At 35.6% G+C, this 72,089-nt stretch overlaps 4 protein-coding genes across 7 annotated transcripts; 2 read left to right on the plus strand and 2 right to left on the minus strand.

Moving 5' to 3' along the window:
* The first annotated feature begins 412 nt into the window (after positions 1-412).
* On the plus strand, positions 413-3,636 carry LOC100377386 (uncharacterized). Its single transcript, XM_002737966.4, has 3 exons — positions 413-504; positions 615-831; positions 1,835-3,636. The coding sequence occupies exons 2-3, from the start codon at positions 624-626 to the stop codon at positions 3,118-3,120; spliced, it is 1,494 nt and encodes a 497-aa protein (XP_002738012.1). The 5' UTR covers positions 413-504; positions 615-623; the 3' UTR covers positions 3,121-3,636.
* Positions 3,637-10,752: 7,116 nt separating this feature from the next.
* On the minus strand, positions 10,753-41,545 carry LOC100377239 (delta-1-pyrroline-5-carboxylate dehydrogenase, mitochondrial-like). Of its 2 annotated transcripts, none has more exons than XM_085490419.1 (14): positions 41,321-41,545; positions 33,419-33,518; positions 32,420-32,512; positions 31,377-31,424; positions 30,125-30,280; positions 29,303-29,527; positions 28,457-28,644; positions 21,054-21,127; positions 19,949-20,145; positions 19,153-19,197; positions 18,187-18,272; positions 12,365-12,550; positions 11,828-11,946; positions 10,753-11,487 (listed from the first exon to the last, which is right to left on the minus strand). In XM_085490419.1, exons 1-14 carry the CDS (start codon positions 41,359-41,361, stop codon positions 11,375-11,377), a joined length of 1,671 nt encoding a protein of 556 aa, XP_085346545.1. In that variant the 5' UTR covers positions 41,362-41,545; the 3' UTR covers positions 10,753-11,374. The 2 variants fall into 2 exon arrangements, with proteins under 2 accessions (XP_085346545.1, XP_085346546.1); XM_085490420.1 differs by lacking the exon at positions 41,321-41,545 and adding an exon at positions 34,812-34,903.
* A 453-nt stretch (positions 41,546-41,998) lies between these two features.
* On the plus strand, positions 41,999-57,895 carry LOC100376027 (uncharacterized). Its single transcript, XM_002737957.4, has 7 exons — positions 41,999-42,150; positions 44,498-44,654; positions 46,125-46,210; positions 52,692-52,792; positions 56,169-56,332; positions 56,927-57,001; positions 57,729-57,895. Exons 1-7 carry the CDS (start codon positions 42,098-42,100, stop codon positions 57,780-57,782), a joined length of 690 nt encoding a protein of 229 aa, XP_002738003.1. The 5' UTR covers positions 41,999-42,097; the 3' UTR covers positions 57,783-57,895.
* A 2,170-nt stretch (positions 57,896-60,065) lies between these two features.
* On the minus strand, positions 60,066-66,570 carry LOC100377087 (ciliogenesis and planar polarity effector 2-like). Of its 3 annotated transcripts, none has more exons than XM_085508281.1 (6): positions 66,309-66,570; positions 65,494-65,658; positions 63,988-64,140; positions 62,541-62,659; positions 61,378-61,518; positions 60,066-60,599 (listed from the first exon to the last, which is right to left on the minus strand). In XM_085508281.1, the coding sequence occupies exons 2-6, from the start codon at positions 65,648-65,650 to the stop codon at positions 60,378-60,380; spliced, it is 792 nt and encodes a 263-aa protein (XP_085364407.1). In that variant the 5' UTR covers positions 65,651-65,658; positions 66,309-66,570; the 3' UTR covers positions 60,066-60,377. The 3 variants fall into 3 exon arrangements, with proteins under 3 accessions (XP_085364407.1, XP_085364406.1, XP_085364409.1); XM_085508280.1 differs by having other exon boundaries at positions 66,433-66,563; XM_085508283.1 differs by lacking the exon at positions 66,309-66,570 and adding an exon at positions 66,102-66,273.
* Between the last annotated feature and the right edge of the window lie 5,519 nt (positions 66,571-72,089).

Below are 72,089 nucleotides of genomic sequence, written 5' to 3' on the forward strand. Positions count from 1 at the left end.
TTACTGACTCATGAGGACACTTAACAAATCAATGACTGCATTTGGCAACGAAGAACTCGCTGTATAACAAGAACTGACCAGTCACAGTCTTTAATTGACAAGCCATGAGAATCAAACGTGATTTGAGTAGGCATTTTGTCATTTTGTCGTGTCCCTGCCCCCACCGTTCGATCCCCAGAGAGAAACACTTAGTTCCATGCTATGTATCCGTCATTTTCAGAAGTTCTACAGTTACCACCTGTCAGTATTGTACGCTATACTGTTACGCCATACTGTTATTTCCTGGCCGCTATGCTTTTACAAGGTACCAAAAGGCGTTTGTAAACACCAAATGCTCGTCACAGTTCTCCGAACATGTGATTCAAGGAATTCTGACGAGTATTCCAAGTACATTTCCTGTTATTCAGGGGCGTATATATAAAGCCTTGATATAAACACAGCCACCCATAATGTGATATCAAGTATTGTAACAACATTGACTGGTTGCTGAAAACTTGTGTCCAGGTTAGTTCTCTTACTGTAACCGTGACAAACATCACAAATTACAGACACGTTCGCGAGGTTGTACAACAGATCAGATATATTTGTAACTGTTAAATGTGTTCTTTTCACAGGATCAGAATATGACTGGTATGGAAAGATTGATACTGTTGGTTCTATTTCCCCTGTTAGTGACTAGTTCTGAAAATGTTCTGCAGCAGATGACGACCACGGAAACATGTGATATGTCGAGACTGTACGTAATTGAGCGTAGACTAAGCGATTTGGTCACTGAAATGGAAGCCATGCAACAAGAAATAACTCGGGCTATTGACTGTTGCTCAGAATCAGGTAAATGACCAAACCGTGTCTGGCGTTTTATGTTCATATAAAATGCATTGGTCTGGGTATGTCTCGCCGTTCAGTTATTCATAACTACAAAAAAACGAAGATGTCACATGTCGCGTCAATGGACAATCCTGCAATATCACTATTAATATTTATTGAAAGAGTGTAGTAATTTTGCTCCAGCGTAAAACAAAAAACATTAGTTTAATTAATTTTAACTCTGCACACAAGAATGTTTGTCGGGGTCAGTAACATAAGATCAGGGTCATCGTAGGGTCATGAACTCGATATCCTGTTTATCGACTTGCTTAACGCAAATATAATTTTTGCTGCTTTTAAAGCGGGAGGGTCGTCACCTGCGCACGCGCTGGAATTGAGTCCCAAGCGACGATAACAACACACGCTAACTTGAAACACGCCAAGATCTCATGGGTAGACGCTTGTTTGTAAACAATGACACCCTATGGCCATCTGACGCATGCGCATGTGACGACTCCCCCGCTTTAAATGGCGCATGTGCGACATTTGTGTTGATGAACATTGATTTTCCCACAAACCAATGCGCTCTTCTAATGAAAATCACAAGTATGAGGTGTGACCGTGGCGCGACTTGCATAATTACCGCCAGTGATTCTTTTTATACATTCCAACTACCTAGGTGAATCTGCATAACAGTCATAGTCGCCATCTTTGTTAGTATGAAACATATATGTCTCGCGCATGCGTGGCGCGACGACTACCGCCCTTTAAACATAAACAACTAACACATGAATCGCAGAATTCACGATATAATTCACTTGAATAGATTCTATACTATAAACAACCGATTTGATTGCGTGATTCCCAGGAGAACATTTGAGTATGCTGCAACAACTACGTCATATTACTGATGACCAAGCTGTGGCATTGTATAAAGTCAGCCTGGTACTTTGTAAAAGTATATGATGAAACAATCTGTGGAATCGTTTTTGTTGTTATTGATGAATTTAACTTGTTTTTTTCTCAGGTGGTTTATCCGATCACGTGATTGCCCATTATACATTGGATGAGCACACTCAGGATGTATCAATCAACCGTCGTCATGGAAACGCCATAGGTGATGTCACTTTTGTACCTGGAGTTGAGGGAAAAGCCGCTAGTTTTCATGGCAACGGCAAAATTGAAGTCACATACTTTCGTAATTATGATTGGGGTTCTCAGTTTTCTGTTAGTGTCTGGTTTAAGAGAACAGGACAATGGGGAAACTACCAAGGAATCTTATCAAATGGTTATTATAATCACGGAAGTTTTGAAATTCGAATGGGAAGAGAATACTCTGGTCAAATGCTCGGTGGAGGTGTTAATACGGCAGACAGTAGAGAAACCTGGAACTACATAAATGTATTGGCTGAACAAAATGTATGGCATCACGTGGTCATGTCTTATGATGGGCAGAGTTTAAAGTATTACCTTGACAACAAGATACAAAATGGTAACGAGAACTGCTGCCATGGAAACATGATTGTAAAAGATACCCCTCTTACAATTGGACAAGCTGGCGTTGGAAAAACAAATGAGTTTTTCTATGGCCTTATTGACGAAGTTGTAATTTATGATAAACCTCTTTCGGCCGATGAGGTCGCTTCCATATATGACAAATATGCACCCAATGAATGCAATGACCCTTCGTTGATTGCTTATTTACCATTTGATAACAATTATAATGACGCAAGTTGTTATGGGAGACCAGGCGTGGCCACTGGTGGCGTCAGTTTGAGTAGTGCCGATAGCGTTTCTGGTAAATCGGCCTATTTCACTGGAAATGGCAAAATTGATATTGATCTGTTTCGTGGGTATCCATGGGGTTCTAAATTCACTGTCAGTGTATGGTTTAAACGTACCAGTCATGCAAACTACCAGGGCATTATATCAAACGGTTATTACACCTCGGGTAGTTGGGAAATTAGAATGGGTAGGGAGAATGGTGGTCAAATGCTGGGAGGAGGGGTGGTTACTAATAATAGTCCCAACACGTGGGATTACGTTAACTTGGTTGCCACGCTGTCCCAGTGGCATCACGTTGCCATGGTGTATGACGGATCTCATTTACACTATTATCTGGACAATGTGAAACAAACCGGTGGGCAATCTTGTTGCCAAGGTAATATTGTTACAAGAGATACACCCTTAACTATTGGCAAAGCAGGCGTTGGGAAGGCAGATGAGTATTTCTATGGTTACATAGATGAAGTCAAAATATTTCGTCGAGCTTTAAACGAGGATGAAATAGATGAACTCTTTAATGAAATGTGAATCATAGAATGTTCATATACCATTGCATCATTATATTATATCATCTGTAATTGTTTGAATCAGTATATCAGAGGTACATTACTTGGGGTTTGTAACTACGGTTACATGATACCAAGATCCCGTTTCAATCTCGCTCTCGCATAAGCGTTCCAACTCAGAAAAATGCGAATGCGCATGCCCGAGGTAACTCGGATACTGGGATGTCCAGGTGGATCAAAATAGCTGCCCACGATATGACGGATTACGAGAACTACATTTTATGTACATTTTCGATGTATTACATTTTTCACTATGATAGTGGCAAGAAAAGTTTTATTTTTTTCATTACAAACCTTGAACATTGATATATATCATGTCAGAAGGTCGTAGCCTCAGTCTCGCTATCTACGAGAAGAGACTTGAATGGGATCTTGACATGATGTCACCATACAGTACTATGCGAGTTGCAAACCCCAAGTAATGTACCTCTGGTATATGTAATGGTGAATTATCAATACAATTCTTTCTTTCATAGCATATTGTGTGGTGCGTTTATTTTGCTGTATTTATTTATGAATTTGTTTTGTCATTTTGGAAGACAACAGTTACTCGATCGTGCTTGGCGGAATACGATTTCGACGAATTTTCCACGAATTCTCGACAACCTCGAAAATCACGATGGTCCCTGTGAAACATTCCAAGTCGGGAATTCTAGCCAAAGTGACATGTTCACATAAATAATCCAAAATCTTTTTCTTCGACGTACATTGTTATTGCTTTATTGTTTATATTATTACTTTTATTATAACTCTGCTCTGCTCTTTTTATTCATTCATTTCATTAAATTCTGTTCTACATATGTTCGTGGTTTTTTTTAGTTTTCTAGTAAAGGTGGTTCAAATCTGTGCCTGTTTAGTGTTACTATTTACTCACTGATGTGGTTCATTCTGAGCTGGATAGCGCTTCATTTATGAGTATTCTTTTGCCTGATCAGTGTGCTCGGAATAGTTTCAGATCGACGAGAAACGAGAGAGATGCAAGCAGAAATTCTGTGTTTGGCTCGCCGACCAATTATAGAAATGGCGCCAGCAACGTCAGTCTTTCGTTGGAGTCATGGGAGGGCGCTTTTCACGAGCGTTATAGTAGTTGGCGGTATATCTGTAATATTGAACATACACTCTGCGTGTGTTCCAATGAGTAAATGATTCCTCATGTCCATAACCAATGAATACGGAATATATGTTAATGATAGACAATCTTTCAAATCCCCGGAAACCAATCAACATATCCACATATTTTCCTGAATAGTAAGTTGGTTGATGACTACGAACCTATGACAACAGTTTTTGTGAATGAACTATTATCTGACCGATATCTTACCCTTAATATACTGATGTACCTCGTGTCTTTAATATTATTACACATTACTGCCATCATAGAGTCTCATATCATTGTATTTTGGGTGAACTGTGCCACATGATTAATGGGAAGAGCAAAGTTAGAGGGGAGGTAAGGGGGTAGCTGGTACGGTTTTACGGTAAATAAAACGTTTTTTTTTTTACAATTTACAAGGGAAAAAAGGACGTTTTTACAGTTTACAGTGTTAAAAAATGGAACATTGAATGGTCCGAAGAGCTCTCCGACTCAAATTCTCCGCCATTACTGCGCCATTATTACCCTCGTAATGCTCTTCATTCGGTTAGAGGGCCTTTTACGTCTCGACATTCAATTTTGTAGTGAATTGTGCCATCTAATCGTTTTACAGTTTCTAAAATGTAATTTCCCTGCATTATTTTTTACGATTTTTTTATTTGGATGTAAAATCTTGTACGTACCGAGAAAATTTTTACAGTGTACGAAAAAAAATATTTGATTGATTACGTTGTACGTCTAGCCTGTGATTACAGAATTACGGAATTTATTTTTTCTATTTACGTTGTACGAACAAAAAAATATTGCAATTACGTTGAACGAAAATAACCCTTGCCCCCCTCAAGTTAGTTTACCCTGGGGTGAGTTTAAAACATAATTAATGAGGAGAACAAAGTCAGTGTACCCTGGGGTGAGTTTACGACATAATTAATGAGGAGAACAAAGTCATTGTACCCTGGGGTGAGTTTACAACATAATTAATGAGGAGAACAAAGTCAGTGTACCCTGGGGTGAGTTTACAACATAATTAATGAGGAGAACAAAGTCAGTGTACCCTGGGGTGAGTTTACAACATAATTAATGAGGAGAACAAAGTCAGTGTACCCTGCGGTGAGTTTACAACATAATTAATGAGGAGAACAAAGTCAGTGTACCCTGGGGTGAGTTTACAACATAATTAATGGGGAAAACAAAGTCAGTGTACCCTGGGGTGAGTGTGATATAACTATTGGAGGAGAGCAAAGTCAGTGTGCCCTGGGGTGAGTTTACAACATAATTAATGAGGAGAACAAAGTCAGTGTACCCCGGGGTGAGTGTGATATAACTATTGGAGGAGAGCAAAGTCAGTGTACCCTGGGGTGAGTGTACAACATAATTAATGAGGAGAACAAAGTCAGTGTACCCTGGGGTGAGTTTACAACATAATTAATGAGGAGAACACAGTCAGTGTACCCTGGGGTGAGTGTACAACATAATTAATGAGGAGAACAAAGTCATTGTACCCTGCGGTGAGTGTACAACATAATTAATGGGGAAAACAAAGTCAGTGTACCCTGTGGTGAGTGTACAACATAATTAATGGGGAGAACAAAGTCAGTGTACCCTGGGGTGAGTGTACAACATAATTAATGGGGAGAACAAAGTCAGTGTACCCTGGGGTGAGTTTACAACATAATTAATGAGGGAAATAAAGTCATTGTACCCTGCAGTGAGTTTACAACATAATTAATGAGGAGAACAAAGTCAGTGTACCCTGGGGTGAGTTTACAACATAATTAACAGGGAAACAAAGTCAGTGTACCCTGTGGTGAGTGTACAACATAATTAATGGGGAAAACAAAGTCAGTGTACCCTGGGGTGAGTGTACAACATAATTAATGGGGAGAACAAAGTCAGTGTACCCTGGGGTGAGTTTACAACATAATTAATGAGGGAAACAAAGTCAGTGTACCCTGCAGTGAGTTTACAACATAATTAATGAGGAGAACAAAGTCAGTGTACCCTGGGGTGAGTGCACCACCTAATTAATGAGGAGAACAAAGTCAGTGTACCCTGGGGTGAGGTTACAACATAATTAACGAGGAGAACAAAGTCAGTGTACCCTGGGGTGAGTGCACAACATAATTAATGAGGAGAACAAAGTCAGTGTACCCTGGGGTGAGTTTACAACATAATTAATGAGGAGAACAAAGTCAGTGTACCCTGGGGTGAGTGTGATATAACTATTGGAGGAGAGCAAAGTCAGTGTGCCCTGGGGTGAGTTTACAACATAATTAATGAGGAGAACAAAGTCAGTGTACCCTGCGGTGAGTGTACAACATAATTAATGAGGAGAACAAAGTCAGTGTACCCTGCGGTGAGTGTACAACATAATTAATGAGGAGAACAAAGTCAGTGTACCCTGCGGTGAGTGTACAACATAATTAATGAGGAGAACAAAGTCAGTGTACCCTGGGGTGAGTGCACAACATAATTAATGAGGAGAACAAAGTCATTGTACCCTGCGGTGAGTGTACAACATAATTAATGAGGGAAACAAAGTCAGTGTACCCCAGGGTGAGTTTACAACATAATTAATGAGGAGAACAAAGTCATCGTACCCTGCGGTGAGTGTACAACATAATTAATGAGGGAAACAAAGTCAGTGTACCCTGTGGTGAGTTTACAACATAATTAATGAGGAGAACAAAGTCAGTGTACCCTGGGGTGAGTGCACCACATAATTAATGAGGAGAACAAAGTCATTGTACCCTGCGGTGAGTGTACAACATAATTAATGAGGAGAACAAAGTCATTGTACCCTGCGGTGAGTGTACAACATAATTAATGAGGGAAACAAAGTCAGTGTACCCTGTGGTGAGTTTACAACATAATTAATGAGGAGAACAAAGTCAGTGTACCCTGGGGTGAGTGCACCACATAATTAATGAGGAGAACAAAGTCATTGTACCCTGCGGTGAGTGTACAACATAATTAATGAGGAGAACAAAGTCAGTGTACCCTGGGGTGAGTGTACAACATAATTAATGAGGAGAACAAAGTCAGTGTACCCCGGGGTGAGTGTGATATAACTATTGGAGGAGAACAAAGTCAGATAATGCTACTACAAAAATATGGAATCCCTAAACCCCCCAAAAAGGTTCAAAATGGCCACTTCTCGTTTAACTTTAAGGTAGCGAGACTATTATTTGTGTTGAAAATTACCATTTTCACATTTATTTATTAATTGATGAAATGCACTATAAACTTTCATGTGATAAAGTCAACATAATATAGAATGTCATGTAAGTTGGTTAAAATGTAGATTTTCTGAAGGGAAGCAAGGCAGCCTCAGTAGTGTTTTCCAAAATCAGCAACACAGGTTTAATCTGTGTGCCTGTAAGTTTCAAAGATATACTCAAGACAAAGCAATGTTAGGATGTGTTATCAGTAGCTATCTGACACACAATGAGTGTTTCCAAACATTTGAGTGGTTTGTCTCCGCCCCTGTTTGTTTCACAGATTAGTCATTTGCATATGAATGCGTTAGACACAAGGTCACACAGCCACTGAAAAAAAATCATTGATTTTGATGTTTTCATATGCCGAATTTATCCAATTATAGCTATCCCATTCCTTTATTTTTTTGGTTTCCAATAGCCTTACACATTTGGATGTCCCTACACATGTTAAAACAGACCTTGATGGGAAAACAAATTGATTGTGCCGATAAACAAGCTTGAAAATCTTTGCTGTTACTTCATGGACGTTTTCTAGGAGTTTATGTTTTTCAAAATACAAGGTCTTTAACAAAAAATAACGTATACTTATTGTCGTCGGATTAACACCAAATTTTCACAGCTTTAAGGTGACAGTGAGAGGAACTTGAATGTATCCAGACAAACTATTTCATCGATTATTTACCAACGAGTTGTGGTTTGAGTTGGGGGCAATGCGACTAAAACAGTAATTGAAATTCAGCACACTATTTTTTAAAACGCGTTGCTTGAATAAAACACATTCACATTACCTGACTATTGAACAACTAGGAAAAGTGAAAAAAATACTTCTCATCGCCAGCCAGAAAAAGTAATTTTTCACCTTTCATTGAGTAACGCGTCGTAGAATGCAGATACAGGCATGCAAAATACACTTGTGAAAAGCCTGGCAATTCTAAAAATATATACTTTCCTGGGTCTATTTGTAGTCATTTAGTCACAACTGGAAGATGAAAACAAGTATGCAAATAATAGTCCCGCTACCTTAATTCAGGATGGCTGCCAAACAATTGGTAAATTTGTAACAATTCTGAAATTTCGGTGCACCAGTTCTTATAGTGTGCTTCAGAAGTTTCAGATTTCAAAAGGTAAATGGTGTTCAAGTTCTAGGACAACAAAGGAATGGTGGAATAAAAAAATCAAACAAAAACAACGAACTTGGTCCCTAATTACATAGACTCAAAACTGTACTGGGTGTAACCACAGACACAATGGTGGGGCTTTTGGTGGGGGGTAAATACCACTGTACTTTCAGTTGGGATCAAGGCCAAACCACTGTACTTGGGGGTGTATGCAACATACTTAATGGGGAGATCAAAGCCACTGTACCATGGGTGAGCACACCACAGATTCAATAGGAGGCCAAAGCCACTGTACCCTGGGGAGTGGGTCACAGACTCTGGACAGGACAATGCCAACGTACTGGGAGAGTATGCCACAGTCTTTTTAAACATATTGAATTCTTTTATGCCTACCCAGGTACTTCATTTTATTTTCAACTTATAGGCCATTCAAACTCATAATAAAGTTACCATAGCATAGAATACTGGCAGACATTTTATATCCCTGGATGGTTTTTTTCACTCTCAAATTAAATGTATTGCTGATATTGCAAAAAACATTTTACACTCATCCTGATGTTAGCTAGCAAATCTAGTATTCAATTTTATTATACAGGTACGAGTTGGATTGTGTTTATCATTGTGTATGACATAATTTGGGTCAGCATTTTGTAAACACTGATATTTAAAGGACGACTACAAGGATACCTTGTTTACTTTTTCCTACTGTGGCCCATTTTTTTTTAATAGCAAAGGGAGTTTTTTCTCTTCACTTGAGACATGCAAGAACAACTTAGTTCTGAAAAAAGAGAAAATTGGTACTGGTTGGACGAAACAAACAGGTACTGTTTGGAACAAAGTACTTTCCTAGTAAATGAGCATTGTTGAGAACAAAGAAACCAGTAAACAGGTACTGTTTACAAAAACTGTTAACAAATTTGAAAAATATCAACTTAAAATATCGTGCAAGTGAAATCAAAGTTCTGTATCTGACCAAAGACTGGCATGAAATATACCAAGCTAATATTATGGAAAGATTAGATTGAAATGAACACAATGTGGTCATAAAATTTGACAAAATTTTCGAGGGAATAATCCTGACAGGGTTTGCCACCAAGATGAGATCCAGTCTAACAATGTAAATCTATGAATAATTGACAAGTGAATCTGTCTGGAGAGCTGTGGGTGAGCCTTACATCTGTCTGCACACAAGAGTTCCCACGATATTGTACTCAAGTCTCAGAGATGACCAATCAGTGATGACACAGAATTCTGTGCATGTTCATGTAGCAATTCACCACACCATTCTAGAGTACACTGGGAAGGGCATCTGAATGGCTTGTTTACAGGCTAAATCCTGGTTATGCATTGCAGAACTTTGTGAAATGTCCCATTTCAGAGTCTCGTACTCTCCAGTCTTGATTCTCATGATCTGACCTAGGATTTTTATAGATACATCGCCATCTGGCCTCCAATTTTTGAAGTAAGATAAATATCTTTATAAAGATCTGTATCAATCTACCTATTACCATTTTAGTATACAAATTCATGTACACTAAATCCGAGCAAAGTAAACAGTGTCAGGCTTTTAATAGCATAAATATTTTTGAAACAGAATTGTTAAACTTCTTCAAAAGAACGAAATTTTACCAAAACACATTTATAGATGGTTTGGAGCGGTAGGTTTTAAGTTGCATAAAGCCATGAGGCTTTTCTATATATGAAGTCTTGTTTCATCTTGGATCAGGTAACAACTACTGGTACATTGTATTTGTGGAGAGTCTATAGACAGAAAAGTACTATATTAACGTAAGGCAACAGTAAAACAGGACAAGATTGTAATATGCCTTGTATTTTATTCACTGGTTAACTTTCACTCATAAAAACTTGCACAAGTTGTATAAAATGACAATACAATGTAAAGATCACCAAACATTAATGTGACTTACTGAATTGATACATGCCGGTTTAGGATTGTTAAGCGTGTTGGCTACCATTAAACAATGATCAGATTTCCCCAACTTTGACAAAATGGTTTCATTTTATGATGTTTACAAAACCAAGATAAGAACATCTACATATATCGTCACTGAACCAATGTTTGCTAAAAAATAGTTTAAACTTCTAGGAAATGATGAGTTATGATATATCACTAGTTTTTTTTTTCAAGGATAGAAAAACCCTTTTTATATCACAAAATCTCATTTAATAAAAGTGTCACCATTTTTCCAACAATAATGTCTATTTATGCAGACACTTTTCCTTCCCCGAAAGTATTGCGCAATGGATGAAAAAATCAAAATATTGATTTGCATCTAAATCATGTAACATGTGATGATTTTTCCATCCCTATTTAGTAGGGGTTGAATGTCTGAGGTTTCCTAAAAGCTGGTTTAAATAGGTTAATCTAATAGAACATGCATTGTACAACCTTCTCTGGCGTTCCCGAATAAATCTGATTACAGCATTTTCAAAATTTCAGCAAGCAGCACAACACAAACACAAACACAGTTCTTAAAAGCAACCTGACAAAAATTAGCGATATTCTCAAATTGTCTAAGTTCGACAAAAAACAAAAGGTATTTCGTTTGGGGGAGGACTAACTTGTTTTGTAACTTGTTTAATTTTAGAAGTTGAAAAACATTAATAACATTTTTTACATTTTCTGTCTATCAAAAGTATTTTACTTTCGTGTACAGGGAGGGAGGGAGGGTTCAAGATTGTATAGGAAATACCTTTCATATTTTGTGAACTTTACCAATTTGAGAACTCCTTTTACTCAGGTACTGAGAGTATAATTTCACACTACAACATGTGAGGGTAGGTCCACTGTGTTAGAGGTGCATGTGTGGTCTTGATGGCAATAGGAGATGTGAATTTCAGTGGGTAATGAGGACCACCAGGTTTGTCATTGGTACCTGTAAAAAAAAAAAAAATGTGTAATGGATTAGTGTCATATAGCTAACAATAATATCACTATTAGCAAACAATGTCATTAATAACGGTATGTGTCATTATTTAAACGGTGATGAATCTGCCATATTAGACGAGTTGAAGGGAATATGGCAAAATGTGCGAGACAAAGCAGAACATATCATTGCATCTAAACACCCTCTTTGAATCCAATACGATGTTGTGTAGGATTCATTATTGTTATGTCATCAATAGTAGTGCAAAATGAGGTCATCAATAGTAGTGCAAAATGATGTAATCAATAGTAGTTCAAAATGATGTTATCAATAGTTGTGCAATACACACCTGAGAGTCTGGCACCACCAAATGGTTGCTGTCCAACCACAGATCCAGTACATTTGTCATTCACATAATAATTTCCAGCAGATTGCCTCAAAATCTTGGAAGCTTCACTGATTGCAGATCTAAAAGTAAACATAGTAAATATCGATTTAAAATGTACTTTGATAGATTAATGGTTCAATAAAGATTGTTTTACACTGATACTTAGGCCAAGGAAAGTACATGCACCACATATGGTAAAAGTACCAGTTGGACAACTGCATAGTAACACAGTGTTAATATACACAGACTACTGAAAAATCTGTATTAGAAGCCGCATCTCTAATAGAAGTCGCACCCATTTTTTTTTAACAATTGGGAACCAAAAATTCATCATTTCTCATATGTGTATATGCTCTAATAGAAGCCGCATCCCCTCTGTTGAATTGTACCATTTTAATAGAAGCCGCGGCTTCAAATACAGATTTTACAGTATTTAGTCTGAGTTAGCAAAATAACAATTATGGGTGATGATTGTCACATACTAAATAAAGAACTTACTGATCTGTTGCAAATATAGCTCCAGTCAATGCAAAGGATGATGAGCTAACGAGACGTAATGTCTGTATAAAGTCTTGATCTGGGTACACATACACTGTTACTATAGGTCCAAATATTTCCTCTTGCATGATCTTATCCAGCGGTTCCTTTGTCTCAATAATTGTAGGGTCAATAAAATAACCCTTACTGCAATGAAGATGATCAGAATATCAGGTTGTTATATACCTGGTGACATGCACCAGTTCAAGGGGTTTTAAGCTAGGCCTATGGAGTGTTAAAGCACCTAGTTACTGTCAACACCTGTCCTCAATGCAAAACAAACATACTACATTTCATGATTGCCGATTATTTTTAGAACGTATAAATCACCGTCTTTATACCAAACATTATTTAAAATATTGATTTCCATGAAAGCAAATTTTAATGTTTATTCGTTCATATTGTAGAAGATTATTCATAAACATGTTTCAATTAAATGAAAAAATAGAACAGTTAATAACCAAGTGTGTATATAGTTTGTGACATGAAACATTTTCGCAAATATAATTGTAGTCAAACAATACGCAAATTAATATGTAAATTTATACAACGTGCTATACCAAATGGGCGCATGCAACTAATTGCCTATCTTTGTGCCAAATGCACATACGATTGGATATAATCTTGACAGATCAGAGCAATTGCATGTGTGAAACAGGCCTTTGATGTACTGAGTAAACTTAATATTATACACTCTTTTAGTTTAAGTTACATTCTATCACTCTTGGGCCCAACTTTAGCCGTGGGAACTGTCAAGTACTAAGGTAACAACTGTGATTCTATATCACAAGATGATGACAAGTTTCAAGGGCGGTTCCCCTATAAAGTAATTAAAACTGCCCATCTTCTGTAAACCGATACACATGAGAAACTATGTGTTTATTGTTGGATTACCAATGACATTGACCAACAGCTGCTAAACTAACATTTAGTCAGTCCTCGGTGAAACTGTTAGCAGTCAACAGCTCAAGAATGAGGCTCCTGCAAGATGACACTGTACGTTGTACTGTTACATACAGTCAATGATAGCTGGAAAGACCACAGACTATAGGGGTTACAAATGACTCTGTATCCAATGATGGAACCTACTCTATGGAGGCTACCTATTCCTGATCTTTGCCAGTACCTTTGTGTCACTGCTTGACTACTTGCTGTCTGCTACCGCATTGAGCTCCAGATCTGAACTTGCTACAATAACTTTACTCAACTGCGCACAGCTACTCTCCTCATCTCCATTGTGTGGGAGAACTACAATGTATACACCGTGGGCTTGACTTTCATCACGTGATCATCACTGAAGTTGACACTGACTCTTTATTACCATTTTTCACTAAGCTGATCAGATAAGTCTTTCTTTATATGCTAGCATATATTAATTGTGATAGGGATATTTAGTATTAAATTTAGTTATTATTTTATTCGAATGTGTAGTGTGCTTTATTATGTCAGTCTGCCCCTATAAAAGTTCCATCATGCCTTCCCGACTCCTTCAGAGACCATTTTGAAATCGCCAAGACCGCCAAACCACGTCTACCACACATGCCTAAGTCTGTAAAATAATACCCCTAACTCGGCAAAATAATACCCCTAACTCGGCAAAATAGTATCCCTAACTGAGCGGGATAGTACCCCTAACTGAGCGGAATAGTACCCCTAACTGAGCGGAATAGTACCCCTAACTGAGTGGAATAGTATCCCTAACTGAGCGGAATAGTATCCCTAACTGAGCGGGATAGTATCCCTAACTGAGCGGAATAGTACCCCTAACTGAGTGGAATAGTATCTCTAACTGAGTGGAATAGTATCTCTAACTGAGCGGAATAGTATCCCTAACTGAGCGGGATAGTATCCCTAACTGAGCGGAATAGTACCCCTAACTGAGCGGAATAGTACCCCTAACTGAGCGGAATAGTACCCCTAACTGAGCGGAATAGTACCCCTAACTGAGTGGAATAGTATCTCTAACTGAGTGGAATAGTATCTCTAACTGAGCGGAATAGTATCCCTAACTGAGCGGGATAGTATCCCTAACTGAGCGGGATAGTATCCCTAACTGAGCGGAATAGTACCCCTAACTGAGCAGAATAGTACCCCTAACTGAGCAGAATAGTATCCCTAACTCAGCAAAATAGTATCCCTAACTCAGCAAAATAGTATCCCTAACTCAGCAAAATAGTATCCCTAACTCAGCAAAATAGTATCCCTAACTCAGCAAAATAGTATCCCTAACTCAGCAAAATAGCATGCCTAACTGAGCAGAATAGCATGCCTAACTGAGCAGAATAGCATGCCTAACTGAGCAGAATAGCATGCCTAACTGAGCAGAATAGCATGCCTAACTGAGCAGAATAGCATGCCTAACTGAGCAGAATAGTACCCCTAACTCAGCAAAATAGTACCCCTAACTCAGCAAAATAGTACCCCTAACTCAGCAAAATAGTACCCCTAACTGAGCGGAATAGTACCCCTAACTCAGCAAAATAGTATCCCTAACTCAGCAAAATAGTATCCCTAACTCAGCAAAATAGCATGCCTAACTGAGCAGAATAGCATGCCTAACTGAGCAGAATAGCATGCCTAACTGAGCAGAATAGCATGCCTAACTGAGCAGAATAGCATGCCTAACTGAGCAGAATAGCATGCCTAACTGAGCAGAATAGTACCCCTAACTCAGCAAAATAGTACCCCTAACTCAGCAAAATAGTACCCCTAACTCAGCAAAATAGTACCCCTAACTGAGCGGGATAGTACCCCTAACTGAGCGGGATAGTACCCCTAACTGAGCGGGATAGTATCTCTAACTGAGCGGGATAGTACCCCTAACTGAGCGGGATAGTACCCCTAACTGAGCGGGATAGTACCCCTAACTGAGCGGGATAGTATCTCTAACTGAGCGGGATAGTATCTCTAACTGAGCGGGATAGTATCTCTAACTGAGCGGGATAGTATCCCTAACTCAGCAAAATAGTACCCCTAACTCAGCAAAATAGTACCACTAACTCAGCAAAATAGTACCACTAACTCAGCAAAATAGTATCCCTAACTGAGCGGGATAGTATCTCTAACTGAGCGGGATAGTATCTCTAACTGAGCGGGATAGTATCTCTAACTGAGCGGGATAGTATCTCTAACTGAGCGGGATAGTATCTCTAACTGAGCGGGATAGTATCCCTAACTGAGCGGAATAGTACCCCTAACTGAGTGGGATAGTATCTCTAACTGAGCGGGATAGTATCCCTAACTGAGCGGGATAGTATCTCTAACTGAGTGGAATAGTATCTCTAACTGAGTGGAATAGTATCTCTAACTGAGCGGAATAGTATCTCTAACTGAGCGGAATAGTATCCCTAACTGAGCGGGATAGTATCCCTAACTGAGCGGAATAGTATCCCTAACTGAGCGGGATAGTATCCCTAACTGAGCGGAATAGTACCCCTAACTGAGCGGAATAGTACCCCTAACTGAGCGGAATAGTATCCCTAACTCAGCAAAATAGTATCCCTAACTGAGCGGGATAGTATCTCTAACTGAGCGGAATAGTATCCCTAACTGAGCAGAATAGTACCCCTAACTCAGCAAAATAGTATCCCTAACTGAGCGGAATAGTATCCCTAACTGAGCGGAATAGTATCCCTAACTGAGCGGGATAGTACCCCTAACTGAGCGGGATAGTACCCCTAACTGAGCGGGATAGTACCCCTAACTGAGCGGGATAGTACCCCTAACTGAGCGGGATAGTACCCCTAACTGAGCAGAATAGTACCCCTAACTCAGCAAAATAGTATCCCTAACTGAGCAGAATAGTACCCCTAACTCAGCAAAATAGTATCCCTAACTGAGCGGGATAGTATCCCTAACTGAGCGGGATAGTATCTCTAACTGAGCGGGATAGTATCTCTAACTGAGCGGAATAGTATCCCTAACTGAGCGGGATAGTACCCCTAACTGAGCGGGATAGTACCCCTAACTGAGCGGGATAGTATCCCTAACTGAGCGGGATAGTATCCCTAACTGAGCGGGATAGTATCCCTAACAAAGCGGGATAGTACCCCTAACTGAGCGGGATAGTACCCCTAACTGAGCGGGATAGTACCCCTAACTGAGCAGAATAGTACCCCTAACTCAGCAAAATAGTATCCCTAACTGAGCGGGATAGTATCTCTAACTGAGCGGAATAGTACCCCTAACTGAGCGGGATAGTACCCCTAACTGAGCGGGATAGTACCCCTAACTGAGCGGGATAGTACCCCTAACTGAGCGGGATAGTACCCCTAACTGAGCGGGATAATACCCCTAACTGAGCGGGATAGTACCCCTAACTGAGCGGGATAGTACCCCTAACTGAGCGGGATAGTATCTCTAACTGAGCGGAATAGTATCTCTAACTGAGCGGAATAGTATCTCTAACTGAGCGGAATAGTATCTCTAACTGAGCGGGATAGTATCTCTAACTGAGCGGGATAGTATCTCTAACTGAGCGGGATAGTATCTCTAACTGAGCGGAATAGTATCTCTAACTGAGCGGAATAGTATCCCTAACTGAGCGGGATAGTACCCCTAACTGAGCGGGATAGTACCCCTAACTGAGCGGGATAGTATCCCTAACTGAGCGGGATAGTATCCCTAACTGAGCGGGATAGTATCCCTAACAAAGCGGGATAGTACCCCTAACTGAGCGGGATAGTACCCCTAACTGAGCGGGATAGTACCCCTAACTGAGCAGAATAGTACCCCTAACTCAGCAAAATAGTATCCCTAACTGAGCGGGATAGTATCTCTAACTGAGCGGGATAGTACCCCTAACTGAGCGGGATAGTACCCCTAACTGAGCGGGATAGTACCCCTAACTGAGCGGGATAGTACCCCTAACTGAGCGGGATAGTACCCCTAACTGAGCGGGATAGTACCCCTAACTGAGCGGGATAATACCCCTAACTGAGCGGGATAGTACCCCTAACTGAGCGGGATAGTACCCCTAACTGAGCGGGATAGTATCTCTAACTGAGCGGAATAGTATCTCTAACTGAGCGGAATAGTATCTCTAACTGAGCGGGATAGTATCTCTAACTGAGCGGGATAGTATCTCTAACTGAGCGGGATAGTATCTCTAACTGAGCGGGATAGTATCTCTAACTGAGTGGAATAGTATCTCTAACTGAGTGGAATAGTATCTCTAACTGAGTGGAATAGTATCTCTAACTGAGTGGAATAGTATCTCTAACTGAGCGGAATAGTATCCCTAACTGAGCGGAATAGTATCTCTAACTGAGCGGGATAGTACCCCTAACTGAGTGGGATAGTACCCCTAACTGAGCGGAATAGTATCTCTAACTGAGCGGAATAGTATCCCTAACTGAGCGGAATAGTATCCCTAACTGAGCGGAATAGTATCCCTAACTGAGCGGAATAGTATCCCTAACTGAGCGGAATAGTACCCCTAACTGAGCGGAATAGTATCCCTAACTGAGCGGAATAGTATCCCTAACTGAGCGGAATAGTATCCCTAACTGAGCGGAATAGTATCCCTAACTGAGCGGAATAGTATCCCTAACTGAGCGGAATAGTATCCCTAACTGAGCGGAATAGTATCCCTAACTGAGCGGAATAGTATCCCTAACTGAGCGGAATAGTATCCCTAACTGAGCGGAATAGTATCCCTAACTGAGCGGAATAGTATCCCTAACTGAGCGGAATAGTATCCCTAACTGAGCGGAATAGTATCCCTAACTGAGCGGAATATCAATTCAGATTGGTATGCCTAATTTAGCGAGATATCAACTTACCTGTCATCGCAATTTCCTCCAGCAAGTATCGTCAAGTTAGGAGAACTTTTAGCATGATCTATGTAACCTTTTATTCTAGCAAATGACTGAAAAAGAAATACACATGTATGATCAAATTACGATTATGTAAATTACAAAATGTTTTTTTTGCCAATATTCACATAAAAAAACACAAGAATGTTCATACATGTACATTGAGTGTGAATGGCTCAACACAAAAATTAGAAAGCTGATAAAAGCCCAGTGAGTAAATAAAATAAAAACCATAGTATGGCTCCTCAATCATAATATGTGATGGTATCGTACATATTAGTTATGATCACAAGCTTACACCAATACTGTATTTGAATAAAATGTATAGGATGTACTGTAAAATATTTTTGCTTAAATTCTTGCTAAAAAGGCATTTTATTTGTTTTGTATGAAGTTTATTTATAATAAAAAACAGGCATTTTTCTGATTCACCCCTTCAGCTGAATTAAATTTCAAGTGAAAAATAAAGTACTTTACAGCAGACTCCAACCGACGAACAGCAGAATGCAATGCTCGCAGTTCTCACGAGTGTCTTTTTAAAACACATTCTACATTTTGAGAATCAACCACCTGAGTTAAGTAATGTGATATTTTAATTCCTAGTTTTGATTTTCATTTTGCTATACAATTATCATTGGAAAATCACTTTAACCTTTTCACCACCAGTTTTCGGTAAACCAGGAAACACTAGAGGGCCATTTTTGTGATCTTTTAAAATTATTGCTGTAAAAAACATACTTGGTTTGTCATGTGCGCAGAAGTTTTGTTTTTGTTGGCCACAATATTTGATATACAAAATAGGTTTTTTTTTACCGAGTGGAAAATTCGTGAAATTATCTGGTCGAAGACACAAATTCTGGGAGACAAAAGGAAGAATCAATAGGGAAATGGTGGTGAAAAAGTTAATAGTATTTCGCTAAAATAATTACTCACCTTATCATCAATCACAGCAGACATAAAGACACTAAAATCATCTCCCTGGAACCAAAACAAGAAAGCTTAATGACGTATATTTGTTATGGTAAATCACGAGTAATTGAAGCATTCCCACTTAGGAAATATTTGAAAAACTGCCACCAAAACAAGCTAAAAACATAACAAGCAGCCTGTCGGCTGAGATAGCTCCGCTGTTAGCAATGCACATGGCAATTAAAGAACAGAAGATATCATTAGAAAATGAACAAATCTGAGAGAGGTCCACATGTAGTACCTATATGTATAATATATCAAAGCAATTGGACTTGCGGTTTTCAACAAGAAGTCGAAAATATCACTTTTTACCAAAAATTACAAAAATATTCATCAAAATTAGAGAATTAAAGATATCATTACAAAATGAACAAATCTGAGAGAGGTCCACATGTAGTACCTATATATGTAATATCAAAGCAATTGCACTTGCGGTTTTCAACAAGAAGTCGAAAATATCACTTTTTACTAAAAATGACAAAAATATTCACCAAAATTAGAGAATTGAAGATATCATCATGAAATGAACAATCTGAGAGAGGTCTACCCAAGGTACATATACACCAAGTATCAAAGCATTCAGGCTTGTAGTTTTCAAGAAGAAGTCGAAAAAGTAAAACATTGACACGGACGACGACGACGACGACGGACAATCACTCATATGTCGACAGCGGAGCTAAAAACATATGGATGCAGTTTCCTCCTATTCCGTAAGTGATACTGCCTCCTATGTTCAAGAGAGACAGTTTATTTGACTTACTCGTCCCATTTTAATTTTCTTCTGCTCTTCCAGCAATCTTGTCTTCAATACAGGCCACACTGACTCAGGTACATACATTCTAGAACAAGCAGAACACTTCTGTCCACTGTACTCAAATGCCGATCGTATTGTGCCATTGACAACACTTTCTACGTCTGCGGATGGGTGAATCATGTGGTAGTTTTTGCCGCCACATTCTGTAAACACAACACAATTGATGGGATTCATACTAAATTCATCACATTTTTAACGATTTTGCTATCATTCCCTTTTATTTGTCACCTACTGTTTTTCGACAAAGGTTACCAAGATTTTTGAGCCATGAAGACAGAAATAAAATCTCCTTTTGATTGCCTTATCTAATAGGCCTCTTAAACGTATGCATTTGTTGTGATCTGTTGGGCATGGTATACTCTAAACTGACCCAGTATAATCAGTCTGCTGAGAAGATCCAACTTAATACGAGGAAAACATTTCATCTAAAACATTGTAGCACTTATTTCTAACTATTGAACAGGAATATCTTGAAGCTTTGTGGAAGTATTGATTGCAATTGTAGGTTTAAACTTTCAAAAAAAAAAAACGTAGGATGCTCGAACATGTTGAATTATGAAACTGCATTTTTTTTCAATCCCAAATGGCCACCAAAGTAGGATTTTTATAATGCTAAGGGAAAAATGATATTGTTTCCATGAAAAAAGTTCAGGGTACCCAAGATTTTTAACATCAAGAATTCAAAATACCTTAAACTTTCCACATTTTTCACTAGAATACTAAGACATGAAATGAAGATTTAAATTTAAAAGTTTCATGAATAAATCATTTTTCATTCACTATGCAATCTTGCGTTATGCAATAAACGTTTAAAGCAAGACAAAACATTGAAATTAAAACTCAAATCATTCTATTTTTACAGTAGACGTTTGATCATGGTCACATATTACACGAGATTGCATCTTGTAAATCCTTGTTACAGACAAATGCACTTTGGGATAATCTTAACACAATTCATTTTAACATAGTGAAACAATACTTACCTTGCACCAATTGACAAGGCTAGACCTATTGTATCCTTGTTACAAACAAAATAACACAAAAATCTTACCTCCCATCAACCTTGGGAATGACTTGTAGATATCTAAATTCTGACCAACTTGCTTCCAAAGATGACGAAAAGTTCTACAAAGAGAAAAGAAAGAAAATACATCAGAGATGGGTGCAGAACATCTACATGAATGTTAGACAAACTTGTATTGTTTGTTTGTTATTTCTTTTTCATAAAAATGTATCTGTACAAACTAATTTTTAAATTAATTGTAGAAATTGCATGAATATTCAACACTCAGCAGCAAAATGGAAATGAATTATTGTGACCACATTTTCATGGTATTTTAAACTTGGGCTAAAATCCGTGAAGATGAAATCTAAATACAAGCGTGATATATGAATCTGAAATTTGAATGCAAGGGTGAAATAAGAATATAAAATTTGAATGTACAATCTGAATCTACAATCTGTGGGTGTGCCAATCTGCCTCTGGAATCTGAAATTTGAATGTACAATCTGAATCTACAATCTGCCTCTGGAATCTGAATGAGAGGGTGAAATGTGAATCTGAAATTTGAATATACAATCTGAATCTACAATCTGTGGGTGTGCAATCTACCTCTAGAATGTAAATGCGAGGGTGAAATGTGAAATCTGAATGCGAGAGTCAAATGTGAATCTGAAATTTGAATGTACAATCTGAATCTACAATCTGTGTGTGTGCCAATCTGCCTCTAGAATCTGAATGCGAGGGTGAAATGTGAATCTGAAATTTGAATGTACAATCTGAATCTGCCATCTGTGTATGGGCAATCTGCCTCTGGAATCTGAATCAGTGAATGAGAGGGTGAAATGTGAAATCTGAATGTGAGAGTGAAATGTGAATCTGAAATTTGAATGTACCGTTAAAGTCCTAATATAAACCACATACGTAATAGTAACCGCACTCCCAATTCCGGCTTCGGGGTTAAAGAGTTCTTAACAAAAATTGAAAACTTGAAAAGTACCTATTACTAACCGCACCCCCAATTCAACAAGACCGCGACTGACTTCATTGTTTCAACCAGCTGTTCCAAAACGGCATTGTTCCTAATCCTATTCATTTGTTTTGACAACGTGCCTAAAAATATTCACACCTATTTATTGTTCAGCAGTGATAAGATGTCAGACCACAGGTGGTCAGACAGGCAATGAAACTGCTTTTGTTCTGACGGCGACCTCTGTCAATACTCTTTCTGAATACGTCTGTGTTTCGTAAGTTTTAGACAATGAGCTTTTATCACCGTAAAAGTGTTAAACTGAGCATTGAAGAATAATTTATCTTTCGAAAACAAATAATTTCTTGATTTAAAAAAAAAATCATGCCGTTTTCCCATGGAAATCAAAGGCAAAAGATCGCGCTACATTATCGGTAAATCTCTTCTGTGTTGCGTTCACCATGAGGTCGCTGAACTGTCATTAACATATTCAAATGAGCTATGTAATTTAGACACGTGGGCACCATCCAGCATTTTGATTGGTTAATTAGCGACTTGACCTATCCGGTCAATAATACGTCACGTGAGCATTCAAAAACATGCTGGATATCGTATCGGCTGTTTACATGTGACTGAAATCATTCGCTTACGGGGAAACTAAGTTGAATTTTACTTGCATTTTATAAAAATTCAACGAATTTATTTTTCGTGCGTTATTGTAATCACTACTAAATAATAATCACCAATATCAACACTTCGAAAACAAGTAAGTTATTCACTTGTGACCCGCAGCATGGCCGGATCGAGCTACCGTTATGTGATCATTTGCTACTAAACAGTGCATTTGTGTTTTTATTTGAAACTTCTGTTAGAATATACTTTTTGTTACCAAGAAAATTAAAACAAGCAGCCTGTCGGCTGAGATAGCTCCGCTGTTAGCAATGCACATGGCAATTAAAGAACAGAAGATATCATTAGAAAATGAACAAATCTGAGAGAGGTCCACATGTAGTACCTATATGTATAATATATCAAAGCAATTGGACTTGCGGTTTTCAACAAGAAGTCGAAAATATCACTTTTTACCAAAAATTACAAAAATATTCATCAAAATTAGAGAATTAAAGATATCATTATGAAATGAACAAATCTGTGAAAGGTCTACATGTAGTATCTATATATGTAATATCAAAGCAATTGATCTATTGGTTTTTAACAAGAAGTCGACAATATCACTTTTTACCAAAAATTACAAAAATATTCATCAAAATTAGAGAATTAAAGATATCATCACAAAATGAACAAATCTGAGAGAGGTCCACATGTAGTACCTATATGTATAATATATCAAAGCAATTGGACTTGCGGTTTTCAACAAGAAGTCGAAAATATCACTTTTTACCAAAAATTACAAAAATATTCATCAAAATTAGAGAATTAAAGATATCATCACAAAATGAACAAATCTGAGAGAGGTCCACATGCAGTACCTATATATGTAATATCAAAGCAATTGGACATGCGGTTTTTAACAAGAAGTCGAAAATATCACTTTTTACCAAAAATGACCAAAATATTCACCAAAATTTGAGAATTAAAGATATCATTACAAAATGAACAAATCTGAGAGAGGTCCACATGTAGTACCTATATATGTAATATCAAAGCATTTGCACTTGCGGTTTTTAACAAGAAGTCGAAAATATCACTTTTTACCAAAAATGACAAAAATATTCACCAACATTAGAGAATTGAAGATATCAACATGAAATGAACAAATCTGAGAGAGGTCTACCCAAGGTACATATACACCAAGTATCAAAGCATTCAGGCTTGTAGTTTTCAAGAAGAAGTCGAAAAAGTAAAACATTGACACGGACGACGGACAATCACTCATATGATAAGCTCCGCTCGACAAAGTCGACAGCGGAGCTAAAAATAAATGCATATTACATTAAAAATACTCAGTATTTTTTTGTATCATGTAGAATTTTTTTTTGATTGACTGTCATTTTTCAACATTTCGTAACGCTTATTTTAGAACCAAAATAAGGCCTTTCACTCTTCCCCGACGCCTATTCAAGAGATTGTACGGTGTGTTGTTTGTTTTGTGCATGTGTTGTGGACAAAAAATGACCACGACCATTTACTGATTGCAATATGTGCGTAATAGAAACCGCACCCCGAACTTGAGCTTTTGATCCCAATTTTTAAATTGATACATTGTAATATAAACCGCGGTTTATAATAGGACTTTAACGGTACAATCTGAATCTACAATCTGCCTCTGGAATCTGAATGAGAGGGTGAAATATGAAATGTGAATGCGAGAGTGAAATGTGAATCTGAAATTTGAATGTACAATCTGAATCCACAATCTGTGGGTGTGCCAGTCTGCCTCTAGAATCTAAATGCGAGGGTGAAATGTGAAATCTGAATGCGAGAGTGAAATGTGAATCTGAAATTTGAATGTACAATCTGAATCCACAATCTGTGGGTGTGCCAGTCTGCCTCTAGAATCTAAATGCGAGGGTGAAATGTGAAATCTGAATGCGAGAGTGAAATGTGAGTCTGAAATTTGAATGTACAATCTGAATCCACAATCTGTGGGTGTGCAATCTGCCTCTAGAATCTAAATGCGAGGGTGAAATGTAAATTAGAATGTACAATCTGAATCTACAATCTGTGGGTGTGCCAATCTGCCTCTAGAATCTGAATGCGAGGGTGAAATGTGAATCTGAAATTTGAATGTACAATCTGAATCTGCCATCTGTGTATGGGCAATCTGCCTCTGGAATCTGAATCAGTGAATGAGAGGGTGAAATGTGAATCTGAAATTTGAATGCAAGGGTGAAATGTAAATTTGAATGTACAATCTGAATCTGTCATCTGCGGATGTGCAATCTGCCACAATTCGAATCTACAATCTGTGGGTGTGCAATCTGCATCTGAATGCGAGGGCGAAATGAGAATCTGAAATTTGAATGTACAATCCGAATCTAGAATGTGTGGATGTGCAATCTGAATCTGAAATTTGAATGCAAGAATGAAATGTGAATCTGCAATTTGATTGTGGAATCTGAATCTAGAATCTGAGGCTGCCATATTAAACTGGAATGTACTTGGGTAATCTGAAGATGCAAATTGCAATCTGAACCTGAGACTGATGTCTGAATCTGGAATTTACTTGGCATAAAATCTGTATCCAAATAAAAGGACATAATCTGAATACAGCTCCACTGGATGACTGTTATTACAATCGCCAAAATGTCCATTGTTAATTCTTGACATGTACATAGCATTCATGGAAAACCTTTAAGTTCCTCAAAGTTCTGATCAATTCATACAAGCGTTTTTATTCTTTGTTTTTTCTGAATTTTAACAATCCTAATAAAATCCATCAAACGCAGCTGCAATTCGTACAATGCCAAAACAGTACCATGATTTCACAACTTTCGAAATACATTCGCTATTATCAATGTCAACAGTTTAATGTCTTTCCGTTCACAAGAACACAAAGCCTAAACTATCAGAAATTCGTAATACATAATTCGAGTGATGGTGTAACAAAATAACTCATCATTTGTAAATTCAATCCATCGAAAAAGTATAAAGAACATTTTCATAAACAATTTTTAATTATATAAATACACTTTGAAAAGAAACAAGATTTATAAACATAAATCTATTTAAATACATTCTCACTACAAATTACACAATACTTATTTTTTAATGGAGTTTCTTCACAGCACAAACTATTGGAATCATGCACATGTGTGAGTACTTCGGTGAGACATTTTATAGCTTAACAGATTTTCATTTTCCTTAATTATTTTTTTTCAGTTGCTTTTGGTTATGTATTACAGAATAATTGTTTCTAAATGCCAGCTAATCGAAATCCATCCCAGTTAAGTGTATTTTTTCTTGTTTTCGTACAAGAATGATTGGCTTAACAGTCCACACAGTATGGCTGTCTTTGTTCACATGATCAAATGTAGTTATTTAATAACAATTTAATACAAAATTGCACATGCTGGTTGTAATGTGATACAACCAAAGATTTTGACATTAAAACATTTTGTAAGACAATTCTAATTAAAGGGGAACTAAATAGAGCCTATTTTGGTGTTTGTATTTATCAAGTTATGTATATTGATTGTAAATTTGAAAAAAAAAAATAAAAAAAATGATTATCTTCAGAGTTATGATGATTTAAATATGAGAAACCATAAACCTGCGAAGGACTTCTGTTTGCGCCATCTTGCCATAAAAAAACGCCCTCATGAGGTATAAACAGGTAAGGTAACAAAGCATGATGATGAAATAGTATCTGATTAAATATAAGCAACTTAGGGAGCCATAGTTGGCTGGACTGGTGAATTGATTTCTAGTCTGTGTTGTTTCGACTTTTACGTTAATGTTATTTACAAGCATATCAACATACAAACATTATGGATGTCTCGATTGATCGAGACAGGCATTTAGTTTTGTTTTTTGTCTAACTGTCTAATAAATGCTGTTTCCAGTACTGCACTGTGCGGCATGCAAATTATTCAAAGTATGGATGCTGGAGTATGCAATCTTGAGTTCGTAGGGTGGTGGTAGAAACATTTTCATCCATGTATTCATGGGGCTGCACTGGCAAATCATGGGACAAGTGTCACAGGAACACCAAGCAGATTGTTCACAGACTTCCGTGTAATTTGAAATAAAACTTTCATCCGAACAAGGGACATCGTCGACGATATACTCTCATCACTCACACTGGACTGATCTGAATCGTCACAGTATACCGTACTTCCCTGATCATAAGCCCAGAGGCATGAACACATAAAGGAAAAGTAAGGGATGAGCTTGTACTCGAGGACCAACTCAGAAAAAATGATTTTGTTTTGGGGTTAAACACTGTAACCATCTTGCAAACAACGAAAAATTATCCCAAAAAAATATTCGTTAACCACGCCGGGCTCGGGAAAATAATACTTATTTTTTTAAAAAAATGCGTCATTGATTTGAACGATACTTACAATGAAGAAACAAACATGTTAATAAAAAACACACACATTTTATCACAATACACAATAATAATGGGTAGTGTCTGTGAGGAAACAGTGGACGAAGGCATTTATCATTATTTTCGTTTTGGTATGTTTTCGATCGTACGCAAACTCTCGATGCAAAACAATTTTCCACCATGAGGTTTTTCAGCACGATTTGACCTGGAACAACTTCCTTTGACATAACAGGTCATGTCTTCCATTAACCAATCAAAATGATGTGTCGTAATGATGAAATTTTCTGATTATTGATGATTTTTTAGCGCAATGCGGAAGTGAATTACCGCAATGTTAAAATGCGATCTGTAGCACTGATTGCAACGAAAAAACAATGATTTTTTCCCCTAAAAACTGGCGATTCGCAATTTCCGAAATATAAACGACGGTTAATAGTAACCGTGGATAAACTGAGTGTGGAGGAAGAATTTAAACACCTTTCTCGGTCGCCAACATGTCTCATCATTCAAACCCTAGGCCTTTCATGATAGTCTCAAAGTAAACCATGTCCAGGTACACGCCCCCTTGACGATCACATTTTTGGCTTTTCGAAGGCTACTTCTCAAAGACATATGGATTATTCCAGAATTGCAACATCGATGTTCATCCTGAGTAAATGACAGAATAGAAACGATGCGAATCACGTTGTGTACATTCGCCAAGCACTCTGAACTTGAAATTAATGCGAGTTTTCTCATAAAACTAAAAGCATGAACCAAACTAACATGCCAATCACGATTATTATGAAATGAAACACCTTTTACACGCATATTTTAAAGAATATCGTCTACGCCGAGTAAAAACACTCTGGGCTTATAATCGTGAATGCCCTCAACTCGATAAATACCAAGTAAAAACATAGGGATGGGTTTCATACTCAGGAGGGGCTTACGATCGGGGAAGTACGGTACTTTAACGCAATTGGGCTTCCACTTTCAGAATACTGTGGTTCAAACGCATAAGGCTCTAACTCAAGTTTTAAAAAGCACATTGTGCATATAAAAGTCGAGTTTATACTAGTAGTACACAATGCTTGGCAGCATGAACGGCTATGTACAATGGCGTATACGAATGCGATCAGATACTAAAACGTCATAGCTTTGAAAAGTACCCGGATGTTAAATATGTTCGTTCGTTAATTATTCCCCTCCATGAATGGCCTCCATGGCAAGCACTTCAAATGCCTATCCAAACTACAGTTATAATTAAAACAAAATTAAACCACTGCAATATTATTTCGAATACAGTTTAGAATATACACAACTATAAATTAAGGTTCGCTTTAAGCATTTCAACATTTGCCTGTCGTGTACTGAGCAACGTATGCTTCTTTGACTTCACATATTCAAAATAATGAATTTTAAATGTTGTGGTAGAGGGCAGTGATAACACTGTCATTAAAAAATAAGAGCAAATGACAGAATACTAACTTGACACTGCCGGTGAAGTTAATACCACTTAGTTCAGGAGAAGCTGTGATTGTATTTCCAAATGTCGGTCCATCAGCTGGTAAAAACTGTACAACACCATCAGGGAGTCCGGCCTCTCTCAGAATATTGTATATTGTCCAACCGGATAACATGGCTGTATCACTTGGTTTCCATAAAACTACATTACCCTGAAAACGACAAGTAGGAATTGAAGAGCCCTCTAGTGATGAAATTTAAATATTCTTTTGTTTTCACGACATCATAGTGTATGGCAATACATGACAACCCCAGCAATAGTAATTTATGACATGGCATCAACCTAGGGATTTTTTTGTGCCTAGCAACAGTACCTAACATTGAATTCTTTTTTTTTTATATAAATGTAAGTGCTCATGAAAGATAAAACCATATTCCATGTTTGGGATGAAGTAACAGTTAACATCGTCCTAAAGTATTATGACAATTTAATGGCATTATCCTGGGATACACCAAGCCCAGTCGAACACCTAGAAGATTTTTCATTAATAGAAATTTTTTGTTTAGTCTTTTGTCACTCAGGGTAGGGGTGTCAATTTTTCATGTACGGTACATGTATGAGGGCGTTTTATCGAGATAAAAATGTTAAGAGGGAGCACACCTTTTTTAATATTGGTAACACTATTTGTTAGAACTGATCATATTCTACTGACTGATCCAGGTTTGGTTAGAGGGTGCAAGCCCGGGGTATGAGGGCGCTGTGCCCCTGTTCCCTTGTCTCGATTAACCCTTGAATATGAATCCCACTATGACGTTCCAGTGCGACTATAGAGGGACTGTGCCCTGGTTAAGAATACCATTACTACATACCATCATAGCAGGTGTACCAGCTAAATTACCAGCAATAGCAGTAAAATTAAACGGTGATATAGCTGCAAAGAATCCTTCCAATCCCCTATATTCCATGGTATTCACACTTTCCTTGGTGTCGATTGGCTTATACTGTGCGATATCTAGAGCATTTTTGGCATTAAATCTATAAAAATCTACAAGTTCAGCTGCTGCATCAATCTCTGCTTGCCACACATTTTTTCCCTGTAAAATAAATTGAACAAGTCATGCCACAACACGACTTTGTTAAATACTAAACGAAACATAATTAGATTATGTATGATGTAGTTGTAAAATTTAAATATTTACTTGGTTTAAATTTAGCAAAATAAATAAATATAAAATCTAATAATCAGTCCCATACTATACACACATACATATATATATATAAACAAATTTCTCAAAAATAAGACTATTGTGTATTTGGCCCTCTATAGTTAGGATCGGTTTCTTTATTTCTGTTCTGGTTTTGACACAGGACGCTTTTCAAAAATCATGGTCACTGATTAGCCAAATGTAGTCTATTGACAGCTGTGAAGTTTTATTTTCAGTTTACAATGTTTTATTTTTAGTCTGGCTTTGCGTTATTTTAGTTATCTTTTCTTTCTTTTTTTTCGAGAAACTGTATGATTTGTTCAAACAGTTTATTTTTTGTTATTTTCATTCTGTATTATTAATTTTTCAGTTTCAATTATATTTTCATTTATCTTTCTATTTCTGTTTTATTTTTATTCTGGCATTGAGAAAGATTATTACAACAGATTCTACACAGCAGCTGGTAATACAATAAACTTCTCTTACCTGCCCAATCATTGTTGCTGCCAGTATCATCGGTCTATATTTCGTACTAATTAAGTCAGCGGCTTTCAGAAAGATGTTTGTTCTCTCGGTTAATGGCCTGGCTTCCCATTCTTCTCTCACAGACAAGGCGTTCTCTATGGCTTTATTAATAAGCTCCTGCACAGAAAAACATCAATACTGTATCAGTAGTTACTCTATTACAGTACATCTCAATGCAAAAAGCCTACAAGCTTGACCTTCAAAAGGTCACACATCCTGGAACTTCTCTGGGGTATAAATTTACCATCAATTGCATAGTCTCAATAATTTTCCATCTAAATGCTGCTTAAAGTGCATTTTTGCTCATTTGATATCTGAAAAATGTACCTATTTTGTAAGATATACAGTACTTCTTCTATTACAAGCATATCTCCAATACATGTAGAAGCGCACATGAACCAAACATTTGTTGTCCACTGAATCATCAAAATATAACTTAATTTGATCAATAGAAACACCTTCAATAGAAACGCCTCTTAAAATTCTAAAATTCTAGACCGAATTTGAAAAACAATGAATTCTCGGGGCGAACATCCAGGCATTTTCACCACATGGCAACCACCACTGTGAAAACAAAGGCCGAAAACTCTCAAAAAACTGTTCTTTGGGGTGATTGTTGAGACTCTTCTGAACAGTGTAACAAGATTAGCCTTACATGTGTAACATATATCAATTTGATTGTTCAGGATTACTTCAAAGTTGAGTTCCTGTTTTCTTGAATTTTCACCGGCTCTTCGCTAAGCGTTCCACAGAAGCGCGCGCAGAAATACATAGAAATACATGGTACAGTGGTGCGCGTCTTAGCAACGGTGAACGTTCTGTGACATGAGGTAGCTCAGCCCCGGAGGATAACCACATTTTCAAGGTTTGCTCGCTTTCAATAGAGTACCTGCATTTACAATTATATATATCATACTTCCTCGGTCATAAGCCACTACCTGGGTATAAGCCAACCCACCCCTCTATTTTTAGACATTTAACAAATTAAGGGTCTTGGCTTATGACCAAAGCAATACGATAAATGTCACTGTTGTGAGTAGAATATTATAAACCAGTTTACAAAACTATCCACCAGTGATGTTTAGAAATTGCAAATATTTTTAAACAATATTTGTTCAATGGTATGTTGGAAAAATGGGGCTAATATCTAACAATATAAACTAGTTTTGTCCGGTTGCCATTATTAGAAATTAAAAATGTGAGCATTCCTTACCTTATCTGCAAGATGATATTTTGCTATTTTCCTCTGGTGATCAAATGGCTAAAAAAAAAATTAATAGCGTGATTATAAATACATACGGCAAGATCTGTTCTTGAGCAGTGTTAGATTATAAGCATTTTAAAGTTGCATTTCTATTTGAAAATGTGTGAGGTACCACCCCAACCAATATATATATACCATAAAATATTAACATGTGGACAGGTAGTGAGAAGTTAACTGCATAGTATGAATTCAGGAGAGCCTCTTAAGTTATATGTAACAAGCCATGCATGGCACAGTCCCCGTTAGTTATCAAATTTAAGATATATAGTTTTGTTTATAGTAATATAGTTGGAACATAAACATGTCAGACGTATGGATCCAGAAGATGATACTTGACTATGATGAACATTAAAATGATTGACATATCTACTTTGGAAGAAAATGCATCATATTTACACATTTTATTATGTTGTTCTGGAATCACATATTCGCAAAGTTTGAATGCAACTTCAAGAAAAATCACACTGCAAGCGAAGGATACCAGCTCTCATCCACAGATCTGCACTAACAGCACCGGCAAAACATTATATTACTAGTAATTCATTTTTATGTCAGGTATTTTATATCATAATTTATCTACAAATGTTACCTGCCTTGAATGCAATACAAGTTTGAATTATTTGATTGCACAGTTTAGATAAACCTGCTAAATTATGACCAAACTACACGTGTACCTTCCACCTGTTAACCCTTTGAGCACTAAAATAAACTCTTGTAACCTTTCACAAAACCTGCCTGCACATTTTTTTTTTAATTTTCACACATTTTGACCTGTAAAATTGGAAATTAAGTCTATTTGGTTTAAAATTAATAAAGAAATTATAGAAAAATATACAACAATCTGGAAAACGTAGCGACATAATTTTGTTAATAAAAAACCTCATGTTTAAATAGTTGATAACTTATTCCAAAATCAATGAGCGCAATTCTTTTTTTTAATTTTAATTTTTTCTTCAAATGATTTACACATTTTTAACTTTTAAGTTACTTACACAGACTTGATACAAGCAGTTTCCAGTAAATATTTTTTCACCACCAATAACAACTGGTATTTCTTCACACTTGCCTTCTAAATTTTTAAGTGCCTACAGTATGTATAGAAATTCAAATAACAGAAAATATTTTATCAAATTATAAATGCATTATTTAATATTTCAAGCACACTTGCAGGTCGCCCACATGTACATAAGTGTTTGTTGTAATAAGTACATAACTATCGGAAATAAATTTGCACAAAGTCAGAGAACAACCACTCTTGACATATTTACAAATGTAGAGGATGAGAAAGAAATACACATTGGATTTAATTACATTCGCTGGGATACAAGATTTTAAATTCATTGGTTAGTGAAGAAAACAGTTGATTCTATTTCTACATTTGAATATTCACAGGGTTTTAATTTAGTGAATGTTAGTGAAATAAGTGATGAAAACCCAGGTAATTAATCTCAGTAAATTTTTAATTAATCTCAGTACATTTTTTGTGTAGTACTAGTATATGCATTTATCAATTGCATTTCAATTTTAGTAAGGTGGGAGGTAGCCAGGTTTGTTTCCAAACAAAAATCGTCTACTTGCCCCAAAATCAACTCGGGGGGCAGGGGGGGGGGGGCACACAAAATGCGATAAAAGGTGATGACAGATGGGTAAGAGGTCACAGATCAGAGGAGTGCGGGGTGAGTTTGGCTGAGGACAAAATATGCCAGAAGCAAATGATGTAATCAGCTGTTCTAATCTTACAACATCCAGAGCAATTTTAATGACAATATGTTGGTGGCTTTTACTTTAAAATATACTAAGGAGAACAAAACAATCAAGAAAAAAAATATTTGTGTGAACAAGTAGATATACAGACAGAAAGAAAAGATACAGTATCAGATTATTTTGAAACCAAAATCACAGTCAGTGATTCTACGTTCTTACACCCTTCCAAAATAAATTAAAACTAAAACTGGACGCTCAAAACTATCACATCAGTGTCTGTAACTGACCTCTTCAAGTTGTTGCCTCTCAGTACTGCCTTTAGTAAAATCATATAATGGTTCGTTTGCAACAGTCAGGGTGGCCATGGTTTGTATCCTAAGTGGTGACCTGTAACGATAAAACAGTTTAAACTACAGATAATTCTTTGCTTCTAAAAATACTGATATGCATGTAAATATATTTAATATATAATTTAATATATAATCACATATTTTCTTAGTTTGATGTCAGCACTCATAAGGGATTACATCACCAGACTTTTGTATCAATCTATGTCGTCTGGTCTGCCACGAACAAGGACAGCTTCAGCAACAGTATGGCCATATGGTTTTTTTATGATTATAGCAACTTTATTAGCAAAAATATTAAAAATAACATGGTAAAATGGTATTCATGCAAGTCCTACTAGTCTCAAAACTGTTCTATATCAATTCTAAAATTCAGTATTTGATAAAAATATATGGAAATAGTTCCTTCTGCGCCTTACACACTGACTCCTAATTGTCCCCTATAGATATGTGCTGGGGCACATACAATTAAATTGGGGAGTGCTGGAGGGGAGGCGTAGGATTAGAGTTCGGGATGCAAAAAGAACTCTTTCCAAATAAATATCTGAAGTAAATATTTGTTCAAACGGAATAACAATGACATGTTTCTCCATTTTTAATGTACCTCGAATTTTCGAAACTACAGGGTCATAGGAAATAAATGATCAAATGGATTTTTCGAAATCAGTTTGGATGATATTATTTATATTTATCCTTACATGTAGGTAAACGACAGGTGTTTCTATATGTAAACAAAAGGTGTATTTCAACCATCCATCACACACTAAAGGGCAATATTTTTGTTGTGCGTGTGCTTGTGTAGAGAGATGCACGTCTAATAGAATAAATAAGGTAAATAATTTCACACTCGTTGGCAAAAATTAGATTTCCCAAAAAATATGTAAAGGATTTATTATATTTGGCAAAAACGATTATAAATATAATCAGAATCAGTTGTAATTCTATCATACACTTTCAATAATAAAAAAAAAGTTGAGTTTTTAAAAAAAAAATCCAGAAGTCACTTTTGATGTTATTTATCTAATACACGAATGCAACTCGTGTACAGACACTACCTACCAGGAAAAAAAAGACCATGCCAGCGTAAAATTTATTTGGACGCCAAATCAGGCGACTGTACTGTGTAGAAGGTTCAGACATTTGAAAAATAGGTCACGTGATGAGGGCATAACCCGTGAAGTCACTGAGCAGATATTGACAGCAAAGGTACTGCAATGCTTGTCTGACAAAATGCAATCACGAAAATAACCCCAATTTTTCAATTTGCCTTGCATAAAAAATACAAATCACCACTTGAATGAATGAATGGTCGCTATTTTTTAACCGTACTCACTATTTGAAGCCTAGAATTCAACAGAATTTGGGTAGCAGCCGCCGCACACGCTATCTATTGGTCCCGTGCAGTGAAAAGGTCAACAAGGAAAGACCATGTGAAACGCGGCATGCTGGGATACCAGAAGGCACAACTATTTTTATATAGGGGTGTGCAAAATAGTGATGGAGGGGCACATACTCATCTCAGTACTATCGAGCAACATAATTAATAATTTAACTTGAGTTTTCTATTTCAATTATTAATTATTTTGTTGTAAATTTCAGTAACAACTAAATTCAAAATACTAAATATTATCAATTATTATAAATTAGTTTTCACTTTCTCACTCTGTACCATACAAATGAAAATACATTGGTAATAATTTACAAGGCATTGTTTTGTAAATATATTATTATAATTGATTTAATATTGATTTAATTTTGACAACAATTATTTGTTGTGATAACTCTATCCGCTTCCTGAAGAACATTTTAATAAAGGAACAAACAAACATTAGAGGGCGCTGTTTTGGTGAAATGAAATAACCACATTTTTTCAAGTTAAATAAATTTTGAAAAAATGTAATACAATGTATTTGTGGATTATGTTAGTTAACAGGCTATTAATTTGGGAGATAGAGATGTAAGTATTTTGATTTTTTGTCCAAATTTGTGTCGTTAATTGATGCATTAGTGTGATTCCGTGTACACAAGGATATATTATTTTTGTTTGCGATATACCAAAGTCAAAATCTCTGGTTTGCATGCTATTAAATGGCCCTTGAATAATAAACTAATTATGATAGACAACAGTGACTATAAATGTTTGAAACTGTTGACTGCATACAACAACAAAAAATAAATAAATAAAATGAGTCACCACAAGAGGGCATAGTACAAATATGAAGTGATTTATTGATATAACTATGCAAAATAGCTAGACATTTTGAGCAACAATTTTTCTTTTATGCTATCGATAAAGAACCATTGATCAAAGTGTACACTAGATTATTTAAATTTTACTTTATTTGGCCATAGACACACCACTGATATTTACATAAGTGTATGTGCTACAAATAGATCATATGCAATAGTGAAAAAAAAATCGAAATAAAAATGCTTGCAATACATTTTACTAGATTACTTTTTAATTCAAATCTTAAGCTAAGAAAAAGGTTTTCCAAAATTTATTCTTGTGCAAATTTTTTTTTTCTGAAAATTAACTGAAAACGTAACATACCGGTAATACTTGACAAAAATTATAGCTGACATTTGCAATCCCCAGAAAATTGTCTGTACCTTATCTTCAGTTCACACTCAGACTAGTAGTACAACAGACTCGCAACGCCTATTGTTTAAGGTGTTAATCGGCTTAATTGTATATGCTATGTGTGCCACGCTCGGTAGTACCGAACACCGGATATTCTGCACACTTCGCGCTTCTTTGGAAATTGCGTATTTCTTCGTAAAATGGATCCGGACATTTTTAAAACAACAGGAGATGCGGTCTGGACATTTTGACCTTTGCAGTTGTGTACGAATTTTAAGAATCGACCAACATTTAGGCGAGTTACAAGTAACTGAATGTCTTAGTATATACCTCAAATACATGTAGTTTTTGAATATATAATGAGCAACTTTTAAACAATATTTCTCGCCGTTGCGGATTTTGCGGAAAGTTTCTGACATACCACTTTGTGTGTTAACAGTTTTTTTTGTGTGTTCCGGGGTGCTGAAATATGGGATAGCTGGTGTCATATACATGATATCTCTCAGCGTATCAGCGTAAGCCGGTTATCAGTAAAAACTGGTGCAGGGTGATATTTTTGTCAAGTTCGACTTCATAGTACGTGTTATATGCGTTGTTCGTAACTATTGTCTTCAGATTCGCTAATTCTTCCAAATTTCGGTGTGGTCATGGAGGTAATAAGAAGTATCTATGTCTCGCGATAGTTGATTGGAATATTAAAAGATCTTGCATTATTTTGGTATAATCTTGTTGCTCCACAACGTTTACTCGGTACGATAAGACCTGATAACCTAAACAAACGTGGCAAGCATTACTTCAAAAGAAAACGCCGTGTTGCAAGTCTGTTGTATTACTAGTTATACGTTCACATCACAAAACTGAGTAGCTATCAAATTTGTTGAGCAAATATACAAATTAATACTTCCATAATCTAGTACCCAGACAGATACAGGATAAATCTTTATAATGACTACAATATACGGTAAATAAAAACATCAACTTTTTAACAACATACATGTACAAAATGTAGTTATGTCATCATCAAATTAGATACAATGATACTTCCTAGATGCATATTTTTGTGTTAACCTTTTGACCACCATAGTCAACTTTTGCCACCATCTACATTTTGTAGTCTGCTCTTCCACACATGAAATGATGATAAAAATTGACAAATCTTTTGATCAAAAACTAAATGCAATATCTGAAACTGTCCTTATAGACCAAAATCATGACAAAATTTAGTGAATATTGCACAAAATGTGAAAATATTTGAACTGAATTTTGAGCAGAAAAATATCTGGCACTCAAAGGATTAAACATAGGCTTCTTAATCCCCAGGACTGACCCATTGAAGTATGGGATACTATTGTTCTTCATGTTAAACAACTAGTCTGTCTCCTGTTTCCCACAATCTTTTTAATTCTGAATCAGTGGAAATTTTAATATTGTAAACTGAAAATTTATCCAAGAATCAACTGAGGCTAAAAATTAGGAGATATTCTTTTAACCTTTTGAGTACCTTTTATTTTTATATTCCTATAATTTTGGATCAAATGTGCATATTATATTGTCTACAGGTTTGGGACAACATTTATTTTCTTATAATATTTGTGTTAATTTTGGACTGAATATGCATATTATAATGCCTAGATTTATTTTTTTCCTATAATTTCTGTGTTAATTTTGGATCAAATGTGCATATTATTATATTGTCTACGGAACAACATTTTTCAAAAAATATGGAACAAACTATTCATGTTATTGTATCACGGTATGTACCTACTGTCTAAATTTAGAACCAAACACCTGGTACTAATAATATTATCATTTTATCAAATAATTCCGATATGAATTTGGAGCAGCTCATAAATACTTTTATCAAAAACATTTTATTAAATCAGATCAGTACTAAATTGAGAACTTTTTTAGAATAATTGAGCTAATATCTTACAATAACTATACTTATTAAGTTATAACAATGAAAAAGACATCACAAAGAATAAATAACTAAATAAAAATATTAAATAATAAATTAAAATTAAATTCCAAATTGTGCAGTTAATATACATTTGGATAAACAACAAACAATCCTGGATAGCTATCCAAGTAAGCTATTTTGACAGCCCCATGGTAACAATAAAAATAATGTTCCTTTGCATCTTTAGAAATAACATTTCATAACTATCAGTGTACAGCAATAAAGTGTTAAGATGTAAAATACTCGTAGTTTAAAATAAAAAACAGTCAGAAGTCAACGAACTCTCTCCTAATAGACAAAATGTTATATAAATATTCTCCAATCTGTCTGACAATGTTGTCTTTTGTTTTACTCATTAGGTAAAACTGAAGAAATAGTAAACTGCTGTTTCAAACATTTTTTCATTGAATTGAAAAATTAAGTCCAAAACAAATGTGGCACACATCCCTCTAAAGAAAAAGCCACATTGGTAATGTGTTCTTTAGTGGTCAGAGATTGTATAAATCATTTACAACCTTTTAAATTTTGTGATGTCAGTTCAGACATGTACACATCCAGCGATATCACAGACATACCATTCTTATCACACTCCACAATGTTTACGAGTTCACTTAGTGAAAACTACTAGAATTCAACAGATGTTAAAAGTGGGTCAAATCATAATACAGATTATCTAATTGTTATCTGAATACAGTTATAAGTGAACATATTGTCATTTGTAAAGCACATTGACAATATGCATTGTTCATCCTAAGACGTCATTATTTTACTGTAAGTTTGACACATGATTGTTAAGTTTGAGACGAGTGCCACATGGACGGTTGCTGAGTAGAAAACAAGTTTTCAAAATTATCACAGTGTGAGCCATAAAATAATTGTCATTGTAAAATATATCACAATAATGATAATAAACTGCACACTGTGCCATATTAGCGACGTTCACGTTAGCGATACCATCTGGCTTTTGCACAAGCTGATGATCAGAATTTACAAATTTCTATAAATACAGGACAAACTCAGGTCATAGCATTATAGAGGAATTAACACATCGCATGGGATTTGACAAATCCAAACTACTTTTGATGATGGTCAATTTTGAATAGGTAATATTTTAATGCCATAATCCCCTTTGAAAGATTGGCATTTTGACATTGAATCATGAAAAATAGAAACCATTCTATTGGCTGACTGAATAACATCAGCACAATTTCAAATGACATTGCTGCAAACTGGGCTCATTGATTGGCTGGTTTGATTCAACTGCCAATTAAGTACCTACAGAACCTTCAGGAAAGATATAGAAATAGAAATCTACCTACTAGAAATTAAAAATGAAGAACTCCTTGAAATTCTAACCAAGTTTGGATTAAGTAATCACTCACTAAGAAATTGAGTGCCTTTAGAACAAAGAATATGTAATTACTGTACCATCAATGAAATCGAAGATGAGCAACACTTTGTTATGTCGTGCCCAATTTATTGCCACCAGAAAAATCAACTCTTCACAAAAGCTGAACAGCATGAAAATGCTTTCAAGAATTTGAATCTCAACGAAAAGTTCATTTTCTTATTAAGTTGCCAAAAAATGGCAATACCTCTTGTTCAATACCTAAAATTTTTCATTTGACTTGAGGCAGCAACACCATCATAACTCTATTACATAATTGGGTCACTAATAATGAAGTATAAGTGTAATAGTTTGATTCATCAAAGTATATTTTACTTAAAGTTTTGTTTTTTTCCTCTTTTGTAGTTCTTAGTTATTTTTATTAATGTTTGTATTGTATTTTCGTTCATTGTCATGTATCGAATTTCATCCATTCCAATGGATGTTAAGTGATTAAAGATTATTATTTTTGCAATTTATTAATATTTAAAAAGATAATTGATAGCCGTTGTTGCACCAAGAATAGTATAGCATAAACTATTCAAACAACCATATCTTTAAAAATTAGGCATTTATTTCAGACAAATGTGTCTATATAAAAAAAACACATGCACACAAAAAATAACCAGAAAATAAATAAATAAAAATATATATGGAAATCAATTAATATTTTACTGTGATACTACACAATTAGGCCAAATGTGTCAGTACATTAGTATATGATTTGATTCAAACACTGTAATATAAAGTAGTTAATAGTATAGTATGGTATATTTTATTTGACACTAAATAATATATTTTGTTACATTATGTGTGGTCAAAGGACATTAAATATAATAAAACACAATATACTATGGGACAAGCATGCAGCTCTCTAAATTACATTTCTGTAAATTTAAAAAAAAAGGATTTGACATGATTGGCAACAAACATAGACCAGGCACTGTGGTCATATGGGTAGCCGAAAAGTCTCTGAAATATGTTGTTATAATTATACATGTACCATGGAGATTTGGTGTACGAACAGGTACTGACATGTTGTAAACCTTCAGGGCATTGACAATCATTTTGTTTGAAAACAAAAGTTGAGAATCTTATAACAAGATATTTTATAACAGTAGACATATAAAATCAGAGCTGCAGTTCCAAAATTTCCAAAAAAAGTAGGTTAGGTCATGGAACTACAAACAAAGGTGTTCTATATAGTTCCTTGCACATGGTGTGCTGTAATGTATTGAGCATTGGCAGATATTGTACACATTACCCTTCATATCCCACGTCATCATTTGACACTGATATGGAAACTGCGAGACAAATTCCATGTTCTGTCCCCATACGGCCAACCGAAGGCAGAATTTTTAGTTTTGATATAATAAGTCTGTACCCTGTTTTTTTTTTTTTTTTAATCCTTCTCATTGTATAACTACCTCGCATTTAAGAAAAAAGTTTGGGTCATGTTTCACCCCACAGAATTCGAAGTATCAACTCAAAAAAAAAAAAAAAAAAAAAAAAATTGTCTGTGGCCCCTATTTTTTCACATACGACTTTGTATATCAATTAATTCACAAATATCTGTAATTTTTATTAAATACAAGGTATCAAAATTGTTTTCTTGAATCACATCTTGGAGAGTTTTAAAAATACCAACAAAAAATAACTGAGAAGAAAAAAATTATAATTTTTCAGTTGATATATAATTATTATTCAATTAATTCCAACATCTGATGCATGATTTGTTTCAAGCATGGAGGATTAACGCCTCCATGTTTCAAGCCAGTAAAAATACGGCCATACATGGGACCATGATCCACAGTTAACCGGTATATATTAAGTTCCTTTTAGCCGGTGCTGTAAGAAACACAAACCGCGTGAACTGAAACTTGCGATCGCATTAAAATGCAGGGAATTTACCTTTGAATTCTTCTAAAGACTTGCAGCGTGACAGTCAGCATATTGACTCTTGACCTCGGGGGTGTCCCCGGTACACGTAAATACTCTGAAAAATGTGTAATTTCGTTGAGTCGGACAGCTCACAAACAGCCGATCAGCCGATGTCAGGTGACTGGAATCCGTGGCCCCAGCTGCTTGAGGTCACATGTATGGTATACAATTTTCTCAACTTACAGCGCATACGCGTTAAATAGAACTGATAGTGTGTCCCACTAGTAAAATAACTCGATGAACAGTGGGTGATTGATGGAGTAAAATAGAAAAAAATGCTTCAATGTGCGGGCATCTGACAGAGAAATAATAATGGCAGTAGTATACCACGTTTCGTAATTTGGAGGTGTGTCACTGTCGTCAAAATGTGTAGGGTTTATAGTTCCATGGTGTAGCCAATCAAATCGCGTTCCCACTCGAAGGCATTTTCGAACTAGTTGCGAATTAACAGCACAAAATTGAAATTACGCCACAGACACGGACATTTGTTGCATGTCGTATATTTGTTGACTGACAGATGTAACTCAATGTTATTAACATAATTTTAAAGACACATTCAGTCGAATTATTCGTAAAGTGTGACGAATACTTGTCTGATAGTGATATTTGCAAAGCTCATTACCACACAGCTGACCGTATGACCTGAACTTGAGGTCAGATATTGAGCTGTGTTCGTTCGTTGACGGCTGATATATTCTAACTGTTAATCATAAATTAACGAGATAGATTTACAAGTAGAATCCCGAAATGTTCAAAAACCGTGTCATCCTTGCTTATACTGACGTTGCTGCTGCAGGAAGGTATATCACTTATAATATTTCTTGTTTCGATTATGGTGTTACTTTGAGCTTGAACAACTTCTTTTAAGTTTAACAAATCAGAGCTGTTTATTGAGTGTGAGTCGGCTCGGCAATTACACCAAATGTAAACTAGACCAGGAGCCAAGAGGGCTAAGAATCATAGCGAAGTGAAATTGAGTATTGAACGAGTTATGAATAGAAAAAAAAAAAACCTAAAAAAATTGTGAAAATGACTTGGCAATGTTTAGTTTAGTTTTAGAGTTCAGTGATCGAATACTATTTATGTGAATATATCCCTGGATTCACGTCACTTTAGGATTGGGTTATATCATTCGTTCAGTCATTGATTTACTACTCACCCAAACACAGTCGACCAAATGTAAATATCACCCCCTCTCACAACTTGCCGAGGGCCCTATAATCCGTAACTCTTATTCTAACCATGCCCTCAGTGCCCCCCCCCCAATTTCAATTGTATATGTTCCTCTTCAGGATATGTATAGTTATTTGGAGGGTATATACATTTACATCGAGGGGCTGGAGTGTGAGGGTTAGGGCCCAGGTTAAGGATTGGCGGGGAGTGGGGGCTTGAGAAAGTGTTTCCTTTATTAAAATTACATCTCCGCTAGAAGCGCATATAAACCAAAATTTATTGTATACTGAATAATTAAAATATGACTTGTTTTGAACACAGTAATACCTTAGTACATGTAATTTATGTTAACGCATGCCCTACTAATAGAGCAAACAAGGTATATGCTGGATCATTAAAATATTTGCACTATGATCCGCCTATTATAGAAAAACATGCATTTCTAGTTGAAGCGGGAGGGTTGTCACCTGCGCACTCGCGGGAATTGAGTCTCAAGCGGCGATAACAACACACGCTAAAACGCAAAGGCTCGTGGGTAGACGCTTGTTTTCTAAACAATGACACGCTATGGCCACCTGACGCATGCGCAGGTGACGACTCCCCCGCTTTAAGCAAATGGGATATGCTAACATTTTGTCCGTCAGTCAGTCACAATAATAGACTTTTTTTAAAAATTGGAAACACATCATTGCCATATGGTCCAATAGTTTCACTAAAATTGTAAAATTTTACAGCAAAAAACGTTTTGTGATTTTTATGATTCCTTTGGTTTTGCATACAACAAACAGAATTTCAATACATTGTCATTTTAAATATTACACTGGTATATAATTATTATTTTAACCTTTTCACCACCAGTTCTCTTTTTAGCTCCGCTGTCGACTTTGTCGACCGGAGCTTATCATATGAGTGATTGTCCGTCGTTGTCCGTGTCAATGTTTTACTTTTTCGACTTCTTCTTGAAAACTACAAGCCTGAATGCTTTGATACTTGGTGTATATGTACCTTGGGTAGACCTCTCTCAGGTTTGTTCATTTCATGTTGATATCTTCAATTCTCTAATTTTGGTGAATATTTTTGTTATTTTTGGTAAAAAGTGATATTTTCGACTTCTTGTTAAAAACTGCAAGTGCAATTGCTTTGATATTACATTTATAGGTACTACATGTGGACCTCTCTCAAGTTTGTTCATTTTGTAATGATATCTTTAATTCTCTAATTTTGGTGAATATTTTTGTCATTTTTGGTAAAAAGTGATATTTTCGACTTCTTGTTAAAAACCGCAAGTCCGATTGCTTTGATATTACATATATAGGTACTACATATGGACCTCTCTCAGATTTGTTCATTTTGTGATGATATCTTCAATTCTCTAATTTTGGTGAATATTTTTGTAATTTTTGGTAAAAAGTGATATTTACGACTTCTTGTTAAAAAACAATAGTTCAATTGCTTTGATATTACATATATAGATACTACATGTAGACCTTTCTCAGATTTGTTCCTTTTGTGATAATATCTTCAATTCTCTAATTTTTGTGAATATTTTTGTCATTTTTGGTAAAAAGTGATATTTTCGACTTCTTGTTAAAAACTGTAAGTCCGATTGCTTTGATATTACATATATAGGTACTACATGTGGACCTCTCTCAGATTTGTTCATTTCGTGATGATATCTTTAATTCTCTAATTTCGGTGAATATTTTCGTCATTTTTGGTAGAAAGTGATATTTTCGACTTCTTGTTAAAAACTGTAAGTCTAATTGCTTTGATACTATACATATTGTTCATTTTCTAATGATGTCTTCAGTTTTTTAATTGAAATGTGCATTGCTAACAGCGGAGCTATCTCAGCCGATAGGCTGCTTGTTTCATTACGAAATCTACCTTTCTACTGTAAGTAACACTTTTCCCTGTGCCAAACTATTACAGACCCTTTTACCAGACCAATGCCAATTTCTTATATTTCTACAGCCGGGCAGTATTTGGCATAGATCATAAGATATCCTATAGTTCTTTAGACATTGCTGAGCTATCTGATAAACAACCATCCTGTGTAAGAGAACAACCTGCATCACCTGTGATGTGTGAATTTGACAAAATACAAATATTGAACTGTATCTATGAAGAGGTAAGAAACTCAATTATTAGATCATTTGCAGATTTCAATGTCACATGATATTTTTGTCTGAGTGAGTCATCAAATTCGCCATCTTTTTCATTCCATAGCCATATCTGCGAGTTTCTGTTTTATTTTTGTGACAGGGGTTTTCTCCATTGGAAGCACATCTCTCATAAAAGCGCAGATAAAGCAAAAAATAGCTTTTTGTTTTTATACGCAGGATCAATAAAATACTCATTTTGACCACAGATTCATTTCCATTTCCACTCATTTTCAAGTGCATGTGTTACTAAATAGAGACAATATGGTACCAGGGTAGTCACTAAAATATTCCTCAAAGACAGGGTAACAAAATATTCATGTATATGGTTAATATTACGCACTACACAGTTTTCAAAAACAAATTTTAAATAAATTTTGTGAAAAAACAAATGACACAAATTTCTCAGTTTAAGATGCAGTTATTTGTCAACAGATAGTTAAAGGGCTGTGGTCATCTCATAGCACGTTTTATGTAAACTAATATATTGAACATGGCTTATTGTGGCGACCACCATCCTTTAAAGATGGTGAGTAAAATAAATATATGTTTGTTTGCCTTGAGTTAATTGAAAAAGTCAGTGTAGAGACTGTTAGCTACTCGTGGCAAAGATGTGCAATCACCATGTTTGCTATTACACACAGGTTCATTTGCCTAAACAGGTGCCAAAATGGACACTGGTCACACTGGACAGGTGGCCTTGACAAAAAGGGGATGTACTGCACATGACTGCTTAAAGGTGGTCACTATAGGCAGGTGGTCTTTTATATAAAGGTCACTGTACATGACTGCTTAAAGGTGGTCACTATAGGCAGGTGCTCTTTATATAAAGTCACTGCACATGACTGCTTAAAGGTGGTCACTGTAGGCAGGTGGTCTTTATATAAAGGTCACTGTACATGACTGCTTAAAACTATTCACTATAGGCAGGTGGTCTATATATAAAGGTCACTGCACATGACTGCTTAAAGCTAGTCACTATAGGGAGGTGGTCTTTATATAAAGGTCACTGCACATGACTGCTTAAAGGTAGTCACTATAGGCAGGTGGTCTTTATATAAAGATCACTGCACATGACTGCTTAAAGGTAGTCACTATAGGCAGGTGGTCTTTATATAAAGGTCACTGCACATGACTGCTTAAAGCTAGTCACTATAGGCAGGTGGTCTTTATATAAAGGTCACTGCACATGACTGCTTAAAGGTAGTCACTATAGGGAGGTGGTCTTTATATAAAGGTCACTGCACATGACTGCTTAAAGCTAGTCACTATAGGCAGGTGGTCTTTATATAAAGGTCACTGCACATGACTGCTTAAAGCTAGTCACTATAGGCAGATGGTTTTTATATAAAGGTCACTGCACATGACTGCTTAAAGGTGGTCACTATAGGCAGGTGGTCTTTACTAACATAAGTGTTATTTTATATATTTATCTACAGTACTCTATAGTTGTGCTGAATACAGTACTTTGTGGTGAGGATTGCCATCATGTTGTCAATAGAATCATGGATGAATGTGCAAACAGGTAATCATTTAAAAACCTACTTGAAGAAGATTTAATACAGATAAAGAGTGGATCATTTTAAAACCTTTGCTGGGTAGGAGAAGTGCAAATATTTGTTTTCTTCTGTGGAAAATGTATTCCCTATGAGCCAGAGGAAAAAAATACTTTCTGATAACCCTACCTACCCATGTATTTGCTTAAACTTAAACTTTTATTTTATGCAAATGAGTAAATTTTCATGCAAGTTTTGTTTTTATGCAAATTTTACCCTTAAAATAATTTTTTTTCATTTACTTCTTTTGATGTAGTGGATGGCCATAACATGACTAAGAAAATTCACTATTATGACTACCTTGCAATTGGTGGCTGTTGTTTCTTATAATTGTAATAAAAAAAACATATTAAAAAAGAAGGATTTTGTTCAAAATTAGTATAAACATTAGACAATATGTAGTTTTGGAGCTATATTTCTGACATGTCCTGAACACTCATCTTCAAACTTTACATATACATCATGTCGTAAATGTGCATAGTTAATCATCTGGTTATATGACTAAAAATGGCTGAATTGTGGTTGTTTTAATGTTAACAGTTTCATCAAAATTAAGCATTTCTGCAAATCTGGGTCAGAATCTGGGTTATTCGTGTTCAAACTTGGTATGTACATTAAACTTTGTTTGTCATGTTGAACGCAAAATAGCTGTCTGGTGGCCATTTTGTTTCAGTGAATGCAGTTTTGGAGCCATATTTCTGACGTTCTCTGAGTGTCCATGTTCAAAGTCAATATATTTCTTAAATGTGTTTTTAATTGCGTCTCCAAAAGAAATGCAAATTACATTTGCAAGCTGGATCATTAAAATATTACTTGTTCAACCATAAACTCAGCTGCATGCACATCATTTACATAAGCTCAATGCATTATTGAAAGAGCAAATACAATATTACAAATTTTGGAGTTGAGAAATAAGCTTTGTGCTGTAATTCATTACCAAACAAAAAAATTCAATTGCAAACTGATGTATTTTAATTTTTTTCTGGGAAAAAACAACTTGAGTGGCCAATTTTGCATTTCAATTAATTAATATTGGATGTACATTTTTGCAATGTGAGTTGATTTCTATCATGACATGTTTTTGAATTCAATTATTGAAATACATGTTCTAACAAGTAACTTTTTAGCATGTTACCTATTATGTTTTGGAATGTCTATTGACAATGCCTTACAGATGAATGTATAATTAATAAAAATATATTCATAAGCCTAATTTATTATTTGCATAATTGATATTGATTTTTGCAATTTGCTGCTGTAAACTATGATTTCTAAATTTTAGTGGGACTTGAAGCGACACTGTAATCTGTGTAAAATAATGATTTTGCCGCTATGTTGTCTTGTCCACCAGTGACCACTGGGTAACTTTATTTCTCAAACTGAACGTAGATGTCAGTATTACATAATGGTATTACATGCTAAATACATAGCTTCCATGTAACATACATCACATGCCCCTTTTCACTTGATACTTATTATTGTGAATAATGAGTTTATACACAGTTTTGAATGGTATACATGTGCTAACAATACTTAGAATCAGTCCTTGGACTGCATACACTAGATCACATACAGGACAGTATTTTAATTTGTTACATAACTTGAACATCAAAGAAAGCAAACTCACTGAGAACTATTTTAAATAACATTATCTTTAAAACCTTGGGTTGCAAAATTTACCTATCAAATGAACTTGGTTACACTTTGACTTAAGGAATTCATGTGGTCCTTTGTCATATAAAAGTGATGGTTTGTTTTATATTACAGTGCAAGAACTGTTCAACTAGTCAATACATAATACAAATTAACTCATAACAGTTAACAATCATTTGCAAAAAGAAAACATTACAAAACAGTTTAACTGGGTTTTCCCTTTTGACACTCTACCACTACCAGTAGTAATGTCTTGTCGAACCTTAACATGTTCATATTTTGTTTTAGTTGGAATGTTTCCAACATTTGTGCTACTTGATAATTTATGTTGAACCATTTTGTCATTTAAGTCTGAAATTGGTTTATTGATTGTTTCAGGCGGGTCTCCATCATCAAGCAATTCTGCTAGTGGTGGGACTTCACATGTTGGGTACATGTGTCTGCGATCTCTTTTGTACAATTTTCCTGATGTAGTTTCAACAAGCACACTTCTAGGCTGTGGCAGTGTTTCCCTTACCACACCATATTCCCATTTATTCCGAGGGTTTCGAAATCTTACAGACTGTCCTGAAATCGGTTGGCGAATGTTATGGCTTGCTGTGCGGTCATAGTATTTCTGCTTGCACTGCCTGGCCTTTAATTTATTCAGCATAGGGGGTACAATGTGAGGTTTGATCAGGTTTTCAGCAGTTGGAAGTTTTGATTTGAGAATTCTGCTTTTTAACAACTGACTTGGGGCAAAACTATCTGTTCCATCTAAGGGGGTGTTCCGGTATTCTAACAATGACATGTACGGATCTTGGCCAGCTTTAAATGCTTTTTTCATTAACCGCTTCACAGTTTTTACAGCGTTTTCTACTTGGCCATTTGATTGAGAATAACCAGGACTAATTTTGATATGATGGAACTCCCATTGGTGAGCAAAATCTTTATACTCCTGGTTGTCATAGCAGGGACCATTGTCACTGATTACTGTATCCGGAATTCCCTCTCTGGCAAACACAGATTTAGTTGCTGATATCACTGCATGGGCAGTTTTGTTTGGAATTCTGATTACCTCCGGAAATTTAGAATAGTAATCTATTAAGATTAGGTAATTTTCTGTTCCTATTTCAAACAGGTCGGTGCCGATTTTAGACCATGGGTGGTCTGGTATTTCATGCGGAATCATTGGTTCGCATGGCCTTTTACTGCGAAATTCCATGCATGTAGAACATTTAGAGACTATTTCTTCAATTTCGCTATTCATACCTGGCCAAAACATAATTGATCGAGCCCTTTGTTTAGACTTTACTATTCCTTGGTGACTTATGTGTAGTTTTTTAATGATTTCAGGGCGCATACTTGTAGGAATTATCACTTGATTGTTGCGAAACAACAGCCCATTAGAATAAGTGATTTCATCGCGAAATGTATGAAAAGGTTTAGCTTCATCCGGAATGCGTGTCCTACAATTTTACCACCCTGAAAGGACAAGGTTAATGACCTTTATCAAGGTGGGGGTCATTCACGGTTTCCTCCCGTAACATAGCTAGTTTCTGGTCAGAAATGGGCATTTGATTTATGATACTTAGAACGTCGTTGTCATCATTGACTTGTGGAGGAGCATCCATTAATGGGGCTCGACTAAGCATATCAGGTACAAACATGTCTTTCCCTGGTTTGTATATGACATCTAAGTCGTATCTAAGGAGAGTCATGCGCATGCGTTGTAAACGAGGGCTAAGTTTGTGCAGCGGTTTTTTGAATATTCCAACCAGTGGTTTATGATCCGTCTCCACTATAGTTTTAGCTCCAAATATATAGTCATGAAAGCGACTGCAACCAAAAAGTATAGCACTCATTTCCTTTTCTATGGGTGCATAATTTGTTTCAGCATTATTGAGCCTCCGTGATGCATACGCGACTGGTTGTGAATCTTGGCTAATCATATAGCTCCCAACCCTTTGTTACTTGCATCAGTTGAAACCGTGACAGGTTTTTTAGCGTCATAATATTTAAGTACGGGAGCTTGAGTGGCTACAGTAATTAATTTGTTAAAGGCTACGTCATGCCTATCTTCCCAGGTCCACTCTATGCCTTTACCAAGTAGCTCACGTAGCGGTGCTGTGAGTGCAGACAGGTTTGGCATAAATTTAGAAAGGTATACCATGATACCCAGAAACGTTTGGAGATCTGATTTGTTTTGAGGTTTAGGCATTTCTGTAAGAGCTCTAATTCTACCTGGACTAGGTTTCAGTCCATTACTTGTTAGCAGGTGACCTGAAAACTCAACTTCCTCTACACCTATCTCGCATTTTGGACCATTGAACTTTAACCCAGATCTTTGTACCCTTCTCAGAAATTGGGCAAGACATTTGTCATGTTGTACATTACTATCTCCATACAACAACATGTCGTCTACTATAACTTCAAACCCTTCAAGACTGTCGAATTCCTCAACCATTGCTCTCTGCCAAATTTCCCCTGCTGAACTAATTCCAAATGGCATCCTTTTGAATTTGTATCTCCCCCAGGGTGTGTTAAATGTAGTCAATTTAGAACTCTTTTCACTCAACCTGAGTTGCCAATATCCTGAGGTCGCATCAAATTTTGAGAATACCTTAGCGTTTGGCATTCTTGTTACTATGTCTTCCAGCACGGTAGTTGGATAGTGCTGACGACAAATCGCTTTATTTAATTCTCGCGGATCAAGACACACACGAACTTGGCCATTTTTTTTATGACCGTGGTAATCTGACTAACCCATTCAGTAGGTTCAGTGACTGGTTCAATTACATCCAGTTTAACCATTCGTTCCAACTCAGTTTTAACCTTATACTGTATTTTGTGGGGTATCTGGCGTGGTGGCAGCTGCACTGGGGGAACAGTGGAGTCAACCTGAATATCATATTCACGGTTTTGCAAACACCCTAACCCTTCAAACAGATCCTTGTTGTGTCCAAGTAATACTCGTGCCTCCTTGCTTGCTTTTTGACCTACTAGGGGACTTGATTTAGTGTTAGATTGAGGCATATTTATATTATTATTTGTCATACTATCAGATGAAGTAACATTCTCTTTCTGAACAGCAATGCTTGATTGTATTGTAAACACCCTTTTCAAAAGACCAATACTTTCACATGTATCTCTGCCAAGAATTGGTACAGTGGTATCTTTGACAACTTGAAATGTAATAGGAATAGGTTGGCTACTTATAACTTTGCCATTTGTATCAGATCTATTCACCTTCACTTCTAACTTTACCTGCCCAACAGGCTTGATAATATGATTGCTATAGGACCTCAAAGTGATAGTAGTGGGCCGTATTTTCTTAGCATGGTTTGGTAATGATATATATATCGACTCTGGGATAATATCAACCTGTGACCCACTATCTAATTTAAAATCTATACATGTACCTAAAATGTCACAACTTTGTGACCAGTCTTTTGCTTGTTGTCCAGCTTCAGTTTCTAAAGTTCGTACACTTGTTATGTCATCTATGGTGAATGGAAGTGAATCTTCATCACTGGTATCCTCACATGTAGCGATGGCTTTCACTGACTGTGGTCTGTTTAAATACTTGTTTCTAGAGCTTCGAGAACTTTTTGTTGACTGTTGTGTTCGTTGAGTACCCAAGTTGTAACGCCCATTGCTACGACATTTACTGGCAAAATGGTTGGGTTTACCACATTTCCGACAAGTTTTGCCCTGTGCGGGACACTTATCCACTTCATGTTCATATGGACAGTTGCGACACTGATTTTTATCAGATCTTAATTTATTTCCAGGCTTATAATTTGACCTCCAACGAGACTGACTTCTTTCTGACGTTTTCATTTCATGCACGTCCATTGAGCTGGTGGTATCATTTAGTGAAAGAGATTTCATCTGATCAACGGATATTTCTGCTATTTTGCATGCGTTGATTGCTTTTTGCAAGGTCAAGTCGTCAGTTCTAAGCAATCTTTCTCTCACCTTCTCATTTCTGATTCCACAAACGATACGATCTCTTAAAAATTCGCTCGCCAAATCCGGGGGAAGGCTACAGTCTTTTAACAATGTGCGCAATGCGGTCAAATAGTCCGTGAACGTTTCGTTTATCTTTTGATGTCTTGTGTTAAATAAGTAACGAGTTACTGTGATATTCTTCTTTGGTTCGCAATAACCAGCGAATTTGTTTATGACTGGCTCGATTTTCTTCTTATCATCGGCGTCAGTAAACTGAAATGTTTCAAATACCTGTTGCGCTGCGATCCCGGCAACATGGAGGAATGTGGCGACTTTTTTATTCAGTTCTGCTGCTAGAGAGAACAATTCCCAGCTCCGTCGGAACTCCTTCCAGTTCTGTGCGACGTTGCCATCCAGGCTAAGGGACACTGGGGGTTTCAATTGTATGTTCGAGAGTGCCATTTTATCCGTCAACTTCTGACACCATGTAAAATAATGATTTTGCCGCCATGTTGTCTTGTCCACCAGTGACCACTGGGTAACTTTATTTCTCAAACTGAACGTAGATGTCAGTATTACATAATGGTATTACATGCTAAATACATAGCTTCCATGTAACATACATCACAATCTGAACTGCATGTGTAAAAATCAGTGTTTTTAAACACATTGTAATACATCACTATAGAAACCATATCAAACACAACATGGTGATACTTCAAAGCTTGAAGGTGATTTTATTAGTCATCAAAAAAGGTGTCCGAAACCTCCACCTGTACATCTGTTATCATAACATCATTTCCTCATTTTTTTATAACTAACTCTTTAAATATGTCCATTTTGTTTGTTTTGTTTGAATCCTAGTAATGTAGAGCAAGTTGTACTAACTGCCGCCATCAGATCTGATCCCAACAGACCACAGCAACTGGAAGGGGTATATGAAAACTGTATTCACATAAAACCAGGTAATTCCATTTCAGTTTAATGTGACAAGGAAATAACACGTACTATCCTGTTTGATCTATCAGAAGCGCATCTACAATGGAAGCACATCTAGACACAAAATTGCATTTACATGTATTGTATTCTGGATTATAAAAATATGACTTATTTTGACTATAGACATACCTCTGTCAATTATATAAGTGTGTTTTTCCATTTTAGATTAATCTTTTCATTAGCCGACTTTCTCATCCAAATTTGTCTGCACTTTTTTTCTTATATTCTTGAATATTTCTGGGAATGACAAAATTTGAGTCAATTTTCACTTTTTACTCCAAACATTTGGCCATTTTTTCCCCAATTGTCTGAAAAAAAGTGTTGACTATAAATGAGACTATTTTGTAAATTTGTGATCAAAAGAGGGAACTGGTGGTGAAAAGGTTAAATACATGTACTGTAAGTATTATGTCAAAACATTTTATACAACAGCTGGCATTCATATGGTGCTTAGTATTTGTCATAAAGTACCATGAAGAAATTTGTTTTAGTAAATAAACAATGTTATTTAATTTGCATGCATCCTATTTCACACGAGACCCAGGGCATGACATGTTTTAACTGATATGACATGTATTAAAGATGTAGTAGAGGCTCACACTAATTATTGCTGGGAAAGGATTTACCAGCTTTATTATTAACATAGGCCAAAAAAAACTACATCTTTAATTGAGTCATACAACTGTGTCTTTCAGTCTTAAAGTTGAAAGGTTGTTATACATTATAGTTTAACACATCGTCTATTGATTCTGTTTTTCACATTCATTTTTAGAGGAGGCTTTATGCAGTGATGTGCTAATTACTTAAAACCATGCTATTGTCCCATGCATTCTTTTGTGCTAATAATAACAATTTCATGGAACACAAGCTTAAAGAAGAATTGCAATTTTGGACACTTTTTAAAACCCAGATTTGTTAAATAATTCAGGACAACAAAAATTATCCAATCATCCACAATATACCGGTATATTTTTTCAGCCTATGTCACCAGGCTAGATTTTGAGATATTGCATAATATCTCTGCCATGGAAACCTGTGGTAAAAGCATTATAATAGTGTCAAAAATGCTGACTTTCCACTAAAATACAATGATTATTTTCTCAAAAATTAGGCTGGTGACCCCAAACTTAATAGTCAATAACCTTATATTGCCGGGAGTACAATTTATTATAAATTCTTGGTGTTCACATTTATGAGTAGGGGTCTAACCTTAACTAGACTGTGTTCACAATGACTCAAGTAAAAATAGTATTCAGATTTCACAACAAGGCATGTGATCATCTTGGTACCCACAAATTATGTAATATCTGTTCTTTTTTAAAAATAAAAATTTGTTTCCATGGCTGTAATTTAAACCGTTACTAATAGCAACGTTTTTGAATGGCAGACTGATACATTGGAGTGAGGAATCAGCTGTGAAACATTTCCCATACTACTGAATTAGACTCGTGAACAACCAACTGAGCCATATCAAATCTAAAATTATTCACCATTTATTTTTTGCATTTGAGTTTTAAACTTGTGATGAAAGTTTTCATTTTAAAAGGGATTCGTTTGTACTGTTTAAAATACTGTTTCAATTTTACAATGTGTGCTAAGTCCCATCTATAGTTCAAACACAGGCTCGAGTACAAGTATAATGCCAATTTGAAAAAAACAATGTTTTATTCTTGAGGATTTAGTAGTTTATTGCAAACATGAAATCTATAATAATTATATTATTTTGATTTGCGCGTTTTCACAAACCCACTCAGCAATTTGAATTGAAAAATTATATTTGAAAGAGTACTTTGCTTTTCATATTTGAAAGGGGCGTGTTTCCTCTTAGAATCAGTTAATTGACATGCTGTTCTCCCCAAATTGAGGCAGGTGACCATCATTTATAATGGCTTACAGCTTATAATAGAATAATCTCTTAAGTAAACTACTCCGTAGTAAAATGCAAAAACTCTCAATATATTTGTGAAACTGTATTAAACATATTTGGGGTAGAACGTTGCACAAAAGTAAAAATATTGTTGAATATTTTTTTTATTTTTATATACTTAATTTTTCATGTTAATACATGGATGAAGCAATGGATTAAAAATATGGGGTCACTGTACTTTTAGTTCAAATAAAATCAATTAATAAAATACAGTGCAAATAATATGTTTGTCTGTAAGAGCATTTTACAGTGGTTTTCTATGGCAAGAATATATCTGAATATCACAAAATTTTGCTTATGACATACAAGGTCTAGAAGAAAGTGATAATATTTTCAGTGGGTTTTTAATAAATGTGAAGTATGTTTTATTCCGGTCTGTGGAAACCATTGCTAAAATGGCATTTACCATTTCACTGAAAAAAAATACATTGATCGAGAACTGAAATGATTAATTGTAGACAGATTTTAATGGAAATAAAATACAATGTATTATTATACATCTGTCACCGTAACGCCATAAGTTACAGCGTGTCGTAACTTTGCGGTATTTTACGGGGTATTTTCAAATATGGAATGATTACGCGCGTAAGCGTCCTGTAATAATAAAAACAAACATGGCTGCCACCAGGGTTTGACTGGACTTCACACAAAGAAGTTCGCTGATTCTGTTCTAAATTGTTTGGATTCTGCATTCCCATGATGTATCCTTAGTAGGAAAAGATGTATAATAATAAGGTTATTACGAAGATACCTCAAAGTACCAATGCACTCAGACAGTATGCTGTCGCATCGACCTCCGCTGCGCGTCGGTCGATACTGCTGCTGTACTGTCTTCGTGCATAATTTGAGGTATCTTCGTAATAACCTTATATTATGCGCACAAAAACTATGCAGACGTGTAAAAAATTCATAAATTGCATTCTACTTTTAGTTTTACAAAAGTGGATGACACCGATGATGAAGGTATATTATTGTATTTAACCTTTTCACCTCCAGTGACCTCTTTTCTTTACAAATTCACAAAATAATAGTTTATAGTTTGTACTTTCCTTCAGAAGATTGGGACAAAAATAGCCGAAATATTTTTAGTAAAAACTCAAATTTTATGTTAACTGAAATATAAGAAAAAGGGTCAGAAAAATTGGGGTGAGAAAGTCTGGTGGTGAAAAGGTTGAAAATTTATTGAATGTGTTGGAGCGATACTGAACAGATTCTAGTACAACATGGAGGATTTGTGCGGTATTTTGATACTAATTTGAATATTTTTTAAAATCTGTAATAGAAGCTGCAGTTTCTTTTATAGAAATTACACAAAAAGGATGGGTGCTACTTCTGTTAGGGATGCGGCTTTCGATACAGATTTTACAGTAAAATTATCCCACTGCGAGACTAACTTTGTGTTAATTTCTTTTCAGAAACCAAAAATCCACCATTACCACAAGACGCCAGAATATCCGATTCAGTATTGAATATTTTGCTGCAATTTTTAATAATTGAGAAAATTCCAACAAGGTGTCTGCTGGTAGCTGGTCATAAAGCTACAAGAGGAAAAGCCAATAAACAAGATGGTTCATTACAGGTATATACAAGTTATTTAAAGCGTGGTGGTCGTCGCATGTTTGAATTTCATGTAAATAAACACTGTATTTTACACGCGTTGTATACATCGCTATGAGTCCCATATCGAACAGGACGCAGCACGACGACTGCCGCCCTTTGAGTTTTTGATTTTGCCAAAATATATGTGTGAATTACTGTATTTTACTCTGTTACAAGCAGATCTGTAGTACTGGTAGTAAACTTCATGGGATTTATGACAAATCAGTGAAAAAAATCACAAGATGGGTTGAACATTTAACATTTTAATCATCATCGCATATGTTATCCACATTCAATGTTTTGAAAAAACATTCATACTGTATTTTCATGATGACCAGCACTAGCATAATTCATTTGTCAGAACGGTTTCTATGGATTTTTCAATAATTTGCTTCACTTCTTAATCAAATTTGTTGAAAAAATTTTGAAAAAAATTAATCTAGATTTATTATGGAACAAAAACAAGAGTTTACGTTGGTGCTCAAAATGCTGTTAGTGATCACGAAATGTTTAAAATCAGGTATGTTGCCGATATACATGTAACTGACATTACCAGTATTGTCATCATTTTCAGAGTATACAGAGTATACAAGATGCATTAAGTTCTGTAACAGGGTTAAAGTTCAACTTGGAAGAGAGCCAATCAATTGTAAGTAACACCAGTCTGGAAAGAAATAACAACTTTAGGCAGTTTAACCAAATTCAAATTTTGCACTACTGAGCATGTTACTGCACATATATGCAATGCATTGTGGGAGATAATCACCCATTGTATATCATGGAAAACTAGAATCAACCCTGGAAAATTACTAAATTATATGTCAATTTTTTTTAAATGATTTGGGAATGTTAGATTTCATATCAATAATAATATATTACTTTTTTATCCCATGTCACCTAAAAAATTTTGAGATATGAATAAATAATCTCAATTTTGACCAATTTCCATGATATTTTGGACTTGTGTGTCTCAAAAAATCATCCGGTAATATTTCCACCGAGGGCGCTATTACTAGAACAAGTTTGGTATTGCCACTGAGGGTGCTATAACTAGGACAAGTTTGGTGCCTATCAGTCGTAGGTATTCTAAAGTAGAAGTTTTGCTCAAAACCATAATTTAGATTGACATGTGAATTATTTTACTAATTTGTCATTCAAACCAGTCAGAAATATTTTTTTTTTTCTCAAATGACAATCTAGGAGAAAATTTATACTAATAAAATTATTTCTGCTAGAAAATTGTCAATTTCCAACATTTTTTTTAAAATTAAAGCTGCTCTTAGTGTTGCAATACATTTATATAGTGTCACCTTAGCTTTTTCATAATGGATAATTAGCACCTTAACTTATTGATAATAATTCATTTTCACATTCAGGTTTATAAAGGAACTAATGAAACTGAAGATGAGACAACAATGATATACATGTAGTCCGTGTAGTTTATTGAATATGTCCAAGATTGATGGGATCTCTCAAAATACAGTAGATTTCTATGAAGACATAATTGCTCATCCATTCTGTTGAATTACTCAGAATGCTGTGTAATTTGAATATATCTGGAGAGTGTGATGAGGGACATGTGTATGTCGATTTGTTTCTCTTTTCATTGACATTTGACCAATTGGTGACCAAATTTGGTGCAAAGACATAATGGACTTCATGTTCACTTCCGTTATCTGGGGGATTTTGTTAAAAGTTACCTGATTGGTAGGCATATTCATTGAAATCAACTGTTTCTTAGGTGTGCCTGTTCAAGTTTTGTTAAAACGTGAGGCCTTTCAAGGTGTGCACAACTTGAAATTATCATATATATAACTACGATAAAAAACATGCAGAAGTGTAATTTAAAAAAAATTGCCTGTATTGACATGAAACCACAACCTGAACTTTTGTCAATAAAACTGAGTCAACATGTGTGGCTTGTCAGCCACAAAATTGTCTGTATTCTTTTTTTTCTTTATATAAATCTATGATTTAACTTAAAATGTGAAAAAGATACTGTAAATCATATCTGTTTAGCTAATTTAACTACTGTATTGTCGCTGAAATATTGATTCTGTGAATATAAAATTAGGCAAATTTCCCTTATACCCTATATTTTGCATTACGTATTAAAACAACATGGCTGAAAATGATTTTGGTGTTGTGTTGTTTTGTACAGTCATGAATCTGAAACAATGCACTGGTGTTATGATTTAGGTATCTCGAATAAACAGGATACACAGCAGCTAAAATACACTTCAAGGGCAAAGGTTGTTGCGCAGCGAATGTGCGACATTTGTTTTGATAAACATTAATTTTCCCACAATCCAATGCGCTCTGCTGGAAATCCAGAGTACAAGTCTTGATCTGGACGCGACATGCAATAATTACCGCTGACGACTCTTTAGATACCTTCCAATCACCATGGAAATTACATAGTTAAATCTTACTAATGTCTCAGTTTGTACTCGTTGGTCTGCGCAACAGTCAAAATCGCCATCTTTATTCATACGAGTCGCATATCTCATGCATGTGTGATGCAGCAACCACTGCCCTTTAAGTTTAAAATCTTTTGATTGTTCAACTGTTGTGATATGTGTAACAATTATCAAACTAAACCTAGAAGGAACATGTCGGTGACTCTATAGCAGTATTTCTTTACTCTGCCAAATAGATATAAGGGTGCGTACCTCTTCGTAAAGCCAGAAGTTACAATCGATGTTGTCTCCACTATAATTAAAATGAGGGTACTTGAAAATAATGTATATTCTCACAATGAGATTGCCGAGATTAGCTAAATTAAAAATCTGTTGATTTATTGATCGAGTCAAATTTGTCTGTGTAGAGGGGGTTGATTTGGCCGTGTTTGATAGCGAGTCAATTCAAGTCAATTGGAACTCAATTCCCCACGTGCGCAGGTGATGACCCCTCTGCTTTAATAGCTCATCAGAACATTGACCACGAGTGAATCAATTGCACAAGCTAGAAATCAACTTCCCATTCTCGCATTAAAACTGATGGCGCTTTAACTCAAAACTAGTCACAATATGAACTTTAAACAAACATACTTTACACAAAGCCATAGTAATTAGTGATTTAATCAAAAGGTTGTATTTTAGACATTGGTAATACAGCATACAATCCCAGATTGTATCTCAATCAGTGTCTGCATGGGGTGTGCATCCATTCAGAATTGGCATGGATTCTGATTGGCTGTGGACATACTGATGAATGTTCATGTGCAGAATGCAGTTTACACAGAATCGTCCAAAGTGATATCCGAATGAACAAACCTTGGCTGGTTGATTTATCCACCTTCTACTAAGTCGTACTATTTAAAATTAACAATGAAATTAGAGATGGTTAATAAAATGAGACTGCATTAATAGTATGTGATAAATCTGCATTGAAAGCGATGAAGGAAATTCATGGAGTTTTCTATCTATTATTAGCCCTAAACATTGCCTTGTCAGACCTAGCCAGTGTTGAGATTATTCAATCTTGTACATTCCATGGTAATGCAGAAAACATTCCCACGAGGTACAGTCAGCTGGCGCACAAGTGGTAATAAAATAAATGGGATACTTACTACAAATGTATATGGGGGCCGCCATCTTGAATATGGCATGAAACTAAATAAAGCTTATTTTATTATCACTTTTGAGCCAGCTGACTGACTATGTACTTTCCAGATTAGAAAAACAGATCATGAAATCCACAAAAGACAATAATTAAAACGTTTCTATAAAAACTTTATTTGTACAAAAATATTTACCATTTTTTATAGCATTAAATTTTTTCCCCCCACATAAATAAATTTCCAACAATTTTGAGTACATAATTATTTTACAACATCGAGGGAAAAAAAAACAAAAGAAGTTTAATACTGATGATTGAGGGCGATATATAAACAAATCATCATAGGATATTCAATTGCGCATAAGATTGAAGCAATACAAAAATAACTTTGTTACAGTAAAATCATTTGGCAAGATTATATAATTTACTTTATGATTTTTATCGTTAATGGAAATATCTACATATTAAACAAGTCCGACAGCTATCTGGTCACGATACCACAATCGCTCGGCGAGACAGTTCAGGAACGGTGCAACATCATCAAGCTCAACTCTGCCATCAGGGGATTTCTCGGAATCATTAAGTCGTGCCTTGTTGATGTTTTTGACTTTTAAAATTGGTACTTTATGCTGGTGTTCAAAATCTTGCAACTCCCTTGAGGTGATTTCGCTGTGGGCATATTGGTCATATGTGAGGTTGGAATTAAGGAAATAAATGTTATTCTATCTATGCATCTACAGCACAGAGTGGCAGCTACACACAAACAGCAAGACACGTTTTTTTGGAAATTAGAAGAATTCACCAGATTGGGAGATAATCACTCAATACAGAGACATTTTTGACAACCAAACAATATGCAATTTATGAAGTCTGTGTGTATTTAGTGTAGCCTAGCAACAAAATCTACATTCATTTTGAGGGTCGGTTGCCACCCTCAAAATAGGTACAAGTCTCCTGATTTGTTTAGAAAATAAAATGGCAGCTGGTCAGCCATATTGCGTAGAATTTCAACAAAAATCAACTTGCATCTGCTTCTTAGCAAAATCTGAGTAATTTACCGGTATATAAAATATATATAAAAATAGTTGGCCAATTTTGAAAACAATCGGAAAAATACTAAATGTGCCTTAGTATGCTATGCTGCGAGGTTTTCAGGCTTTTTTGGTGTAAAATATGGCTGCCAGTCGGCCATTCTGTATCTGAACAGAAACAAATCTTTGGTATATCCATAAATTTCTCCATGAAATTTCTGAGATACTGCAACAGACAGATCGAACTTGATCTATCGGCACTTGGACTGTGTCGAGTCGAGGGCTTATCAGATTGCATTATGAACAGATTCCTGATTTTAAAAGTCATGTTTCCTTTACCACCAATATAATGTCCAGATTGTTCTACAAATTGGCTAAAATGCATTTGTTGTAAAAACAAATTACCCAATAGTATATGGTGACAATTAAAAGGATATTTTGTTCCAACGACTACTTTGAGGGCGCCATCATCTGTGCTGGAAATACGAGACATTTGATTGGCTAGATCGTCAAAGCTTGGATGGTCTGTGAAGGAAAATAAGAATAATACAGCATCTACCTTTTCCATGCAAGCCTAAAATAAAAGAAGAAATTAATGAAAATGGTATGTTTTCTAGAAGTAAGTTGATTATTAAAGTAGGCAAACCACTAAAAATATATATGGGTAAAGTGTACACTTCTATTATTTGTGTGATGAAAATACTTTGATCATATGTGAGTGCATCTTTCTCAACCATGCATGGAAGCTGACCTTGGACAAAAATGGTTGCTGAGATCATCTTGGGAGTGAGAGGGTCATAAGAAAGTTTTTGTCCTTCAAATAGTTGTCCTTTCTCCCCCGTCATCAAGTCCACCGTTCCAAATACCATGGTTACATAAGTCAGGGTAACTTGATTGCTGACAGTAGGGAATAGAACACTTTTTGAGGGGAGAGGGAGGTGAGATGAGACCGTGGCGGTCATTTATGTCAATGTTCCATTGTATTCATTCATTCATACACTGAATGTGATATAGCTGTTATACCATTCATTTTGTAAACTTGTTGACATTGAATTTGATGTTGTTGTAGTTTACTAATTGCATGTTCATGGCATGGCAAGGCACACCTTGAACGCCTTGATCTCCCCCTTCACAATTTTTATGATTCTATGGCATTTTTAAAACATATATTGGCCATAAAATGGGGTGCTCTTGTACCGGTAATAGTGAAGTTTAAGGTCTGCATACAAATATTGATTTCACTTAGTCTTGGCAAGAACAATGGCATACATGCTCTATTAAAAGCATATATTTGAATGATTCAATATACAATAAATGCACTTTTTGGTTTATATGCACTTCTATTAGATATATGATTTTAATAGAAGAAATATGATAAATATGCACTTAATAATTAAAGTTTAATGATAAGACCCAGTCTGTTATATAATATATCGCCTCTGTCTGAATAATTAGTAATTGTAATCATAAGTTATAAACGAAAATAATTCTAAAAAAAATTTAAAAACCTCAGGTTGCAACTTTTTATTTTTGAAAATTTGTCTCATGAAATTAATAAAGTTGTTAATATGATTCTATACACGTGTCAAGACTTACGGGAAGTATGTGGTCAAACTTCTTGAGTGCTTGTTCCCCGGCATCCCAGAAATGAAATCTAAACATATGAATTCTATCTGCAATTTTTGCTGGCCAGTATAATACTGATGTAAGAATACCTGGAAATGAATTTCAAATGATTTGATTAATAATTCAGTGGACTTCACAATTAATTTGGCAAACACTGGGGTGTCTGCTCCAGTTAATTCTCCATTTACCTCTCTAAACTGAACACCATTTTCCAGACCATTCTCCACTAACATCAAATCTTTCTAAACTGAACACCATTTTCAGTCCCTTCTCCACTAACATCAAACCTGTCTAAACTGAACACCATTTTCAGTCCCTTCTCCACTAATATCAAACCTCTCTAAACTGAACACCATTTTCAGTCCCTTCTCCACTAATAATGTAATATCAAACCTCTCTAAACTGAACACCATTTTCAGTCCCTTCTCCACTAATATCAAACCTCACTATAAACTGAACACCATTTTCCAGTCCCTCCTCCACTAACATCAAACCTCTCTCAACTGAACATTTTCCAATCCCTTCTCCACTAACATAAAACCTCTCTAAACTTAACACCATTTCCAGTCCCTTCTCCACTAACATCAAACCTCACTAAACTGAACACCATTTTCAGTCCTTTCTCCACTAACATCAAACCTCACTAAACTGAACACCATCTTCAGTCCCTTCTCCACTAACATCAAACCTGTCTAAACTGAACACCATTTCAAGTCCCTTCTCCACTAACATCAAACCTCTCTAAACTGAATACCATTTCCAGTCCCTTCTCCACTAACATCAAACCTCACTAAACTGAACACCATTTTCAGTCCATTCTCCACTAACATCAAACCTGTCTAAACTGAACATTTTCCAGTCCCTTCTCCACTAACATCAAACCTGTCTAAACTGAACATTTTCCAGTCCCTTCTCCACTAACATCAAACCTGTCTAAACTGAACACCATTTTCCAGTCTCTTCTCCACTAACATCAAACCTCTCTAAACTGAACACCATTTCAAGTCCCTTTTCTGCTGACCTTTTTAAACTGAAAATTTTTTTTATCCCCTTTTTATTGTAGACAAAACCATAAACTATATATAAATAACTTAAATATTCTTCTCTGTAAATATTTCTGATTAACAAAAATACATAGACACCACTAATACAGTAAAATATTCAGAGACTATGATCTTGTCTAAACCAAATACAAATCCATCTAAATCAAATAAAACTTGGAAAATTATTCAGTTCAGTTGTTGATTTAGAAACGTCTCAATCACAGAAAATGCATTTATATTTTCGGAAAGAATGGTCACAAGATGTTATACCTTGGGAATGCCTAAAGGTGGTCACAATAGGCAGGTGGTCTTTATATACAATTAGATGTAGTCACAGGTTTTGCTGTACTCTTGAATGATTCTTGTAAACTTACCTGGAGTTTCACAATGCACAGGAGGTACATTTACTCCCATTAGTTTTGAAACTGTTGCTGTTTTACCAACTCCAGCTTTACCGCAGAGAAATACTTTGTATGTCAGTGTGTCTGGGGTGTGCTGAGGAGACAAACTTGGCCTTTCAAGAAGTCCTAAAAAATAAATACAACAAGCGATCATAATATTAATTATTTATATTATGTTTAATCCAATCTCAAAATCTGTTGCATTTTCTTTTCATTTTTGATTTGTTTGTAAGATTTCAATGATTTCTTGTTCTTCGTCAAAAAACTTAATTTCTTTACCTACGACCAAAGTTCAAATTGTTTGTAGAAAGTTCAGACATGTTTATCAGATTGCATCCACAGATTTAGTGTACCAACACTATGCATGTATGAAAAATTGTTGTCTGAAAAGGCGCCCTCAATGTTTAAGGTGTCTGAAATCGAGATTACCGGTACTGGGTAATCAGCTGGTACTGTACACCAGTGTGACTGACCTGAACTACAAGTATGTCCCACTAATAAAAGCTTAATTATTCACAAGGTTTCAATTTAATTGGATATTAGACTTTTTAGCATGACAAAATGATTAATTAACACCATGTTCATAGGCAAATTAGCCACTATACATATTGCTGGGGATAACACTATTTAGACTGATTGCTTATATTCTTTATAGACTGGATACGGCCTGAGATCGTACGACAGAAGCGCCCAGACTTGCATATCCAGTCCATAAAGGTTTTATCATATACCTTATTGGTGTAATTACTATTTTACCATGGCATGACCTCAAACACACAACGTAAATTAGAATGACATGTTTTGTTTTGAAAGATGAAAGTTAGACACGCTGGGCCTGGTGTAATCACAGTCCCTCAACACTGGTGTTGAGGGACTGTGGTGTAATACAGGAAATTATTGCCCTGATGTTAGGGCGCACTTCCCATGCGGAAAAGACCAGGGAATACGAGGTACACATATAAGATAAATACACTTGAAGCCAAGGTACAAGTATGTGAAATTAAGTACATGTACTTTCATTATGACATATTTGTAAATATATAGTGTAGCAAATTATCTTGAAACATCAAAACAGTGAGTAACCAGACTTTCTTGCCCATTTTTTTTTATGATCTTTAATATTTAATGAACCCTAGTTTTTGGGCCAACAGACAAAATTTGTGTTGGTTTTCAGTTTTTACTCAAAAAAATGTGGCCATTTCTATCCCAGTCTTCTGAAGGAAAGGGCAGAATTTGTATGAATTTGTGATGAGGGAACTGGTGGTGAAAAGGTTAACTCGATTACAAGCACACATGCTTACAAAATTGAACTAATGAAAAGTTAGTATATTTATACTGTGTAAGTGTATTCTAAAAATTCCTTCAAAAAAAAGATGTGTTTCAAATATGTAGCACAAACACAGTACATTGAATTCTTGAACTTTCCTTGTATGCTTAAACCATCAATCGTCAGAAGAAGGGACGAGAATAGAAACCTACCAAAGGTTTTTCGCCTGTTGTTTCTTAAAACAGAAGAGAAATAGATTTTCCCTTCTGGTGTCTTGTGCCAGTCATCATGGACCAGATGACCCATGTCTTCATCATGGACCAAAGCATCATGCATGGCGGCAGAGTTCATTTCAAGAATTTTCGCCATATATACCACTAAGAAGAAGAAACAATGTAGAATGTCTGAATGAAATGTGGCATCGTAGTGATTGAAATATTTGTGGAAAAATTAGATCAATCATAATCAGGTGTTAAAACTAAAACTAAATAAAATGCGCTTTTCTAATGAAATCACGAGTACGAGTTTTGAACTGGGCGCCACTTAATTGTGCTCCTCTTCAGGAAACGTAAAATTATCTGGATGGGCATAAACAATTATATTGGGGCTGGAGTTGTAATGTTATAGAGTTTGGGTTAGGGGTGAGATAGGCCTTGAGGAACTTCTTCTAAGTAGCCATCCTTGTTGACACAAGATTCATATATATGAAAAATGCTTGCAATGTGGTATTCTGAGGACACAACATTTCAAAGCTATAACTTTAAAATATGCCTCGATCTGATTAAAACTAATGAAAAAATATCTGACTATATTGACCTACATTCCGATTGCAGGAAAAGATATTCAGGCAATTTTTCATGAACAATTTCATAGTAAACAAAGCGCCCTCTTGCGGTAAAAATTGTTAACACCTGTCTGGTGTAGTAGGGCAACGACTCTGGAGTATTCTTTTCTTCAGATCTATGTTTTACATACACTTCATTGACGGTAGTTCGATTACTACTCACACGGCATATTACGTACGCACCTGCGGATTAATCCAGTGGCACGACAGTGAGGTTCACACTTGACGTTGGTGACTTGCAAGCTGCAGCGACAACTGACGAGACTAGAACAACGTTTATCACAGAACATTAACCATACAACAATACCTTGAGACACGTGTGACATGAGAATGTAATCTCGTCCACCACAAATTTGCAAAGTTCTTGGGATATTTCAAAGTAACATACACTAGACTGTCTACGCACGAAAGACTTTTAGCGACTACGGAGACACCAAACATTCAGTAGGTCGCCATCTTGAAATTTTGGCCTCTTTCAACTATTATCTAATCATGGCCAAACATCCTACAATTGTTATCGAAATATTGTAATTGATTATTCATATATAATACAAGTTTTATAAAAATATTACAATTAGCAAATTTGAAGTACTTATATTTATGTTTGATAAGAGTATTCATTGTTATTGAAACAAGTAAGCGAACGAGGCTCCATTTGATGTTAAACAGTTCAGCTGCTATTTTCATTGATGATTTTTCTGTCATGTCGTCTATAGCTAGTCATTTTCCCCTGTAATACCTCCTTTCAACTTCAGCCATGGCGACTCTTGCACGGCCTGTATACGACCTGCAAATTAACCTTTTACCAGAGGAAATCGTTGAGCGTATTCTTTCTTACTTGTCGCCGTATGACCAGCTGAAACAGGGTTCCTTGGTGTGCAAGTTGTGGCATCGGTTGATCCAAGGTAAGTCCTGATTTACGTACATTCATGAGTGTGAAGTTGTTGCCAGATTTATATTACGAGCGTTTTCGTCGTTTGTTTTTACGAACTCTTGGCGGCCAACCTTGCGCGCACGTTCTGTGAACCGTGCATTTTCACGTGCACGACATACGTAAACATGCATTATTACGTTACTTCGCTACTGCGAAGGTGTTTGGTCCACATTGTATAGTATGGTTCTTTAATACTAGTAGTTATCTTTACTACCTGTATTTACTCTGGCTGTTCACTGCATGCATTAATCCCCCAATTTGCATTTAGATTCATACATGTATTCCCCCCACCCCGACGTATTCTTATATAGTCCTCGCTTGTATGCCATACGGCTTGACTATCTTGCAGTGTGATGTGATATATGATATACTCAGCAACACCAAAATAGAGATTTTTTTTTAAATGGGAAGACATTCTTCTGACCAATGTATACATTACGGTGGCATACTAATAAATTATCTTATATTTAAGTAGAAATTAGATATTCTCAAAAATTTATCTCGATTTGAAGACACCCAAATGTTTTTTTTTTGTGTTTTGGACAACTGTAAATTCATCATTAAAACTTGTATCACATTCCACATGCAGGAAATGAAAGTGAATTCACATTCAATTCAGATCCTGAATGCTTATAGGCAATTCCAGCAAATTTCTGTGTTCGTATACAAAGTTAGCGCAGCATAGATAAAATTAGCCTTTGGTGTCTCGTCTACTGATTTCCTCAGTGTGTGAAAGCCGCATAGAATTCACTGAGAATCAGAAGAGGGTGAAGCCAGTCTGTTATTGAGAAATCAGAGAACACTGTATAAACTTAAAATGGCAATAAATTTTAGGTGGGATAGGGTTATTGAAATATAATATTTGGCCTTAGTAATACCGTACCAAAGACACTTCTTTAGTGTCTTTGGTAATACATATATCCATTGCAATTTACATATATCTCTCAATCTGTACATTTATTTGAAGGATTGAGAAATAATCTCTATTGTGTATGCTGTGTATATATATGCACTCTGGATTATTTTGTTTTTGTTTCCCATTGAATTTTGAATCCCTCAATCTATTTTCTCCATATGTAATTTGAAAATGACTTTGTTGATCCTTGACGTTTTAAAATATACATGTACTATGCCATTTTATGCCCAGTCACACTATGTTGATAAGCATTTGCCAAAACCTAGGACATCTGCCAGTGATATTGAGATGTTTATTGTTGTCTGTGAACTTACATGTTTGTTGGCTTGTGATCACTTCAACATATTTTCACATATGTATATTGCACAGAAGGTATCTGTAAATATTTTCACACAGTTTAATTATAATTGTTTTTTTTATTCAGTTGTTACCATTGTTGTGCCAATCCTAAATTTAAAGTGGCATAGTTGCTGTGCTGCAGTAGAGGTCAAATTTCATGTAAATATTTTTTACACTTGTACATTGTGTAGGAACCCAATATTGAGGTCACCGAGGCTTAAACTAAGCAGTTACTGTGAAAGTATTAATTTTCACTGGTATTTAATTTCTCTGTTTGGAAAATTTGAGCATAATCAGTGTTTTAAATTCACAAACATTCCAGTGAAACCATGAATTTTACTGTAAATTTGAGCATATTCACTGGGTTTTAAATTCAGTTTTATCAGTGAAACCATGAATTCTACTGTAAATTTGACCATATCACAAACATTCCAGTGAAACCATGAATTCTACTGTAAATTTGACCATATTCACTGGGTTTTAAATTCAGATTTACCAGTGAAACCATGAATTCTACTGTAAATTTGAGCATATTCACTGGGTTTTAAATTCAGTTTTATCAGTGAAACCATGAATTCTACTGTAAATTTGACCATATTCACAGAGTTTTAAATTCACAGATTTATCAGTGACACCATGAATTCTACAGTGAATTTACATGTTCACATGGATTTAATTTGGTGGATTTCACATAAATGAATAATTTATAGATTATAGTGCATTGTATATTAGCTGCATAAGATTTACATTTTTGATCATGAAAATATGATTTTATTTTGAACATAGACACACCTTTGTCATTAATTTACTGTATCTAGGCATACAATCGTACATGTTGATAAATTGAAGCGCAGTTGTTGCCATAATTTGTCACATCAGGGCTTGAACTTCAGTATTCTGAGAGGGCACCCAATTTCAAGGTCAAAATTACGAATTCCCTGAACTGATTGAATTTGTGTAGAAAGTTCTGAAGGGCACCAATGCATTTGAGTATCAAGGCAACTGCCATGATGTTTAATATGTCTCATATGATATACCAGTATACTATACAACACATGTAAAATGCAATCATTATAATAATATTTATTAGACGCATAAAATCCTTAGGAAAGAATAAAAAGGTCTTACAAAAAGAAATTTAAAAACTATATTCTAAAAAGAGAAAAAAACAACAACAAAAAAACCTGTTCTAAAAATATAAAACAAATCAAAAACAAATATGAATAAACAATAAAGACAATTTGCAGCCAATGGTGAATACAGAATATAGAATGAACACAAAATGTAACCTAATACACTGATAGTTGTTGCTGTTTTGTTCCATAGCTGTTTTTTTAAGAAGACGGCACCTTTTAAATTATTAATTTCCTTGCACTAGAATTTAAGAAGCACCACATATTTACTCCTAAAAAAATTTGTTAGTACATAAGATAGGAAACAAATCTAAGTAATTTTTCAAGACTGGGCTAAAATGTGAAAATTTGGGTCAACACTATGAGCAGTGGTAGTCCATGGTAATTGGATTGTAGCCTACATGTACTAGGGATCAGAGAGCTTCATTGAACAAATCGGATCAGATAAAAAAATAATGTGACTGTTATAGACCACTAAAAAAAAATAATTTCAAGGTTACTGTTCATTTTTGAAACATACTGGTTAGTGTCCTTTACAAGGTTACTGCATAGAAATAATTTCTTGTAAATGTGACGTAATGATGTATGTTACAGACAAGCACTAATCACAAACCCCACCTAAATTCATAGCATGCGATGCTCCATCCTTCCATACTGCAATAGAGGTCAATGACCTTATGTCATTCTACATAATTTGACTGACTCATTTGGTTGTATTGATGAGATGTTTGTCACAATTTATTGCATCACCAAACCGATCCAAGAACAATGTTGCATTATGTCATGCTTTTTTGAAAATAATCTGGAAGTTAAAAATGGTTCTCCTGAATGCAGTAATGCGAGTGATTAAGAGCGGCTGTGTTATTAAAATCTCTTCAACATAGTAATAAGTCATAGTATGGATTGGAAGAGTTATAATTGGCTCTTTTGGGTCTTGATTTGGATGAGTGATACGAAAGTGAAGTGATCATTCGTTTTCATATAGAACAAGGCCTGGTTCTACCAGGTTATTGTGGTGGCTCTAAAACTACTTCCAAGGAAATTGTCACTGCCTATGTTTTTGAAATATTTTGGCATATTATGAAAGTCACTAGGTTAACAACAGTATGTCACTTATCTCCAACCCCCTTGTGTTAAATGTACTCCCAACGTACATGTATTGTGATATTGTGTTAAAATGAGCAGGCGTGAATGCATGAGTCACCATGGTGCACAGGTAACCTTTGACCTCTTCTGGAGGTCCTTACCACCATGTTTGGAGGAATTTTTGTTCATCATACTACTAAAGTATGCAACAAAATTTTCTGTAAAAGCACATACGATGCTTTTTTTTCAGTGAGGAACCTGAGTTTCTCAAGTGAGATAGATGAATATGAGAAACTTAAATTCCTTTCTAATTTAAAAATTGTCGAGGCTAACACACTTGGAACAGGAATTTCCTGAAACTTATATAACTATTCCATGTGGTTGGTCATTTTCACATTCTAAAGAAAAATTTGATGCGTGGAGGCAAAATCTTTAGTAGTCTGTCTTTTTTCTCATTTTGCAATGCAAAATGGCTGTCAAAATAAAATTCAAATCTATGGGAAAATTTGTAAGTCTTTGCTTCCATGGAGACAAGTTCTGTTCTCCGATTTTTATTTTCTCGATGACATGTATTGCATAGAACTTTTCACTCAGCAATATAAACTTTTAGTGCTTTTAAAATTTCATTATTTTTAAATACTGTAAAATACTTTATTTCCACTTGAAATTTTTTTTGCTAGATGATTCAGTGAAAATAAATTTCATGAACACCAAGAAAGCTTTTTCAACATAAATTAATTCATGCTAGAATAAAGTGTATTACAGTAGTTGGGTACATGTACGTCCATAATGCATTTTGTATTCAAGAGGTGGTTTAAATTTTTATTATATTTTATATTGCCAACTGAAATTGAAGTGTTTCAGAGGATCTGTAAGGGGAGTATGTCTCCGAACCCCCAAGTAAGGTCACACCTTTGGCGCGCAAGGTTGGTGAGCAGATTTTGTGTCGCCACCTCTGTGTATAAACCAAAAACTATATTTGTTGTATACTGAATCATCAAAATCTTATTATGACTACAGATATGCTTTTGTAATTTTCAAAAACACATGAATATATGTTTCTAATAAAGCAAATACAATAGTTACCAAGATACTTTATGGTACTTTTTATTAGCCACATAATTCTACCACCTAACTATCTGGCCAATCAGTGAACTTATTATTTAATTGCTGGCTTTTTATTGGCTTGACAGGTAACATTGTATGTCAAATTACAAAAGTTGCAGAATGATTGACTTGCCGGGGGTATATATATTGGAGAGACAAATCTCCACCAACTTTATCAAATCATCAAGTCCTCATGAACAACACCCACGCATATTCTCAAGTATTGAATCACACCGAATAATGGCAATGAAAATTTAATGTATCGCAGTACATGTGTGCTAACAAATAACTGTACTTTTGATGTTTTCCCAAAAACTAGACATGAAATTAAGTTTTCTTTGAAATAGTGAAATAATAATCAGCTCGACCTTTTCGAGAATCGCCTGATTTTATTTCTATGCCCTTCAGTGGTGTATCATATTTTTCTCAGTATAGTAACAGTATAATTA

Source organism: Saccoglossus kowalevskii, chromosome 15, assembly GCF_978046115.1.
Source record: "Saccoglossus kowalevskii chromosome 15, keSacKowa6.1, whole genome shotgun sequence".
Classification (NCBI taxonomy): Eukaryota; Metazoa; Hemichordata; class Enteropneusta; family Harrimaniidae; genus Saccoglossus; species Saccoglossus kowalevskii.

Coding starts and splice junctions, on each gene's coding strand:
- LOC100377386 (XM_002737966.4), top strand. CDS start 624: ATGACTGGTATGGAAAGATTGATACTGTTGGTTCTATTTCCCCTGTTA. Junction 832..1,834: donor TGACTGTTGCTCAGAATCAG/GTAAATGACCAA, acceptor TTTTTTTCTCAG/GTGGTTTATCCGATCACGTG.
- LOC100377239 (XM_085490419.1), bottom strand. CDS start 41,361: ATGCTGACTGTCACGCTGCAAGTCTTTAGAAGAATTCAAAG. Junction 33,519..41,320: donor GTCTTTAGAAGAATTCAAAG/GTAAATTCCCTG, acceptor TTATCGTTACAG/GTCACCACTTAGGATACAAA. Junction 21,128..28,456: donor AACTTCACCGGCAGTGTCAA/GTTAGTATTCTG, acceptor TTCTCTTTGTAG/AACTTTTCGTCATCTTTGGA.
- LOC100376027 (XM_002737957.4), top strand. CDS start 42,098: ATGTTCAAAAACCGTGTCATCCTTGCTTATACTGACGTTGCTGCTGCA. Junction 56,333..56,926: donor AACAAGATGGTTCATTACAG/GTATATACAAGT, acceptor CATCATTTTCAG/AGTATACAGAGTATACAAGA. Junction 57,002..57,728: donor TGGAAGAGAGCCAATCAATT/GTAAGTAACACC, acceptor TTTCACATTCAG/GTTTATAAAGGAACTAATGA.
- LOC100377087 (XM_085508280.1), bottom strand. Junction 64,141..65,493: donor CAACAGGCGAAAAACCTTTG/GTAGGTTTCTAT, acceptor TTTATTTTTTAG/GACTTCTTGAAAGGCCAAGT. Junction 62,660..63,987: donor TGTGCATTGTGAAACTCCAG/GTAAGTTTACAA, acceptor ATTCATTTCCAG/GTATTCTTACATCAGTATTA.